Below are 72,089 nucleotides of genomic sequence, written 5' to 3' on the forward strand. Positions count from 1 at the left end.
TAATTATTCTGTTTAAGCTAGGAAACTTTGGCTTCTGCCTCATCAACAGAATTACTTACACATATTATACATTTTCATTGAATACTGGGTTTTAAAAGATATTACTAATGTGCCTTTCTACTTTTTTATTTACAGTACAGAAAGTCCTTGACTTATTACCATAATTGAGCCTGCAATTTCAGTCAAAATCATGATTGTTAAGTGGGCCACCATGTGGCCATTCTCAATTTTATGACCTTTTTGCAGCAATCAGTAAGTGAATGTGTGTGGCTGTAAAGAGAATTCAGCACCCATAAAATGAATGCAGCAACCATTAAGCAAACAACATGGTTGTCAAACGAATTGGTGGATTTTTTTTCCAGAAACCAAAAGTAAATGTGGGTTTCTGGCAAAAATGTCATAAATTGTGGTCTGCAGGGTGACTGCAAATGGCTGTAAATGTGGGTTGGTTATCAAGTGCCCAAAATGTGGTCAGATGACTGGGTGGACATGCCTATTAGAACTTTGAATTAGGGTCTTAGGTAGATTTTGGGGGTCTGTTTCCATTTTGAATAGTTGCTAAGCCATTGGTCGTAAGTTGAGTACTATCTATACAGCTAAGCAGGGAAAAACAGGACAGCATAGGCTATGGTGGGATTTTCACATAGAAGCTGTGGGAAATTTCTGATACAGCCTATTAATTTCGGGATTTTATAGACCAGAGTAGCAACTCACAATTTGGTGCCCTTTATATATGATGGGATTGTAACTTCCTAGCCACTGCCAATGAGCAAAAAGGGAAGTATTTTTCCCTTCCCTTCCCTTCCCTTCCCTTCCCTTCCCTTCCCTTCCCTTCCCTTCCCTTCCCTCCTTTCCCTTCCCTTCCCTTCCCTTGTCTGCCCGACTCCTTCCCATACACGTATATTTATTTATTTATTTATTTGTTTAAATTTCTATACCGCCCTTCTCCAATATAGGACTCAGGGCAGTGAACAGCCAAAGTAAAAACAAGACATACAAAATCTAAAAACTTTTTAAAATAATTAAATATTCTGGCCGTAATTAAAAATTCCAGTTTAAAATCAGTTTAAAATTTAACTCAAGCCAGCCCAGCTAGCTGAAATAAATGGGTTTTCAGGGCCTGACGAAAAATCCGGAGGTCTGTTATTGTACGTATCTCTGGGGGGAGGTTGTTCCAGAGGGTGGGCGCCGCCACAGAGAAGGCTCTCCCCCTGGGGGTCGCCAGCCGACATTGTCTGGCGGACGGCACCCTGAGGAGGCCCACTCTGTGTGAGCGTACTGGCCGGTGGGAGGCTATTGGTGGCAGAAGGCGGTCTCGTAAATACCCCGGCCCTGAGCCATGGAGCGCTTTAAAGGTGGTCACCAACACCTTGAAGCGCACCCGGAAGACCACCGGGAGCCAGTGCAGCTCGCGCAGGAGAGGTGTCACATGGGAGCGCCTCGTCGCCCCCATAATCCCCCGCGCGGCCGCGTTCTGGACCAGCTGGAGCCTCCGGGTGCACCCCAGGGGGAGCCCCATGTAGAGAGCGTTGCAGTAGTCCAGGCGGGAAGTGACGAGTAAGAGTATAGTAAGAGTTCTACCAGTGTCTATTCAAACCCCAGAAAAAGGTCCTCGGAAAGCACCATGTTACAAAGCTCCGTATTCCAAGTTCAGTATAACAAGAATCACTAGGTAACCAAGTCCAATGGGCACATATAAAGTCCACAAAAGCAGTCCAGGGGTCAAAAAGGCCAGGATACACAGCATAAGCACACAAGGAACAGAACTGGGCATGTTGCTCCAGCAATACTTACCAGTAAGTCCTCAGGGCAGTGTTAAATAGGCAATGCCAGTGCAGCCCTTCATGAGAGGCAAGGTGTCTTCTCATGAGTATTCTAGCTGACTGGCATTGTGCATGTCTTCTCTCTGCTCTGTGTATCCTGGATCAAGAGGAGGTGTGGATTCCACCTCCTCCTCATTGATAAGGGGTGGCAGCAAAACAAAACAGACTCTGGAAATGGTGTAATGTGGATAGGTTTTCTGCAGCATCAAAGTATATTCAAAGATAACCTTTAAGGTTCCTTTCAGCTCTTTATTTTTATTGCTCTGAATTTTCTTTATTGCTCAGAAAGAAGCAATTTCTCTCTCTGAAGGTTTGTCATAGATGCCAATTGGATACAAAATAAAACTGCCCTCAGCAAGATGTGCTAATAAGATCAGCATAAAATTCCCCATGTTTTGTAAACATTGCTGTTTTTAAAAAATGATGTACTGGAACTGGAATAAAATACAGGCTTTTAAATACTGCATTATGAAAAAGCAGGAGAGTTTTCATCCTGAAAATTTATAATAGGTTGATTATTTCAAAGTAGGCACAATTTGGATTTAATCTTCATCCAACATTTCTTTGTATCAATATAAATATTTACTAGGATTACCTAAAAATGCAATTGTTAGTAAGTAATGGTTTTGTGTTATCCATCACTGCAGCACAGAATGTTCTAAACAGTTTCCTGCTTTATTGCTTTATTAGTACAAAAGCAAGATTTTTCTGTGCTTTGTATGTTCTCTGATGCAGTTATTAGTATTCCTTTCCGTTATATTTTTCCCTTCTGCTACTATTTGAGCATTGCCTTATAATTTCATTTGTTTGCAAAGAAGCAGAACCTCAGTTTTAATTTATGCTATATATTATCCATGTTAATATTGCTCAGCTGGAATATTGGTTCTGCCAAATTTTAAAATATGGTGGCTGGTTGTCCACTAGATTAAAGTTTTTAAAATACATTTGAAAAAGTGAGGTAATTATTTTGTACGCATAAGCTCTATTCTGACATTTATAATTATATGTTGGGGTCTCTGATATCTAGGTTCATATTTTAAGCCCTTCTCAGCAATTACGAGAGTTGGATATTGCTTTTTAAAGACATTTTGTGAACCAAAAAGTCATGTCTCCATACCTCCCAATCCATTTTTAGTAAAAATTTAATATTGTCATAGCTTGTTACACCATGCATAACTCTTAGATTAGAAACATGACACTATTTGACATAACATAATATGACACATGACATAACAACCTATAGTGTTGCTCATGTGCTTATCTGGATTGCTAATTTATATTGCATAGAATTTAAGTTTAAGGTTGCTGTATCTCTCCAGGATTAATACAAAGGATAAATGTCCATTTACAAGCCTGCTATCTCCCTTATTTAAACTTCTAGGGTTATATATATATACCCATACATACTTTGAAACCTCCTCCCAGAGGGGAGCAACAGAAACAGATCGTGAAGTGGGTATGTGGGTTCTCTAATAATGCTTAAAGCTCTAAGCACATTGCACCTATAAGCAGTATCCTGAATAACGGGAAATAAACTTCCTATAATCTTGTCAGCTATCCTTACCACTCTGTATGGACTTTCTATCTGAGGCACTGCTGCCACCAAACCAGTGAAGTGGATAGACTCAGTTACATTAGAGATAAATGCACCTGAATGTTAGGGTTAGATAATCACAAATAAAATCTACCTATATGTTCACTAACAGTAACAATGACTTGGTGGCAGATGATCAAGCAAGCAAGCAAGCAAACAAACAAACAAGCAAACATTTATTTTATTTTTTTAAATAATTTTTATTAATATATTCTATACACCAATACACAAATAAAATATACAATCCTGCCACCATGGTATAATGTGATTACATTGTCCATAAATATAAAGTCATTCCGTTATACATACATATTTGCCATCATATACTGTATATACATCATCATATATCTATTCTACCCCATCTTTTCTGGACCCAATCGTACCATACTTTCCAACTGTTATAAAATTCTGAACCTTTTTTATCATTGATCAATCTAGTTAATCTATCTGATTCTGCACACTCATTAATTTTATATATTATTTTCAAATCTATCGGTAAGTATTGATTTTTCCACTCCTGCGCATATGCTAATCTTGCTGCAGTAATAATGTGAATCAACAAGAACCATATATCTGATTTAACATTCAAAGGTTTTGCCCCCAATAGGAAAATCTCGGGCCTTAATTCCAAATTAATCTGTGTAATTTCCAAAATCCATTGCCGTATTTTTTTCCAATATTTAACCGCCTGCGGGCAGGTCCACCATTGGTGAAAATAAGTTCCATTACTGTAACCACACTTCCAACAGCAAGCAGATGTCCCGGGAAACATTTTAGCTAATCTCGCCGGGTGGAGATGCCACCAGTAGACCATTTTATATATGTTTTCTTTGTATGAAGAAGCCATAGTTAATTTCATATTTTTCAACCAAATCTGTTCCCATTGCTGGAAGTCAAGGGGATATCCAAAATTTCGCCCCCATGCTATCATACAATCCTTCACTACATCCTGTCCTATCTGCAGAGACAATAAATATGCATAACATTTAGATAGTATCCCTTTTCCTCCTTCTAATAAGATCTTATCCAATTCTTGTCTTTTACAAGCAAACATTTAGAAGACAAGACTAGGGTATGGCTTTTTATGGCATCACCCTTCTGCTGAAGCAAAGTAGGAGCATCTTGCAAAACAGAGAAGATGGTATAAAGTTCAGAAAACCTGATTTATCTAATGAAGAAAGCAAGTCATCAGGGATATAATGTGATTGTGAGGGATCTCATGAAGAACGATGGTTCGTTGAGGGCGCTTCCAAGAAAAGGTCAGCACGCAAGGATGCAATCAAATGAAGTCTTTATTTAGAAGTAAAAGTAGAGTAAAGTAAGTTCCCAAGCATGGAGGCATCCATGCCTGGATTGAGCCCATGGGTCAGTCCCATAGGAGACTAGAACAAGAGCAGGGGAAAAGGGAAAAGCAAAAGGCAAAAGGGAGGGAGCAGCCCCTGTGCAGGGGTTCTTATAGGGGCCCCTGGCCTGTCCCTTACAAGGTGTGTGAGGGGCCCGGAGGGCCATTAACTTTCCCCAATGGGGCTGCAGGGACTGGAGCTCCTTGACCCACCAGTGGGATCAAAGGTGCCTCTTTGCTCCCATCTGGTGGCCTTTGAAGAGACTGCCATGGCTGGCACAAAACACCTAACAATTCCCCTTCTTGCCAGCCTTTGTGGTGGGGGTGAGGTAACTAGTATATACAAAATTGCCCTTAGCAGCACCTTTGCCCCCGCCAGGCCCTCTTCTCTGCCCCCTGCCCCTTCCTTGATTGGAACCACACTTAGGTCCTTGCTGGTAATGGGGGCAGTCCTTCTTCAGATGCTCCTCAGAGCCACAGATGAAACACTTGGGTAGAGTGTTAACCTGCTCTGAACTCTGGTGCCTTCTGTTGATGCAATGAGTTGTGGCCCTGGTGTACTCTCCCGCATCTCTACACCTCCTGTCTTCCTCATTGAGCCTCCCTGTGAGGTAGGACAGAGTCATGGCTTCCTTTCTGGTTCCCTCTAGTGAGACAATAAAATTGCCCCAACTTTTGTCCAGGGATGCCAGAATGACAGCGATCATGTTGGCCTCAGTAATGGGATAGTCCCTGAGCACCAGCTCTGCCCTGAGTGCCTTCAACTTTCCCAGGTGTTCAGCCATGCTAGCCCCAAATTTTAGCTTGGTGTTATAGAACTCCGTTGTGAGTCTTGTGGTGGAGCCCAAGCTATCACTATTAAATAAGCTATATAACAACCCCTAAATTTCACCAGCTGTGAGCCCATCTGGAATGCTAGGGTACAATTTAGCATCCAGTGAGCTCAGTAGGGTGGTATAGGCTTTCCTGTGGTACCACTCTTCTTGAGGTCCCCAAGGGAAAGGTGGGGGGTCTAGAACCATTTCTAGGGTCCCCTCTTTTAAGAGACATACCTGTATCTCTTTATTCCATATGTTAAAATTTTCCTCTCCCAGATGTAGCTTCTGAAAGTTATTTGGGAGAACAGACACAGCTGGGGCAGAAAATGCTGATGTATTTTGCTGTCCTTGGTATCTCTTCTTAGGTTCCATTGAAGTAAATGGGAGAGGGATCCCTCTGCTGGCCGGTGTAGGTATTTTTCTCTGGTTATTTTTCTCCTTTTCAAATGGAGCCAACTGAGCATGCTCAGAACTCATTCCAGCCCAGGAGCCGACGGGGGCGTACCTCTCCCTCTGTGCTTCAGAGCCAGGACTGGGCCCAGGCCTGTGGAGCTCTGAAGAGTCTTCTGGAAGCCCCCCTGGTATTGGAACACTTACCAGGGAGCAAAGGCTGCAGGATGGGGCTGGAAAAGCCCGAAAATGCTGAGGATCGCCTGGAGGGGCCCACCGCTGGCCCTGAAGACTCCGGAGGAGGCAGCCATCTTGGGAGGTGGGAGGCTCAGCTGGAGGCCCCCTGAAGTCATCCAGGTGAGTCCTCCGTTGCCTCGGTAGGGGTGTTGGGAAGGCTGGAGCTCCCAGGGTTCTTCTGGGGCTCTCTGGAGGTCTGGGTCCTGGCTGGGGAGTTCTGGACTGGACACCCCCCTTGCTGGTCTCTTGGGGGTGTTGAGGGAGGCTGGCTGCCCCCGAGGTTGAGGCCACGGTCATCGTGGCCTCCAGGGCTGCGACCAGGACTTGGATTGCAGCCCTGATGCCTGCTGCAGCAGGAGCGGCTGGGCAGACTTCGAGGCTTGCCTGTGTGTGGGGGGCGGGGTGAGCAGTTTGCATGCTGCTTTGGCTGGCTGCCATTGGTTGCTGGGCCTCGTGGCCTAGCTGAGGCCTACCAAGCCTCGCTGGAGTAGGTGGCCTGGGGCCGCCATGTTGCTTCTGGTTGGCCCTGGAAGCTGCAGGTTGTGATTTGGCGGGAATTTTCCCGCCAAAAGCTCTGGGTCCCTGGGGTCCCCCAGGGTGGCTGGTGCCATGTTGGGAAGCCTCTTGGGCACTGGGGAAGGACTGACCCGGTGTCCAGAGGCCCCCTGCACTGGTGTCCCACGTGGCTTGGCTCCTGGCGTCCCTCGGGCTGCTAGGAGCGTTCTTAGCAGCTCTCTGCATTCCTCACTAGTGAGCTGGTCCACGCTGGGGGTGGCCTGGTCCCTGGTCGCATCCCCAGTGTCCTGGCAGTCCTGGGTGGACTGCTGGCCTTCCATGCCTTCCTCTGTGGAGCTCCATGCAGCTGCAAGGAAACATGCGAAGAGGTCCCTTGCGTTCTGCTCGGTCCTCTGGGGGCATAGAGATCATCTGTACCCTCCTCTGGATCGAAGCTCGCATCAGGGACTGGATGCAGGGCTGCCAATCTTGCTTGGAGACTTCTGGTCATGACCGGGGAAGTCCTGCAATCCATCTCTTGGGGGTTCTTGCTGGAACCTCCTGGCATCTTGCTTCTGCTGGTTTGGAAGCGTTGCCTCAAACCATCTTCTGCTACCACTTTCTGAGGGATCTCACAAAGAACAATGGTTCATTGAGGGCGCTTCCAAGAAAAGGTCAGCACGCAAGGATGCAATCAAATGAAGTCTTTATTTAGAAGTAAAAGTAGAGTAAGGTAAGTTCCCAAGCATGGAGGCATCCATGCCTGGATTGAGCCCATGGGTCAGTCCCATAGGAGACTAGAACAAGAGCAGGGAAAAAGGGAAAAGCAAAAGGCAAAAGGCAAAAGGGAGGAGCAGCCCCTGTGCAGGGGTTCTTATAGGGGCCCCTGGCCCCTCCCTTACAAGGTGTGTGAGGGGGCCGGAGGGCCATTAACTTTCCCCAATGGGGCTGCAGGGACTGGAGCCCCTTGACCCACCAGTGGGATCAAAGGTGCCTCTTTGCTCCCATCTGGTGGCCTTTGAAGAGACTGCCATGGCTGGCACAAAACACCTAACAGTGATGATTTAGTCTCCAGACCAACTGCTGGATCACAGCAGGTGTTTATGGTAAGAGAGGAACCAGCAGGAAAGGAAAAAGTAACACAACAATTTGACAGAGAATGAAAATGGACTACCAGGGGCACAGCTGAAATAAGTGCAGCAACTAAAATAGAAAGTGAGTCATTCTGTGTGTGGGCAACTCAGGAAAGTAATTTGCCTTACCCCTCTCATAGACATCACTTCCTGCAAAATAATCTTAAACTTTCTTTTAAATATCTCACTCCTAAAATAAAATTGAAAAATTGTCCTTGGAATATATCTATGACGAGCATGTAATTTTCAGTGCTATTTAGATTTCTGTTTTTTAAGCAATTAAAGAATTAACAGTACATCAACAAAACGTTTATAATAAAAAAGAACAACATAAAGGAACAAAAGACAATATTTGACAGTTATTTAGTTTTGTCAGGATGATCACAAGCAATGAAGAACAAAGACTTTAACTTATAATTATGCAGCAGGTGAATTTCAGTTTATTCACTTATTCCAAGTAAGAAATTGAGTATTGTATTCCAAACCAACTTCTGTTCTCTGAAGCACTGATGATGGTAATGACAATAATAATAATGATTACAAATATATAGATTTGTAATATTACAAATTTAGATACAATAAATCTTGGCTATCACACAGCAAAACGTGCTGTTTGCTTTACGGATAGTCCTTGACTTATGACCACAATTGGGACCCAGTTATAAATAATTCCGAACGAAGTTGAATATCTGTGTCTCAGAATAATGTTGCAGGATCCAATCTGGGTTGGTTACTGGGACCAGAGGTTTGTCTTCCAAGCTTTCGGACGTGTGCTGGAGCACATCCTCAGGAAAATTCTCTCTAGAGAGAGGGGGGGCTCCAAATGGGCTCCAGCATGAGTTCGAAAGATTGGTCTCAGCCTCCTTTAGACTGGATCACTGACTCACAAGAAATACACTCGACCAAGGATCGGAGTATCTTGGTTTAATTAATGACAACAGCCCTCGGTAGAGACCAGAATGCAACGCAAACAAAGATGCGGCTGCTGGGAGCCGGCTGTAGAGTCCTTTTATAGGGCGGTCTCTGAGTGCTGACAGCTGGGACGATTCAAAGTTCCCGCAGCCAACAGTCCGGGCGCGCAGCGGTGATGTCATCCACACTGGTCCTCGATGAAGCTGTGTGCTCGCAGGTTCTTCTCTATGCCCACGCGACCCTAGTAAACACCCGTGCGCATAGACTCCTAGTCATTATACCTAACCCCTTCACCATCACCCAGTGGGCCCCATCCGCCCCCCCCATCAGGCATGCTATCCATGACGCAGCAGTCGGGGTCATGGTGTCGAGTGCTTCTTGCCGCTCGACAGGTGGCTCTCCCTACCAGGTGTCCGCCTGTAGGGGAAGGAAAAACAAACAGTCATTAGTGATCATGTTTCGAGTGTACCTTGTGGGAATTGTTCCTGTGGAACCATCTCAGGAGTCGTGGGGCATTTATATCACCCACTGGGACCCATGAGGAGTCTGTGTCTGGGTATCCCGTCCACCTAACTAGGTATTGCAATTGGCCCCTACGGTACCTGGAGTCAACAATGTCTCTAATTTTGTAGTGGGACCCAGTCACAGGACCTGGGACTTTGTGCGATGGATCAGAAGGTACGGTAGCTGGTTTCAATAGACTAGAATGGAATATTGGATGGATTTTTCCCAGTAAAGGAGGTAGTTTCAACATAAATGTTACTGGGTTTACAATCTTTACGATGGGAAAAGGGCCTATATACTTGGGACCTAATTTTTTCCTCTTCCGTGAGAAGAAAGATGGGAGGTTACGCTTATGCGTGGACTACCGAGGGCTGAAAGCTGTTTGTGTCGAACCGTTATATCCACTACCCTTGATGACTGACCTGCTAACGACCCTGGCTACCAGGACATAAAACTGCCATGACATAAAAACCATGGGATGAGACCGGAATGCAACGCAAACAAAGACGCAGCTGCTGGGAGTCGACTATAGGGTCCTTTTATAGGGCGGTCTCTGAGTGCTGACAGCTGGGATGATTCCCGTGCAAGCGATAGATATGTTGAATGAACAGTCGGACCAGCCGTTGTGCCGATGGTAGTCCTTTACAAGGAACGAAGTGGGCTTGCTTTGAAAAAAGATCAAGTACCGTCCATATTACTGTATATCCCCTGCTACTAGTAAGATCTACAATGAAGTCCATGGAGACCTCATCCCATGGTCTGCTCGGCTCAGCTACGGTGTGCAGTAAGCCCAAAGGCTTTTCCCAGTAAAGGAGGTAGTTTCAACATAAATGTTACTGGCTCGACAATTGGAAGACAAAACCTCTGGTTCCAGTGACTGACCCAGATTGGAGTTTTGCAGACATAAATCAATGCAACCATAGGACCAGCCCTGATTTATTTTCACATTTTTCATGGTGATTGTTAAGCAAATCACTACAGTTATTAAGCAAAATCATTATATAAATGGTATGGTTCTTCAGTAAACCCATTCTTCTAAATAGGAACTGGCAAAACAACAGCAGCCTCACATCATAGCTATGTGACTGTGGGATGTTGCAACAGGTCATCTGCAAAAGGTGAGCTGCTTGTCAAATGCCCAAAATGCAGTCATGTGACTGTGGTGATGGGGTGCAACATTTTACAATGGCCAGAAATGCTGTAAAGCACCCATTCCGAGATCACTATGCCTCTGAACAGTTGTAAAAGAACTATGTAAATCAAAGACTACCTGAATGACCTGAAACTTTATGGAAAATTAGAAATTGAAAGCCAGTCATTGGCAAACACAGATTTTTTTAGCAAACTTATAGCAATGGAATTTGACCCAGACAAATGTGCTTCAGTAGCAATAAATGGAGGTAAATCATGAACACTAACAGAAATGAAATTTCAAATAGCCAAACCATCCAGACTCATCAGGATGATAGTTATCAGTTTATTTTAATTGAATATAATGATGCTGCACTTCAATGATTAAATGGCTTAGACATTGGTATTGGAACATAGATTTTTTTAACATTTATATTTTATTGTATTTTACTAATCCAGGTGAAATGTTAATATATATTGTCAATTCATGTATGATATGCCATACATTAAATAAATAAGACCCCTATAACTATCTCATTAGCCTATAAATATCAAATACATTTCTACAAATAATCAAAGGAAAAATGGATAAAGATAAAATCTGGCAATGGCTTACAACTGCAACATTAAAAAAAAGAAATGACACAAGTCCAGAATTGAGGGGGGGGGAAAATCACCAAATAATTCCAAGTGCAGATTCGCAAAGTAGGAAAAACAGTAGATCATATATTCAGTTGTGCAAGAAGTTTGCAATAACTAATGATAAATAAATGACACGGTCCAATCACCAAAATAATTCACTGAAATATCTATAAAAATTATCATGTCCTAGTAATGAAAAATTGGTGAGTACATATGATTGTAAAAGTAGTAAAAAAATCAGATAAAAATATTAACATGATCTCTGAATAAAAACCTGGCAGATAACACACCAAATTTAAGTAGTTATAAATCAGAGACCATGGATAATTGATGTGGCAAAATCAGAGGATAGTAGTATAGAAGACAAAGAATTGGAGAAGATCACAAAATATCAAGGTCTGAAAATTGAAGTTGAAAGATCATAGCATAAACCAGTTGTGGTGTCCTTGTAATTATTGGCACATTAGGTGCTATGCCAAAAAATTCTTGTAATGCATTTAGAAAATCTGTCCATTGATAACATTTTCATCTGCTAATTACAAAAGACCACATTGCTTTGATCTACAAATAACATTATAGGTTCTTAGGAAGAATTCAATGTATATGATGGCAAATACCAGCTAAAGAATTAGTAATTGTAATTTCACATAGTTATGAATATAATAACAATAGCAATAATAATCTGAATCTCTTTGGGGTGGGCACCGTCTCCATCATGGCTGGGTTCTCAGGTCATTGTGCCTCCATCCCCCCAAGTCCAGACCTATATGCAGGGCCGGATTTTCCTATAGGCTAACTAGGCTTCAGCCTAGGGCCTCAAGATCAAGAGGGGCCTACACAGTGGTGGGATTCTGGGGGCGGGGGGGGCGGGGGAGCCAGCAATTTAAGAAAGGGTTCGGTGTTTTTTTTTGTAATTTTATTGGCCCACAGAGCTTCAGCATAGGCTAATTGGCCTCCCGGCTCTCAGCTGATTTGTCTGGGCTGTTTTGCTCAGGGCTCTTCTGCTTCCTTGCAAAGAAATGAAACTGAAACTGCTTTGCTGTTGCTGCAAGGTTGGAAAATTAGGCAGGCAGAATTCTTTTCTTTTTCCTCACCAAAAAAGGTACGTGCAAACAATGGGAAATTTAGGGAAAAAGAGGAGAGTTCAGGATTTTAAAACACAAAAGAAAAAAAGCTCTATTTAACTAGGGAATTGTAATAATTGAGATACTATTAATTGTATATTGTGTTGAAAGCAGAAATGATTAAGTTGTGGTTTGGAGGAATATATGGGGGAAATTATTTGGTTTATTATTATTGGTAAATATAATTAATTGATTTGTAAGAAATTGGATTGCATGGAAATAATTGGAATATTCATGTTCATATTGATTAATATACAAAAAAGGTAGTTATATAACTAATTGATTTATATTAAAATGTTGAATTTATATTAAACAACTAATATTACATAATTAACCAATGTGAGGATGGATATAAAAATAGATGACAATGGGAAGGGGTATAATATAGAATAGAAGGGAAAAATTGAATTTGATTAAGATTAGAGATGAGGATGAAGGTTAATATTGGTTTTTTACAAAAATAGATGAGGAATAAATATGGCAAAAAGGAAATATAGAAATTGTAAATTTAATTGAAACGACTAAACACTGTTTAAATTTGTGAACCGGCCAAATACTCTGTTCAAAGAAAATACATTGTATGTTTGTATGTGTGTTTCTAATTATTGTTATTTATTCATATTTGTTCTCTTTTATTCTTTAAAGTTTAACAATTCATTCTTTATCTTAATATCTTTATATTTGTTTGGGGTTGGCTTTCTTCCCTTTCATCTTTTTTATTGTACAGCAATCTTTCTCCTCAAACCTACCACCTCTCTCTTTTCTTTCCTTCTTACTTTCTCTTCCTCCCCCTCTTCTTCTCCTCCCTACTTCCTCTTCCTTTCTCCTTCTCCTCCTCTCTTCCTCCCTCTCTTACCCTCACTCCTACTCTAATTTCCCTTCCCTTCCTTCATCCTTCTCTATTGCTGTATCCTTTTATGCATATGGACTACTCAGAGGGCTGAAAAAGTTATTTCTGACTGGTCCTCGCACTTTTGACCAGTCCTCAAACTTACGACTGTCCTCACATTTTACATTTTTGCCCTATCTTGTCACCATGGTGAAGAGAAGCAGTTGTGAAATGAGTGACATGGTTGTTAAGAATGCTACAATGGGCATAAATGATGACCAGTCATAAGTGCGAAGACCGGTCAAAAGTGCGAGGACCTGTCAGAAATCACTTTTTTCAGCCCTCTGGGTAGTCCTTTTGTGCATATGGACTACTCAGAGGGCTAAAAAAGTTATTTTTGACTGGTCCTCACACTTTTGACCAGTCCTCGAACTTACGACTGTCCTCACATTTTACGTTTTTGCCCTATCTTGTCACCATGGTGAAGAGAAGCAGTTGTGAAATGAGTGACATGGTTGTTAAGAAAGCTGCACGGGCATAAATGTGAGGATGGTCATAAGTGTGAGGACCGGTCAAAAGTGCGAGGCCCAGTCAGAAATGACTTTTTTCAGCCCTCTGAGTAGTCCCTATGCACATAGCCACGCCCACCTGGTCACACGATGAGCTACCCACGCCTACACAGTCATGTGACCAGCTAGCCACGCCCACCCAGTCACATGATTGCCAAACCACACCCCCAACTAAGCCACGCCCACAGAACCTGTTGTTAAAAAAATTGAATCCCACCACTGGTGAAAGGGCCTCATAAGTGGAATAGCCTAGGGCCTCTTTTCATCTAAATCCGGCCCTGCCTATATGCTATCCATCCTCTCTCCTTGCCTAAAATACCCTCAGTGAGACACTACCTTGACATGTTTGTGGGACTTGTGTGCTCTGAGGAAGATGAGAGCTATGCCAGAGATTCAACCATGCTGAACAGGTTTCATCAGAGACTCAGACAAGAGTGTCTTTCCCATAAAAAGTATGCAACTACAGAAATATATACTAGCTCAGTTGTCGCCCGAGTTAACAAGGACCTTGCTAGATGTTGGAGTTCCTGGATATCTGGGGGAAAATGGCCTACAGGACTCAGGACTATTGTCTGAGCAACCAGGGCCAACAGCTGCAGAACTAGTGGAAGAAAAGGTGTTTTACCTGTCACAAATATGCAGGGATTGAAATGTGATGAACCCTAACAATAATATATTATTAAATTTATATTATTAATTTAATTCATTATTTAATTTATATTATTAAATTTATATATCACCTGATTCCCAGAATCTCTGGGTGATCATTTGTTCCAACATTTTAAAATAAAGAATATAAAAAAATTCTAAAACAGCACCAGGCAAAAGAACTAATGTTTGATAGTTAGTTAATAGAAATTAACTAGGATGCAATGACATGATCTAATTTGCTCTGGACCTTTCAGGTACATTGATATTGACATAAAATAGAATTATGATATCTCTTGAATTAATTTTCATATTTAGCCTAAACTCACTTTTTAAAAATGTCATTTTGATAATCTAAATTATAAATAATTTTGCGGAGATAAAAATGATTCTACTCTTTTCCTATTATTATAAATCCTTAATTTTGAGGTGCAGGCTATTATGCATTTTATTCTGAATTTTTTTCTCCCACCAGAGATTTCATAATAGAAATGATGATGTAAAAAGAAAGAAAATAAAGGTTGTTCTAATGCATGGTTTTAAAATACTCTTTTAAAAAATCAAATAAGATTTAAGATGTTTACTTAAGGTGACTGACTAAATATCAGTCAATTCTAGAAGCTGGGTTCAAGATAGTCTGTGGGAGTCTCAGATAAAATGGATGGCTGGGACATAATTTTTTTTAAAAAATCTCATCAGCTGTCCAAGTAGAGTTGAAGCTTTATAAAAATTCATCCTGGGTGTTACAGTTGCAAACCTGTGAGGGAATTTTGCACCAAAAAGTTAAATAGCTCCTGCAAAGTCTAAATTAAAATTTAATTATTAATATATTAATTTCTTGCCAAATCCTTGCCCAATAAAATCTGATGAGGAGGAAAGAGGATTGTGGTGCAAATTCATTTACCATTTTAGGGAGTTGTGGTATTATAAAATTGGAAATCTCTAGTATCTGTTATAATATTTAGTTCAAGCCAAAATATTAAATTTATAAAGTATGCAAATAATATCAATTGTTTGAATCAATTGAGAGATTTGCAATACACATTTATGTAACTTCTTCACAAGAAACCTATAGATTCTCAACTGGAGTTCTGCTTTACTGTTTTGTAAAAGTTTTAAAATATGGATTGTGCAGATTAGAAGTAAATTGTATTTTGAAGTTTTCATGTTTTTGCTATTTTTATGCAAATAAAATTATTTCCAGTGTTCCTCTGGGATAAAAAGATACAGAAAGGCTATTGTAGACTATTGCCTATCAGATGCCGGTGCACATTCTATGTGATTATACGTATCAAAAGCGTCTATGGACTTTCAGTGGCATCACACTGGAGAGGATGTAAGCACCGTGGGCCATTGTCCCAAAAATGAATCCGATTTTTCTAATAGCACATCCCCCTTTTCAGCATACCACTAAGTAAACTGCAGGAGTGATTTGGAAGGTTATGTAATAAATATAAGTCTACTCTTTTGTTTTGTTTTTATAAGTATTAAGAAATTCATAAAAATCCTTGAGAGCTCACAGAATTATTCTAAATTGGTTTCTCCAGTCCTCCAGATGTGTTAGGACTATAATCTTCAGTGTTCCGAGTCAGTGTGGATATTGCTCAGAATATCAGACAAATGGTTATCCAACATCTTCTTAAAAATTTCCAGTGTTGGGGCATTCACAATTTCTGCAGGCAAGTTGTTTCACTTATTCATTGTTCTGACTGTCAGGAAATTTCTCCTTAGTTCTAAATTGCTTGTTTCCTTAATTAGTTTCCATCCATTGCTTCTTGTTCTAACCTCAGGTGCTTTGAAGAATAGCTTGACTCCCTCTTCTTTGTGGCAACCCCTGAGATATTGGAACACTGCTATCATGTCTCTCCTAGTCCTTCTCTTCATCAAACTAGACATACCCAGTTCCTGCAACCGTTCTTCATATGTTTTTGCCTCCAGTCCCCTAATCATCTTTGTTGCTCTTCTCTGCACTCTTTCTAGAGTCTCAACATCTTTTTTATAGTGTGGCGACCAAAACTGGATGCAGTTTTCCAAGTGTGGCCTTACCAAGGCATTATAAAGTGGTATTAACACTTCACGTGATCTTGATTCTATCCCTCTGTTTATGCAGCCCAGAACTGTGTTGGCTTTTTTGACAGCTGCTGCACACTGCTGGCTCATATCTAAATGGTTGTCCACTAGGACACCAAGATCCCTCTCACAGTTACTACTATTGAGCAAGGTACCACATATACAGTACCTGTGCATTTTGTTTTTCTTTCCTAAATGTAGAACTTTGCTTTTTTTACTGTTGAATTTCATTTTGTTAGATAGCGCCCAATGTTCAAGTCTGTCAAGATCCTTCTGTATTTTAAGCCTATCTTCTGGAGTGTTGGCTATTCCTGCCAGCTTGGTGTCATCTGCAAATTTGATGAGTTCCCCATCTATCCCCTCGTCCAAGTCATTGATGAAGATGTTGAAGAGCACCGGGCCTAAAACAGAGCTCTGGGGTACTCCACTGCACTTCCCTCCATGTAGATGCAGTTCCATTGAGGACTACACGTTGAGTGCAGTTGGTCAGCCAGTTACAAATCCATCTGGTGGATCAGGCCTGTTTAGTTTTTCTTGATGCATTTATGGACAGACAATGTACACTGCAATAGCAATAGCACTTAGACTTATATACCACTTTACAGCCCTCTCTAAGTAGTTTACAGAGTCAGCATATTGCCCCCAACAATTTGGGTCCTCATTTTACCAACCTCAGAAGGATAGAAGGCTGAGTCAACCTTGAGCCTGGTGAGATTTGAACTGCCAAATTGCAGGCAGCCAGCAGTCAACAGAAGTAGCCTACAGTACTGCACTCTAACCATTGTGCCACCATGGCTCATACAGAAAAAGAGAGATTATATCAGTACTTGGCAAAAGAGTAGGCAGAATGAGACCAAAGGTAATACAAACAGACCTTTTTATGAAAGAAATCTACTTTTTTTTTCTTTCATGAACTCATTGCAGAAATCCATAATATATAATTATCATGTAGTAATGTCCATAAGGGTTGGCTACTAATACACTTCATGAAAGCCACTTGGGATTAGAGCAGACAGTCTTGTAGAGGGAACTTTGTTTCTTATATGTGGTTGAAAGGATTAAAGATCTTGAAGAACATGAATTTGTTGTGGATGTGTCTGAGAATAGAAAAATGACAGGCATTCGTCTAATATCATAAATTGACATTTCCAGAAGAATTTCCCTATTCTAAATTTGCATGACAAGCCAAAGATTACAAAGCAAGAATCTCACTTATTCTTCTTTCCTGCATTAGACTTATAAGAAAAATATTGTCTTGAGAAGTTTGTGTTTGTTGACCAACCATGTAATTCTGCCCTGAAGCTTATGATATTTGAAACACAGCTTAAAGATATTGCTTTTTCCAAATAAAATTCAAGCAGAAATGTAAAATAATGTATGATAAGATGATACATTTTTGAAGACAATTGAAAGATATAATATTGACTTCCGGTGGCACCGTAGGCGTTGCCGGTCGCTCCCTTCAGAGCGCTAGCCCCGCGATCACGTTAAAGCTGCTAGAACAGCGAAAATCAGCTGTCTAGCAGCTTGGAAACTTTTCCCTTGGGAAAAGGGGGGGAAAGAGAGCAGCCAGGCTTGGGTAGAGCTCCCCAGGAGCCCCAGGAGTAATTCTGGGGCTTGAAGGGTGAGAGCTCCCTGGAAGCCCGACAGAATTCCAGATCCGGGACGCTTCTGCTTTAAGCAGAACAAGATGCCACGACCACCCCTGCAACAATCTTTCAAAATACTGGATACAAAAGCAGGCAGAACAAAGGCAGGAGTGATCATAATTGCAAGTACCAAACTTTAACTCTGAATGTGTATTATATACTTCCTTCTGGATTATCAAGGGAAGAAAGAGAAAGGAAATGGCACTGGAGCTTTAACGGGGCGTGAAAGTGAAAGTTAAGAGCAAAATATCATCTAGTGCTGACAGCCCCTGTTTAAAACTATTGGACTTTACTTTAAAAGAATGAAGATTTAAAATTGACTTTAGATGAATCAAAAAATTTACCGAGGACTGGAAATTAACTTGATTTAGTGGATTTATTGTTTTGGCTGTTGCAAAAGTTTAAAATTAAAATTGAAAATTAGAAAATGGCTTCAAGGCAAATAAAAACTGTTGCGGCTAAAAGTGCTGGGGGATCACCAGCCCAACTATCTAAATTGCAATCTTTGTCAGCTCCAATGGAACCACAAATATTAACACTGGAAGCTTTGCAGGAAGCTTTAAAGACACAAGCCTCTGTTTTAGAGGAAAAAATTACTTCTGTCTTTGAAGAAAAAATGCGGGATGTGGCTGAAGAAATGGCAGAAATTAAAGAGTTAATTCAAATTCGAAATAAGGAAATCAGAGAAGATATTGTCTTGGCATTTCAGGGTCTGGCAAGCCATATTGAAGTGCTGGATGAAAGAGTGGAAGAAATTAATCCAATGTGGATTTGGAAAATAAAATGGGCGAGGTCCAGACAAAGATGGAGAGGGCAGACTTAGAAGTGATAATGATACAATATAGGGCAATGGAGTTTGCCCTGAGAGTAAGAGGCCTGAGAGAAAATAACCAAGAGAATTTGCGAGAGATCTTTGCAGAAGCCTTTGCACAGATAATTGGAGAACAAAAGGCAGATCTTGAATGGCAAATTGACAAAATTTATCATGTTAACTCATGGGTTGCCAGACAGAAACATTTACCAAGAGATATTGTAATCTACTTTACAACAAGGAGGATACGAAATGAAATTTTACAAGCTTCCTACAAAAATAAACTTCAAGTGGTAGGGCAGGAGGTTTTAATATTGAAAAAAATTCCCCCCAAAATGCTGAGAACCAGAAAGGACTATGCTTTTTTGGTGGAAGAACTTAGAAATCGCCAGATACAGTATAGATGGGAGGTTCCAGTTGGATTAGTGGTGAATTACTCAGGAGAAAGATATCATCTCAATACAGTTTGGAAGGCAAGAGACTTTTACACAAATGTATTAAAGGTTGGATGCCCACCGTCCCCAGAAGCTAGAAGAAGAAAGGAAGCAGAGGAGGCAAGAAAGGGGGAGAAAGAAGAAATGCAGGCACAGGCCCGAGGAGGGGATTTGATTACTCAAGAAGACTTAATACAACTCTTGGGCACTGTTCAAGCTCTGGTGTTATTGGAAAAAATAGAGGAACCAAAGGATCAGAGACAGACCCGAGTGGCAACTAAGCGCAGAGAAGAATTAAAGGTGCAGCAAAATCAGATGAAAACTCAAGAAATTGCAAAAACAAGCAGTGGGAGGAGCAAGGCCGAAGAGGAAAATGCAGGAAGATTTTCAGATGATGCTCCAAAAGCTTCAAGGTGCCAAGAATGGCAACTAGAGTTTTAACTTGGAATGTCAATGGTTTAAATTCACCGCAAAAGAGGAGGAAAATATTTCAGTATCTGAAACAGTACAAAAATGAAGTAATTTGTTTGCAAGAGACACATATTAGAATGAAAGATCAAAAGTATTTGATAAACGTAAGATTGGGAACACATTTTGTAGCATCTGCACCAGAAAAGAAAAATGGCATAGTTATATACTTTAAAAAAGACTTAATAGCTAGACTAATTGAAGCAGATGATCAAGGAAGATATATAGCAATTGAAGTTTTAATAGAGGGGGAAAAATACTTTTAATTGGAGTATATGCACCTAACCAACAACAAGAAAATTTTTACAAGCTTTTACATACCAAACTAATACAATGGGATTACAAATCGTGTATATTATTGGATGACTGGAATGGAGTTTTGGATACTAAAAAAGACAAAAAGGACCTTTGCAAAATATTCAAATGCACACTAGATTGCCTAAATCTTTCTTTGATGTGATGGAAGATATGGAGTTGAGAGATATCTGGCGAGAATGGAATGTTGAAGAAAAAGACTTTACTTTTTTTCTGATAGACACCTATCCCTTTCTAGGATTGACTTTATATTAATTACTAATGATTTTCTTTCTAGGGTGAAGAAGACGAAGATATGTCCAAGAACATTAACAGATCATAGCCCGGTTTGGATGGAACTGGAACATGAAAAGGGACCCAGGAGGTCCTGAAGGTTAAATGAAAATTTGTTTAGATATGAGGAAAATGTGAAAGAATGTAAAAAATTGTTGAAAGAATTTTTTGTTATGAATATACATAGAGGTACATCTATGGAAGTGGTATGGGATGCAAGCAAAGCATATATGAGAGGTATTTTAATATATTTGAATAATAAACACAGACGTAGACAGGAAAAAAATGGATTGATTTAGAAGAAGAAAGAAAAAAGAGAGAGCAAGTATTAACATTGAACCCAGCAGATAAGAAAACAAAAGAAGCAATTAATTTATTGCGAGGGCAATTTAAAATGTTGATGGCAGATCAGGCTGCAACTACTCTGCAATATGCTAAACATAATACTTTCTGTAATGCTAACAAACCAGGTAGATGGTTAGCATATTTGTTAAGGAAAAAACAAAAGCTATGTACTATAGAGAAAATAGAATATAAAGGTAAAGAGGTGTATCAGCAAAACATGATTAAAATTTTTTAGAATTTTACACGAGGTTGTATGCTAGTGATAAAATTCAAGGTATAGATATAGATATAGATAGATATCTACAGAAGGAGAATATTTCTATAGTTCTATAGTTATAGTCTATAGTCTAGAGCAAAGGGACGGTTTGAATCAACCGATAACCTCGGAAGAAATTGTCTTAGCAATTAAACAGTTGAAAGTGGGTAAAGCTCCTGGGACAGATGGATTGATAACTGTTTATTATAAAAATTTGCAGTTAGAAATGGTGGAACCACTTAAGGAATTATGTATTAAAATACATCTGGAGGAGATGTACCCTCATCTTGGAGAACAGCATTTATTTCTCTGATTCCAAAAGAGGATCAAGACCATAGTCAGCCAAAGAACTATAGGCCTATATTGCTTTTAAATACAGATTACAAGATTTTTGCTAAAATATTAGCAAATAGGTTAATGCTAGTTATGCAACAAACAATTCATAATGATCAAACTGGTTTTATAAATGGGAGACAAATGAAAAGTAACGTAAGGCAAATAGTTAACATATTGGAATATTTGGGGAAGAACAAATAAGTCCCTGCGGCACTTATATTTTTGGATGCAGAGAAGGCATTTGATCGATTGAATTGGAATTTTGTATGGAAAATAATAGAAAAGATGCAGTTTGGAGAGTATTTTACACAATCTATTAAGGCAATATACCAGAAACAAACAGCACAAATAATAATTAATGGTAGTTTAACAGAAACTTTTAATATTGGAAAAGGAACAAGACAAGGATGTCCTTTATTTCCATTACTGTTTATTTTGACTTTGCAATTTTTGCTGAATAAAATACATGGTTCAGATAAAATAAAGGGAATTAAAATTAGGCATTATGATTATAGATTACGAGCATTTGCAGATGACTTGGTTGTTACTTTAATCCAACCAGTGCAATCGGTTATAGGTCTAATGGATATAATTAATCAATATGGACAAGTATCTGGATTTAAAATAAATGCAGGGAAAACAAAGATAATGACTAAAAATATGACTATAAATCAAAAAGAAGAAATATAAAGAGTAACAAGATTTGAAATAGTAAAGAAGGTTAAATATTTAGGGATTTATATTGTGACTTCAAATGTAAAATTATACAAGTATAATTATGAACCGTTGTGGCAAAAAATACAGCGAGAGATGGAAAACTGGAAAAAACTACAAGTGTCTTTGTTGGGAAGAATAGCAGCAGTAAAAATGAATGTTTTACCCAAGTTTTTATTTCTTTTTCAAATGATACCAATACTTAAAAAAGATGCAAATTTGAAGGAATGGCAGAAGGGTATCAGTAACTTTGTTTGGGCAGGAAAGAGACCGAGAATAAAGCAAAAAATAATGCAAGATATACGTGAGAGAGGAGGTCTCAAAATGCCCAATTTAAGATTGTCTTATGAGGCAGCTGCCCTTTCAGCAATTAGTGATTGGATTAACTCAACAGAAGAGAGAATATTGAATATAGAGGGATATGATTTGGTATATGGCTGCATGCATATTTATTATATAATAAAAAGCTGGATAAGAATTTTAAAAGTCATATGTTAAGGAATGTGTTATTACATGTCTGGAAAAAGTATCAATATAAACTAAGCAATAAAATACCTATATGGGCAATACCCAGACATGCGATAAAGAATATAAGTGTAGAACAAAAACAAGATGTGATTACTTACAAAGAACTTCTTATTATGGAAAGAGGCACATTGCAGTTAAAATCTTTGAATGTATTAAAAGAAGAAAGGATAATTCAAACTTGGTTTCAGTATGGACAGCTGCAATCTAGATGGAAAGAGGATCAGAAAATTGGTATCTTGCAAAATGAGGAAAACTTGGTAAAACAAATTAGAGACCAAGGTCAAATGCACATAAAAAGGTTGTATAATGTACTGATAGAGATAGATTCAGAAACGGAGTTAGTCAAAGACTGTATGATAAAATGGGCACAAAATATTGAGGAACCAATAATGATGGAAATGTGGGAAAAAATATGGGTTAGAAATGTAAAATTTACGCAAGCCCAAAACTTGAGAGAAAATTTTTATAAAATGTTTTATAGATGGTATTTAGATCCTAAAAAGTTAGCTTGTATGTATCCAGGTTTACAATCCAAGTGTTGGAGATGTAAGTGTGATGATGCCACGTATTATCATATATGGTGGACGTGTAAAAAAATCAAGGCATTTTGGATAAAAATATGGTGGATTATGCAAAACATTCTTAAAAAGAAGATAAAGTTACCCCACAGTTGTTTTTATTGGGTATAATTACAGATTGTACGTTATAGAGACTAATTTGATTTTGAACTTAATAACCGCAGCTAGACTTTTGGTGGCGCAGTACTGGAAGAAGGAAGATCTACCTACTATTGAAGAATGGACACTAAAAGTAGTGAATTTAGAGGAGATGGCTAAAATTTCAGCATATTTGAAGGATCACTCAAATGAAAGATATATATTGGAATGAACATATATATTGGCTATATTCAAAATAAATATGGGACTAAAAAGTTTCAAATAGCTTATGAATGAAAAAAAAGATATTTAAGGGAATTCTTATATTTAGTTATGTAAAGGGGAGTTAAAGTGCAAGAGAGAGATAGGAGTTTATAGATAGTTTGCATATGTTAGCTTATGTTTGTTAAATGCTATACCCTGTATTTTGCTCTGGGAAGTCCGGGGGGTGGGGAGAAAAGGGTTGGGTTGGGAGGGGGAGGAGGGGTGGGAAAATTGTTTGTAAATTTTTTTTTAAAAAAACTTTTCAATAAAAAAAAAGAAAGATATAATATTGTATACATGTACACATTTAATAGCTTATTAGAACTTAATTTTGGAATAAATATGAGAAGCATTAGATAGTGTTAATAGCTGGAAATATTTTCATGCTTAAAGTATAAAATAAAAAAATTATTCCTTTTTAAATGGCTTATAGCAAAGCAATTTGAAAATACAAAAATGATATGATAATACAAAAATTCTGATGCCTGAAGCACCTGCTTCCTAGTAATCCCAACTTTAGGAATTGGTGGTGATGCAGTGGTTAGAATGCAGTGCTAATTCTGCTGACTATCAGGTGTTTGATTCTCATCAGCTCAAGGTGGACTCAGCCTTCCATCCTTCCAAGGTCAGTAAAAATGAGGACCCAGATTTTGGGGGACAATATGCAGACTCTCTAAGCCACTGAGAAAATGCTGTAAAGCATTATGAAGTGGTATAAAAGTCTAAGTGCTATTGCTATTGCTTAAATATACAAAAAACAAAACAAAAACAAAAAACCCTCACTGTAATTGAGTCCATCCACTGTGCTACTGGTTGTCCTCTTTTTCACTTTTCTTCTATTTTCCCCAGCATTATAAACTTTTCAAGAAAACTAAGTCTTTGAACAATGACTCCAAAATATAATAAATTGAGTTTGATAAATAATAAGACTCTAGATTGATTTGTTCTTTCCATTTGCTTCTTTTCTGGATTAGACATGGCATTTTCAGGAAATGTTTCCAACCCCAATGTTCACACATCAATAATGGGTTCTATCTTGCTTCTTTGAAGTTCAAGGAGATTTACACTATATTTATAAAATTTCAGTGAGAACCTACTCATCCATCCAGCTAATGAACCTGAGTAACAAATGGTCTTGTAAGTTCCTGTCTGTTAATAAGTCTCAAATGCAGCTTTTACCTATGCTTGTCCTACTAGATTTGGCAGAATTGGCATATTCTGGTTCCCTTTTATTAAGCAATGCCATCTGAGCATCTTTTATTTGTTTGTACACTATCCAGGGCTGTTGTGAGTTGGAAAGCAGTACAAGTGAATTAATTAATTAAAGCAAGCAATTTAGTTAGCAAATAAACTTATTTTCCATCCAGTTACTTGAGTTCTTCAGCTGAAATTGCTGAGGCTTGAAATAGAAGCACAAATCTGTGCATTTTCCTGGCCACTTGGATGAATTACAAAACACATTATTAGTATAAAGGAAGAGAAATGGCTTTACAGTTTTCTATAACTAGAAAATGTCAGGTTAAATGTCTAACTTTCTCACACCACAACCCCACAGCCCTGCAAGAGTTAACAAATCACATATCCCATCATTCCCATAACCACACCTTACCTCCTGACTCCTCCCCCTGGGTATAAGAGCTTCCACCACGAGGTCATCCAGCAGTTCCAGATGTTTACCTGCAAGGGAAAGGACAAAGGTCAGTGATAATTAACTGAATAGGCCTAGGATTAATTCAGGCCTGCAATAAAAGGAATTAAGAAAATATATACTTGTCTTGCGAGTTATTGGGTCAGATCCATCCCTATAACAAAGTGGTAGCAGAGGATGGTTACCCATAACTCTGAATAATGACAGAACCAGTAGTTTATTCTGAAACGAAGAACAGAGTAAACACAAGAGCCTACATCAGACTAATGGCTGAACTACAGATACCCGAAGGTGCCACAGCAAGAATCACAATGACTGAGAGTGAGCAGGATGACGATCCGTACCCACTTCTCAGAAACGAGAGACTACAAGAGGAAGCAGATGACCATGACAGAGAAGAGCCGCAAGAGAAAAATGAACTCAGAATGGCCTTACTGAAAATGATGGAAGCACCCATCAGCAATGGAGAGCTCATCGCGAAACTCCAAGGCCTCCTAGAAAACCATGGAGCAGCGATGTGTGCCCAGGAACAAACCCAAGAAACCACCAGTCCGGTAAGGGAAAGGCATTCCCTCGCAGAGGTACCAGACATAGACGGATTCACTTTTGCGCCACTTTCCCGGTGGCCATCTTGGAATGGCCAGCAACCAATAGAAAGCCGGGATTTGAATTTAATGGCGCGAACCAGCCAGAACCCTGAAACAAATGAGGGACACCCCGAAAACGACTACGAGGAACAAATCCAATGCAACAGGAGTTCGCCTACTGAGCTTGAAATAGAAAGAGCCATCGAGACTCTAGCGGCAGCGTTTGGCTCCACGTTCAAGCCTCCCGCGCCAGCCAAAAGCCGCAAAGAAAACCCTGAAAGCCAGAGGGACATCAGAACAACCACCGACAATGAAGCACCTAACCTACCACCACCCAGAGAGGCGATACATTTCCGCAATGAACAAAGAACGCCGACTACCTACAGACTAACTATGTGGCAGGATTCGAACTCACCACCCCACCTACTACCGGAGCGAAACCCAAGAAGAGAAAACCAAGCCGGCTACTTACCCATCCTACGACTACCACCGGGCTTCTCCACACATCCAGGGGCCATCATCCATGGACCAGGATCCGCCGCCACCACCGCCACCGCTGCAGGACCACTGGGCTCCGAAAGTCCTCGATCTACGACCGCGATGCCGCCGCGACTCCTGCCGATCTTCGCCGGGGACCCAGCCACCCAGCCACGACTCCCGACATCCATTGCTGATTCCAGATGCACCAGGGGTGAGCCCAGCGTTCCCCTGGCAGGCCTGGACCTAGGCCCAGGAGCCCGGCCACAAGCTCCTCACCCGACGACTTCCAGTGCCAAATGAGCTTCGTGCATGCTCAGTCTTCACCTACAGAGAGAGAAGAAAGAAACATAAGACAAGTCAGTACAGAGTAACGACAAGCATACCCATGCCATATTGCGAGTTCCCTCATTTACAAAACCATGGACAGCTGCCCTCAGTAAGTAATTATTCAAACAATTCTGGGACAGTACCTGTTAACTTTCCAAAATTATAAATAGATGGAGGAAATCTTTTAGAATGGAGCCAGCAGTTACAAATTATTTTTATGAAAGAAAATGTACTCTTTTTAATTTCCAAACCTCCAAAAAAGCTTTGGTCATTTGAGATTGACTGTGTCCATCACAAGGCATTTTATCTATTGTTAATCAGTATTCCACCCACTATGTATCCTAGCATAGGTAACAATTTAACTGTGTATGAGGTCGTGCAAAAATTATACGGTTTATTCTATAGCCAGAGCAGAGCAACCACAGCAAGGATATCCAGGGAGTTCCACTCTGCCAGACTCAGACCAGGGGTCCCCATGAGTGAATATATATTGAAACTTAATGCAACCAGGGCTGAACTAATGCAAAGGGGGGAAGTAATCACCGAAGAGAGTATGATGAGTATAGTTATAAACTCATTAGACAGTAGCTGGGACAATTTCGTGACTCAAATAGACAGTCTCAGTATAGAGCATCTATCATTAGGCACACTCACAAATTGCCTAATTGCTGAAGACAACCTAAGGAGGGACCACCATCTATCCAGGAGAGATCCTAGACCCATTAAGAAAGTTGAGTTCCAGGATAGGGCAAAGAATACCCCTGAATGTTTTTCTTGTGATTCCAGGAATCACCTAAAAAGGGATTGCCCCAGGAACAACAGGGACAGGGGATACAATGATTGCAGAGAGAGACAATCACCAGACCGCAGGCCTTTTAGGGAACGAGGACGTGGGTGGTCTCCCAATCCCAGGCAACACAATGAGTGTAGGGACAGTTCCAGGGACAGCAATCCAAGTTCCATGTACAGTTTCAGTATGGGAAACCAGACCCTAAACAAAAAATAAGCGAGGACATGTGGCTCTTAGACTCAGGAGCCACAAACCATACCACATGCAACCCAAAGTTATTCAGTTCACTCACAGAAACAGATATCGAGATAAAGGTGGCTAATCAGAGTAGTGCCAAAGTAATAGGGAAGGGGAGCGTGCATATCCCAGAAATTGGAAAAATAGAGGGGGTATTATATGTGCCAGAAATACCCTATAACGTATTAGCCACCACCAAACTCACACAGGACATGGGCAGTGAGGTAGCGTTCAAGGAAGGAAAAACTTACATATTCAACCAAGGAAATAAGGTTGGGGAAGTAACAATACATGACGGTCTACCCTACTTCACACCCAACGAGGGCAACGGAGAAAGCATAAACACAAACACCGCTAGCGAGGAAAAGGGAAACACGGGAACAGAGGGGGTACACCAGGGGGCAACCGAGTGTAAGTCACCAGGTAAAAACATGATGTCTATGGGAAGGCCCATCCATGATAACTGTGCCCATCTCCTTCACAGGAGACTAGGACATAACAGTTTTCCTGTTGTAAAAAAAATGTTGGAATGTATCGAGGGTCTAAAAGTAAAAGACTGTGAAAACTACTTAGAATGTTCTGTTTGTAAGCGCTCAAAAATTAAGGTTAAGGCAAGGCCAAAGAAGTCAGAATGGACTACTGACTCTATCTTCCAACTGGTACACATGGACTTGGTAGGGCCATTGAAACCATCAATTAGGTATAGAAAAAGGTTCTTCTTAACTATTGTGGAGATTATAACAGGTATGGCTATGTTTATTCACTCAGGCATAAAAATGAAGTATTTCAAAAATTCAAAGAATTCCACAAAAGGGTAGAATTACAACACGATACAAAAATCAAACAAATAATGACTGACCGAGGGTCAGAGTTCATGGCCAGAGACTTTACAAGATGGTTAAGAGAACAGGGCATAGTACACTACACTTCTTCGCCTTTTTCACCATTTCAAAATGGGGTCTCAGAATGAAAAAAACGGTGTACTCCAAACAATGATGAGGTGTGTCTTAGAGGACGCAGGAATGGGCCAGTCATTTTGGTCAGAGGCACTGCACTATTCCAACTATACATTAAACAGGTTATGGTCAAGTTCGATTAATAAAACACCATATGAGATAATGTATAAGAGAAAGCCCAACTTGGCCCACCTACACATATTTGGTGCCCCGGCAGACGTCCACATTCCCAGACAGTTAAGAAAGAAGAGAGAAAAGATATCCAAGAGGTTAAAGTTCATGGGGTATGAACTAAGAATGAAAGGTTTCAGGTTCGTAGACTGCAACAACAAGCTTGTCGTATCCAGATCTGTGGACTTTCATGAACATTCAAACTGGTCGAGGCTTCACTCTAACGACATTCTCATTGGTAGGGACACGCACGCACGTAACCAAAAAGATTAGGAAATGATCACAGAAAAGGCAAAGGAAGCCAAAACACACAAACCCAAACATCACGAAATAAAAGCCAAGGAATGGAAGGAAGGACATCCCACCTTGAACTTGGACAGCCTTACAAACAAAGAAGCCGAATACATGCATGAAACAGATTCACCCCCAGACAGGCCAGTCAGGGCAAGTAGGAATAGATTGCCAAAGAGACTCGAAGATTACGTTATGTCTATACATTACAGCAAACTAGACATGTCCTAATGGTTTTTTTCCCCAATCTTTTTGCGCTATCTACATAGATTATGTATGAGCATGTAAAATATATTCCTTCATGGAAGAATAATGACATCATAGAATAAGTTCCCTTCCTTCTCTTTGCCCCAAATTTTCCATCTATGATATTATAGATCATAACATATCTTTGTACCTGTTTGAATTGATTATTGCCAGGTGAAGATGCCTTTAAACATCATGCCTTTGAACAGTGTTTAAACTGTCCAGACCTCAGAGAATTAGCAACTATAATAAAAATCCAATAAATGAATTTAGCAAAAAGAGATTTTCTGGAATATTTAAATATATTAGACCTGAAATGTGAACGTAAGTTTCAAGACTTGTGAAATTGCATTTTATGTTACATTATATTTATTTTTTTATTTACACTTTCTGCAGAATGTTGGAAGAGTTTGAGATTTATTTTCCACAGTCGTACAAAAGAATACCATAGCTAAAACGACATATGTTATTCTGTGTGTTCACCTAAGATTATTGGTTCACAAATATAATAATAGTTGTTTTCAGACAAATAATATAACAGATGGAAATAAACATTCAATACATTTTGTACATCTAAAATAACACTGCCTTTGTATTAATATCTTTGTGGAAAATTTTGCTGGGGGGAATGTAGAAACTACATTTGTAAATAAATGGAGATAGAAAAACAGTAATGTGGATGACCCATATGTTTTTAAATGTTCCACTTAAAATTAAGCTCTGTTGTTAGATATTAAAAAAATAGAATCGGGGGGGAGGGGGGGAGCTGATGTCGCGATGAAACGGTCGGAGGATTCCTGGGCTCCAGGATCGCTGCCAAAACCCTCGTTGCTGGATGGTCCTTTTTGGACCTCACAGTCTTGTTTTGACTGTGATAGTGGAGGGCACATCCTGATGATTCCAGGGACACTGCAAAATCCCTGGTTGATCTGGGAGAAGCCCTTTTTCCAGGAGCGGGGTGGCAGCTATGGTAGCTGCTGAAGTTGGGACAGCTCCGGAAGAAGAATAGAAGGATAGTGAGTCGATGCGGTGAAAGACTTTCAATTTAAATTAATATAAATAACACCCTGAGATTGAAGTGGTAATTAAATTGGAGATAAAAGAAAATTAAGCGGCAAAATTAAGTTGGAGTTAACAAATGGTTTATTCTCAAACCATTTACACTGGTGGAGTTTTAAACTTTAGTTTTGTTTTTGACTGGGACTGGATTGAAAAGGACTGACAGAACTGAGAGTCATTTTTAAGCCTTTGTGCCATATTTATTCAAAACATTTTCCTTTTGGGATTTAATTTTTTCTTTTCCTTTTCTGAAGATAGTTCTAATTTTTCATTTGTTATTTTACTGACAAAGAACTTTTGGATTATATTAATGGGGAAGATAGGAGAGTGTGTAATACTGCCATCTACTGGACAGGAAATTTTGTTATTCTTTTCTATTTAAGTAGCAAGTTGAAACAATTGTTTTACATTGTTGCTACAACTCAAGGACTCTGAACTTTCTTGCTGATAAGATTGTTGGAAGCACATCTGAGGAAGTTGGAACTATCTGTATTGTTTACTCAGGTGCTCTTCGGGGAACTATCGGAAGTAGGAGTCTGAGGCAGAATGAGAGAGATCTATTAATGTTTGGGCAGAATACTGCAGAAGAAACTGAAACTTTTTTCTATTCTCTATTACTTTTTTTTTTGTTCCTGTTAAGTGACAACTCTCTGTACGCTTCCCCTGCTTAAAAAATATCTCTGATGGACTGTTCTTTCTTTGTCCATATATAACCGAGTTGGATTAAGGTGTACAAGTGCCTGAAAATTGATTTTTGATTTTGATTTTTCTCTTGGTTGGACCTTTGGCTTTTCTTTTCTTTCTTTCTTTTTCCTTTTTTAATTTGACCTTCCTTTAGCTTATTTTTATTGACATTGAGATTAATTCAAATTTTTTCTTCAAAGTGGATTAGGGTTTTGAAGAGCCTGAAAAAATATTTATTTCACTTTCTTCCCTCTTTTTTTCTCTTTCTTTCTTTCTTTCTTTCTTTCTTTCTTTCTTTCTCCATATCCTTTATTTTTTTGGCTTTTTCTTTTTATTCTGGCCTTTGGTGACTACTGGACAGAATGAGTAGAAAAGTAACGGCAGTTGGATCTTCCTCAACCATGCCCTCCTCGTCTCCATCTGGAGGACAGCGATCAATTCAGACGATGCTTCAGCAGGAGAAGGATGGAGAAAAAGACAAAGAGAAAGATACGATATTACAGATGATTTTTCAACAGTCCAGAGGATGGAACAACAACAACTTAAGACAGACGAAAACGTGGCAACTCCAAAGATACAGAATAGATACAATAGACAAAGCGAAAGCATTTTATGCAGAATTTTTCAAAGAGAAGGAAACCAAAATGGAATTCCAAACAACAGTAGTGCCAGTAGAATTTCAAGAAAAGGAAATAGCAATGATTGAAAAAGCAGAAGGTGCAGTTGGAGGGATTGTGGAACACAAAGAACAGTGTGAATTAAGATCAACTAGAGCAGAAAACCTGCATATAAAGTATGAATATGGAAGAGAGAAAATTGATTTCAATAAACATAAATGGACTTAATTCAGTTGTTAAAAGAAGAAAAGTATTTCACAAATTAGAGAAATTAAAATTTGATATAATTTGCCTACAAGAAGTACATATTAAAAAGCAACATGAACAGTTATTAGTACATTCAAAATTAGGGAAAATCTTCACATCATTGCCACAATGTAAAAAAAGAGGAGTGGTTTTATATATTAGAAATGCAATACCAGCTGAGCAAATAAATGCAGATGATGAAGGAAGAATTCTGATGGTGGAGATAATAGACAATAATATGAAAGTTCTTTTAGTAGCAATATATGCTCCAAATAATAATCAAAGTGACTTCTATAGAAAATTGCACATGAAAATAATTGAATTGGAATATGAAAATATCTGTATGATGGGAGATTTTAATGATATAGTGGATGGAGACTTGGACTATAAAACACATAAAACAATAAGACATAATAGAAAGATATTACCGAAATCTTTTTTCAAGATGACTGAGGAAATAAATTTAAAAGATGCATGGAGAGATAAAAATGGAAAAAAACAGACAATATACTTTTTATTCTGATCGACATTCATCTTGGTCTAGATTAGATATGATATGGACAACAATGGAATTGATCTTGAATATACAACAAATTGAACCTACATATGGCAGGGAAAGAAGGCTAGAATTAAGATTAAAGCGCTACAAGACACACGAGACAGAGGAGGCCTCGCAGTACCAGACTGGGAGCTATATTATAAAGCAGCCGGATTGACCTGGATCAAAGAATGGATGAGATTAGATGACAAAAGAATGTTATATCTAGAAGGCTTTGATCTCATATGAGGATGGCACGCGTTCCTATGGGATGGACCAGACAAACAACACATGTACTTCCAAAGACACATAATTCGGGCCTCACTCTTCAAGATTTGGCAGGGAATTAAGAAAACCTATTATACTAAAATACCAAAATGGTGGTCCCCGATGGAGGCATTGATATTTCCAAATACCCTTGAAATCGGAAAGATTATGAGATACCAAGATTTACTGAATCATGAAGGAGAACTTACTCCAAGACATCAACTCCAAAATGGCGATATAAATATTGATTGGTGGCACTATACTCAAATATACTCAAGATACAAGGCGGATAAAATCAAATATGGAATTGCAAAAGATCTGAACGAACTGGACAGAATTTTATTAGGAGCAGACCAGAAAATGATTACTAAAACATATAACTATCTTTTGAGAGACAAATTAATAGAAGAAACAGTTAAACATAATATGACAATGTGGGCCAGGGACATAGGACATAATATTCAATTGGCTGACTGGGAGAAATTATGGAAGCAGAACATTAAAATGATAAGAGCCACATCTTACAAGGAGAACCTCATTAAAATGTTTTATAGATGGCACTTACCACCAGCCCGACTTGCCAAAATACACCCAAACACTTCGGCGTTGTGTTGGAAATGTAAATCAAAAAAGGGGACATATTATCACACTTGGTGGAAATGTAGGAAAGCCCAACACTATTGGCAAGATATAAAAAATATTATTGAAGAAATAACGAACATTCAAATAGAAAACAGTCCAGAATTTTTTCTATTTGGCATGATAATGGCACAACATCTTAAGGAAACGAAGTATCTCATCACACATATCTTGACAGCAGCAAGACTACTGTTCGCGCAAAACTGGAAATCAGACCAACTCCCATCCAAAGACAAAATCGTTGCAAAGATAACAGAGTGTGCTGAAATGGACAGATTGACGTTGGAACTCCAGGAAAAGGAAGAAAGCGAATACTATCTTGTATGGCACCAATGGTATCAATGGCTGGAAAGGAAAATCAGCAAAAATGTAGAGGACAGAAATTAGGGTAAAGACTTTCACAAGGAGATGAACCCATAAGAAATGTAAATTTGTAGTGAAAAGTTATAACATTGGAATTAGACATTTAATAATTACTCTTTATTAAACTATATAAGCTCAATAACATATATTCTGTTGATGACAAAAGCGTAAATGTAAAATGTTAGGTGGGTTTGTAGGTGGTGGGTTTTTTGTTTGTCCTTGTATTGTATTGTATTGTATTGTCTTTATATCTGTGTTTATATTTAATAATAAAATTTTTTTTTTAAAAAAAGAATATACAACAAATTGAGATAGAAGCAAATACCTGGGCAGATCATAATCCAGTGATAGTGAAATGGAAAGGACAAAGGAGAAGATTTAGATGGACTTTAAATAATACTATACTAAAAGAAAAGGACTTTGTACAGAAAATGGAGAGAGAAATGGCTTTTTTCTTCAAGGAGAACAGGAAAGAAGATACATCGATGCAAAATCTTTGGGACACGATGAAGGCCTATGCTAGAGGTTTGATAATGGACTATACAAGGAAGAGAAATGTTAAGAAGAGACAAACACATAAAATATTGGAAGATGATTACAAGAGATTTGAAAAAGAGCTTCAGAAATGTCCACAAAAAAAAAAGATGTTAAAGTGAAAATGGATACAATAAAATACAAAATGGACTTACTGGAGAAAGACGAATTAGGTCAAAAAATTAGAAGCACTAAACAGAACTATTTTGAAAATGCCAATAAACCAGGAAGATGGTTAGCATACAAATTGAAAAAAGAAAGAGAATCAAGAAAAATAATACAATTAATCGATGACCAAGGGCAAAGTAAATTTGGAAATAAAGAGAAGAAAAAAATTATACAGGATTACTATAGACAACTGAATGAGAAAGAAAAGATAAAGGAGGAAAATATGACAAGATATCTTCAAAATGCAAATTTACCTCTGATTCCTAAAAATATTGAGGAGATGCTAGAGGGAAACATAACGATGATGGAATTAACTGAAGCAATTAAAAAACAAAAGAATGGGAAGGCACCAGGGCCAGATAGTTTGCCAGCGGAATACTATAGGACATTGCAGGAATCTTTAAGTCTCCCATTTTTAGAAGTTATGAATGAAGTGATGACAAAGAAGGAAATACCCAAGTCATGGTCTGAGGCATATATTACAATGATTCCCAAAGAGGATACAGACCCACAACAAATCAAAAATTATAGGCCTATATCCCTGCTAAATTCAGATTATAAAATCTTTGCTTCAATATTGGCAGAAAGACTTAAAAGATACTTAAATAATTTTATACACTCAGATCAAAATGGATTTCTGCCAAAAAGACAATTAGAGATAATATGAGAATAATTCTGGACACTTTGGAATATTATGAAGCCCATCCTGAAAAACAAATGGCTTTGATATTTTTAGATGCACAGAAAGCTTTTGACAACGTAAACTGGTGATTTATGTTATTTCAAATGGAACAGATGGGCTTTGGCAGAAAATTTATTCAAGCAATAAAAGCTATATATCATAAACAAATGGCAAAAGTAATGATAAGTGGAGAATTGACAGATTCTATTGAGATAAAAAAAGGAACCAGACAAGGATGTCGATTGTCCCCTCTGCTGTTGATAGTGACATTAGAAGTGCTAAACAGAAATATTAGAAAAGAAAAAGCCATAAAGGGAATGAAAATTCAAAAAGAAGAATACAAATTGCAAGCATTCGCAGATGACCTGGTCTTTATTCTTGAAGAACCATTAACATCAATAACTACATTGATAGATAAAATTAGAGAGTTTGGGAAAGTAGCTGGTTTGAAAATTAATAAAGACAAAATGAAAATTTTGACTAAAAATATGTTGGTAAAGCAAAAAGAATTGGCGGATATATCAAAGATGCAGGTCATAAATAAAGTCAAATATTTGGGGATACACTTGACAGCAAGATGTAGCATGCTTAAAGAAAATAATTATAATAAACATAAACTACAGATAGGGAGAGATTTGGCAAAATGGGAAAATTTACAGCTTTCTTTGATTGGAAGGATATCAACTATTAAGATGAATATTTTGCCTAGAATTTTATATTTGTTCCAGACAATTCCAATTAGGTTGGGGAAAGACTTTTTTGAAGAATTGAATAAAACAGTGTTAAAATACATTTGGTAGGGAAAGAAAGGATAAAATTAAAGCTGATGGGTTCTGATGACTATGTAATCAAAAAATTTTTTTTTTATTTTAAAAGTTTTAACAATCATTACAACAATTTCCAACAATTTCAATTTGCATTTGACTTTGATCTCTAATCTGTTTTACTGTTTTCTGCTTATATTGGGAAATATATAAAAAGGGGTGTGGAAACGGAGCATAAAGAATTAATGGAAAGGAGCATATCGCAAAGGGAAATTGCAGAAGTAGTTGAAAGTTTAAAGGTGGGTAAATCACCTGGGATAGACGGATTAGGAACAGAATTCTATAAAACATTTAAAACATTATTAGTACCGAAATTATTAAAGCTGTATAATGCAATATTAGAAGGGGAAAAGATTCCAGAATCATGGGAGCAGTCGTTAATAATATTAATACTTAAACCAGATAAGGATCCGATGCTCCCTGACTCGTACAGACCAATATCATTAATAAATCAAGATGCAAAAATTTTTTCAACTATTTTAGCAAAAAGAATGAATAATTTTATAGGTAATTATATAAGGGAAGATCAATGTGGATTTGTAATGGGCCGTCAAATGCATAATTTGGTTGGAAGAGTGCTAAATGTAATTCACAAGATCAAAAATCTAAAGCTTAAAGCGGGGATATTAGCATTAGGTATCTTTAAGGCCTTCGATTGTGTGAGCTGGCAAGCATTAAAGATGGTAATAGACAAAATGGGGTTTGGAAAGAAATTTAAAGGTGTAATAGATCAATTATATTCTCGGAACTCTGCCTTAGTGGTAGTGAATGATGGAGTTACAGACAAGATACAAGGAACAAGGCAAGGGTGCCCACTCTCTCCTGTCCTATTTGTATTGGTTATGGAACTTTTGGCCAATGCATTAAGAGATGACGGGGAGATAGAAGGGATAGGTAAAATAAAACTAAATATGTTTGCTGATGATACATTGTTAACAGTTAAGAATATAGTGGATAAGATGGAAAGAATTGGATGGCATCTAAAAGAATTTGAAGAAATAACTGGATTAAGAATAAATTGGTCAAAATCTGAGTTGCTGCTGTTTAATTACACTAATAGGGAAGAGAAGGCTTGGGAAGGGAAGCAAAGCGAAATGAGAATTAAAGATCATATTAAATACCTGGGAGTTAGAATTACAAAAAATTTGGAGAAGTTAGAAAAGGAAAATCTAGGCAGTTTAAAGAAGGAGATTTTGGAAAGTTTGAATAAATATAAAAGGTTGAATTTATCATGGTTTGGAAGAATTGCCTTAGTAAAAATGAAGATTTTAGCAAAGATCAATTTTGCTTTTAGGATGCTACCAATAAAAATATCAGAATTAGAGTTAAAGAGTTGGCAGAATATACTGAACAACTATTGTAACGGGAATAAGAAAGCGAGGATAAATAAAAATAAGTGGTATCTAAGCCAAAAAAAAAGGAGGCTTAGGACTCCCAAATATTAAATTATATTATGTCGCTAACAGGCTTAGACATGTTATAGAGGCAATTTTAGGAATAGGGGAATTGGAATGGTTGGAAGATAAATCTAAAATTAAAACCAAATTAGAATGGAAGTTGGAAAATATATTTTTTATCGAAGGTGGAAAGAAATGGGCTGAGAGCATAAGCAATCCTCTTCTGAAGTTTCATTGGGAAATTTGGAGTAAATATAAAGGGAGGTTGCTTCCGAAGAACTCTCAATTATCACCAGTAGTAATTTTGGAAAAGTTCCCAGGGAATTTGAAGAATAAAGTGAATGAAATTTTAAAAGAGAAAAATAAAATGAAATAAAGGGAATGGTTAGGAGGAATGAGGACACGTGGGGAATTGGAAGAGGTTCTAGGAGGAAAATGGTTGTCTTGGTTAAATTATAGCCAAGTGGAACAATGGACTAAAAATTGGATAAGAGAAAATGGAGAGTGTAGAGAGTTAACGAGGTTTGAGGAATTAATTGAAAAAAATCAAACTGTAAAGGAAGAAAATAAAGGGATAAAAGGCTTAATGAGCGGAATCTATAAAATATTGTTGGAGGAAGAGGAGAGGGGAAATTTAGGAAAGATGATATGGGAAACTGATTTGAAGATACAAATAGGGCAACAGAGTTGGGACAGAATTTGGCAACAAAGAGTGTTGAGAAATATGTCAGTAAGAATAAAAGAGAATTACTACAAAATGGTATGGAGGTGGTACTTAACTCTGGTTAGATTAAGCAATATGAATCAGCACTATTCAGATAACTGTTGGAGAGGTTGTGGGGAAAAAGGAACGTATTTACATATGTGGTGGGATTGTAAATTTGTGCAAAAATTGTGGAAGATGGTGTTTAAGGAGATAGAAGAAATTGTTGGAATAAAGGTAGAAGAGGCACCAAAGGTAGCATTACTCTCACTATTGGAACATATAAAAAAAGAGACTAAAGAATTGATAATAAATTTGTTGACCGCAGCAAGGCTAATGATTTCTAGGAACTGGAAGATACAAGGTATTTATAATTTGGAAGAATGGTATAAGGAGGTATGGGATATTGCTATAAATGATAAATTGACTTGCAATATTAAAGTAAGGAGGGGCATAATGAAGATAAACGATTTCAACGGAATCTGGAAACAGTTCCTAATATATGTGTTTTCTGGAGGAAGAGGGATAGAAGAAGCTTTAAGATTCTGGATGTCGCGATCCCCGCGACACTTCACCTGATTGCCGGGATCAAAGACCCACTGAGACTACCGTGGGAGCTGCTACGGCCGGGGGGGGGCTTGCGACGGGGCACCGGACGCTGTTGTTTCTTGATGTCACTGGTGATGGGGGGGGGGTGTTAGCCTAAACGTAGGTGGCCGGTCACGGGGGCGGTCAGTGAAAGGGACTGCTTTCCTTTTTTGCTGTCAACGTTCCTAAGGGGCGGTGGCTCGGCAGCGCATGCGCAATGAATTCCGGAAGGGCGGTAGTATCCGTCCTTCTCTGGCGCGCTGTTTAAAAGGCGTTGGGAGGCAGCCGCTCCCAACGCCGACTTTGTGTATCTCCATACCGTCGGTTTGCCGTGCAGCGTAAAGGAGGTGTTGTGAATAAACTATTACAGCAAGAGGTGGTCGTGTGTGCTTCTTCATGCCTTCCCACACCAACGCGCAACACGGTCCTGACAGAAAGTCGGCGTTTCCCTCCTCACATTCGGCGGTACTCAGCAGCATGGCGGAGGGGTCAGCAGCTGGTTCCCCGGCGACCGAGGAGGTGTTGGAGGCGGACGTGGAGGGCTTGTCGGAGAGCCTGGCGGCCGAGGACTCAGAGCAGCCAGTTGTACGGCCGAAGGAGACCACGCTGCACGCGGTCATTGCTACGCCTGGTACGGAGGAATGCCGTCCCCGGCGCGAGGGAGCCCCGCCAGGTCAGTGGTTGCCATCCCCCCCTGACCTGGGTGGGTCGTCGTCGTTCCAGGGATGGAGAGAACGAAGGTGGACAGATGATGATGAATATGATACAAGCCATTCAACTGGGCTAGGGCCGTCCACACTGGACATCTTGCGAGAAAAGTTCGGGGAAGCAAGTTTCAGAGATGCCCCCTTGTGGCAGCCATGGATGTCAGAGCCACAAACATGGCAAAGGGCACCGCAGAGTATATCGGAATCATGTTTTCGTTTAACTAGCCCCAAGCTGCGCCTTGAGAAGGGCCCACCTAGGCTCGAGTATAGGGAACAGGCAGCAATGGGCCCCGCTCCGGCTGTAACCCATACGAGCCTGCGGGGCCAGGATCAGGAGAACATGCAAGCAAGAGGCTCACACCCTGGCCAGCAGGGGCCGCGAGGACACAGAGACCAGCAGGGAGATGTCCAGCGGGGTGGTGGTGATAGGGCTACCCAGCCTGTAGGGCCGGCAGCCCCGGGCCCCGGTTGGGGCCCTGGACCTTGGCATGCTCCGCAACAGCTATGGGGGCCTCCTCCCCTACAGGTCACATTCGACGGCAGTCCAGACAGGGTTTCCTTATTTCTAAGTCAGATACTGAGCTACATGGACCTGTACGGTCACCTCTTCCCGTCGCAATGGTCCATGGTGGTGGCCATCACCACTGTTCTAATGGGAGAGGCGGCAGACTGGGTCACTGATCTGCATAACGACCATGCTAAGGAGCTGGCTGATGTGGGACTGTTTTTGGAGGTGCTACGTTCCCGTTTTGAGGACCAATCACGTACTCAGTTATTGGAAGGTGAACTGGTGGCCTTAAAGCAAGGGGGCCATCCTGCCAGGCAATATGTTAAGGAGTTTCGGGCTGTGGTGGGCCGATTGCGTGCGTGGCCTGAACGACTCCTCATCCATCAGTTCCGGCTGGGATTGGACCGAGAGCTAAGACAGGCATGCGTGTATAGAGGCTTGCCACCGAAACTCACGGAGTGGTTTAAGGCTGCCGTGGATTTAGATGTCGGATTACGGGAGTTCCATCCCCGTGGGGTGGCTGGTTTCCCTACGGCCACACGACACAGTACTGATAGGCCTATGGGTGCACAGGGGTTGGGTTCTTCCCCTCCCCGCTCTATCCTCCCAGTTGGGAGGGGTGCTATCCGTTGTTTCAGATGCAACCAGCTTGGACATCGCGCTGTTGACTGTCCTATGCCTCCTGTATCGGCTGTTCCCTCCAAAACACCATCCTCTATGGGGAGAAGTCGAGACCGGGTTCGCTCCTCATCGGAATGGTCCAAAAGCGCCACCCCTACGACGAAGCCGATGTCTGCTCATGGGTCAGCGGCCGAGTCGAGATCCCCTCCGCTCCAGGGGAGCACTCCAATGGCCTCGGATAGCAGTGACGACGATGCAGCCGGAGACCCCATGGTGAGTGGACCGATTCGACCTTTTATAATCCCAGTGGTCCTGCGGCACTTACGTAGGGGGGGGGGTTTACGAAGTGATGCCCTCATTGATTCTGGTTGTACCCGCTGTCTCCTCCGGAGGTCTGTAGCCGTAGAACTGGGTCTACAGATGGTGCCTTTACCTGTGCCTATACCATTCGAACAAATGGATGGGTCTTTATTAGACGGCAAACCGGCAACCCAGGTAACCGAGCCGGTCCGGTTGGAAGTGGGGGACCATTGGGAAAAAATCCACTTTGTGGTTGTTGAGACTATGGTTGAACCCCTTATCCTTGGCCTAGCCTGGTTAGACAAGTGGAAGCCCACCATATGGTGGGAGGGTGGCTATCGGAGGTTGCGTCTGGGTCTTGGTCCTGATCCAGAGCCAGAGGAACCGGCTGGTAAAGCAGTCGGGGAAGGAAATGGCGGAGGCCAACAGTCACCGAAAGAATACCCTATGGAATATAGTGATCTATCGGCTGTCTTCAACGAAGAAGAATGTGAAGTACTACCACCCCATAGGCCAACCGACTGTGCCATCAAATTAAAGCCAGGGGTCCGCTTGCCAAAACCTCATATGTACGCCATGACTAAACCGGAGATTGAGGAGTTGAGGCGATACATCGACAAAAACTTGGCCAGGGGTTTTATTCAGCCCAGCAGATCCCATATGGCGGCGCCTGTTTTGTTCCGGGAAAAGAAAGATGGCGGTTTACGTTTATGTGTGGACTTCCGGGGCTTAAATGCTGTATGTGTTGAACATCTGTATCCCCTACCTCTCATGAAGGACTTATTGGCCACCCTTTCAACTGGAAAGGTGTTTACAAAGTTAGACTTACGAGAGGCGTATTATCGAGTACGAATTAGGCCTGGTGATGAGTGGAAAACCACTTTCAACTGTCCCCTGGGTAGTTACAAGTTCAGGGTGATGCCATTCGGTCTACAGGGAGCACCAGCCGTTTTCATGCAGGTAATAAACGAGGTCTTGCATGACCACCTATATCGGGGTGTCCTCGTTTACTTGGACGACATTTTAATCTATACAAAGATGATGGAAGAACATATAGTCCTGGTGCGACAGGTACTTGAAAAATTGTTGCAAGCGAAATTGTTTATAAAACTGTCGAAATGCGAGTTTCACCGCACAAAGTTGGATTACTTGGGGTATAGAATCTCAGGTGATGGGGTGGAAATGGACCCAAAAAAGGTATGTGCGGTGTTAGAATGGCAAGCACCGAAAACACAAAAACAATTACAGAGTTTTCTTGGTTTCGCAAACTTTTATCGCCAGTTTATACCAGCGTTCGCACAGATAGCCCTTCCCTTAACAAATTTACTTCGTACAAAGGGCACATGCCAAAAAGCACGGCCAGGGCAGGTAATACCCTGGTCCCCTGAGTGTCAGCAAGCATTTGACGGGTTAAAGACTTTATTTTCACAGGCTCCAATCCTGAAACATCCAGACCCCACCTTGCCTTTTGTGGTACAGGCCGATGCCAGTGATGTGGCTGTGGGGGCAGTCCTAATGCAGAGAACCACAACAACCGAATTAGTCCCATGTGCATACACGTCTCGTAAGTTATCCCCTACGGAGAGGCTTGGGCTATCTGGGAAAAAGAAGCATTTGCTGTCAGGTGGGCTTTACTTACCTGGCGGCATCTATTAGAAGGCAGCGGGATGAGGTTCGAAGTGTGGACGGACCATAAAAACCTTGAAGCGTTGCAGACCCCAAGACGCCTGTCGCCAAAGCAAGTGAGGTGGGCACAGTATTTTCAACGCTTCGACTTTGATCTTAAGTAGGTACCAGGGAGTAGGAATTTTTTGGCAGATGCTTTATCACGTCTTCCTCAATATAACAGTAAGAGAGAACAAGTCGTACAAGCCCTAATACCAGATGCCCAACAAGTGGGCTGGACGTCTCAATGTACACCGTTCTCGTGGGAAAAGGAGCTTAAAAAAGCATTATCGTCAGATAAGTGGATGTTAGAACATAAATCAGTCCTAACACATAGGAATGGTTTCGCCTGGATGGGGGGCAAGCTATACGTACCTCTAGCCTTACGTTCACGTGTGTTGCATAAATGCCATGATGTGAAAACAGCTGGCCATTTTGGATTTTTGAAAACATTGCACCTAATACGGCGTCAATTTTGGTGGCCTCGTATGAGGAAAGACATCGAGGATTATGTGAAAGCTGTAAAGTGTGTGCAAGTGCTAAACCCCGGCCTGGGAAACCTCTCAGCCTTTTGCAATCTGTGGCAGAACCAAACCGTCCATGGGAGGAAATCGCTATGGATTTTATTGTTGAACTCCCGGAAAGTAATGGGTACAACGTGATATGGACTGTGATAGATCTCTTTTCGAAACAGGCCCATTTCATACCATGTCGAGGCTTGCCGTCAGCCCGTAAATTGTCTAAGCTATTCTTGGTACATATTTACCGTTTACATGGGGCACCACGCCGTATTATATCGGACAGAGGCGTCCAATTCACCGCAAAGTTTTGGCGTACCTTTGTGACCATGATCGGTTCATCACAGGGGTTAAGTTCCGGGTTTCACCCAAGTACAAATGGCGCTGTAGAACGGGCGAATGCTATGATAGAACGCTATTTACGGTGTTATGTCTCATATCAACAGACAGACTGGGCAGAACTACTCCCTTTCGCTGAGATAGCCTATAATAACGCAGTCCATGGAAGTACAGGGGTCACCCCCTTTCAGGCAGTCTCTGGGAAAGAATTTTCTGCCATACCAGAACTTGACATGCAATCCCAGGATTGGGTAGGCCCCGGTATGTGGGCCGCCCATATTGAGAGAGGATGGCCCCAGATAAAGGAGGCTTTAGAAAGGTCGACACGTATGCAAAAACACCAAGCGGACAAACGGAGAGCAGACCATAAACCATTCGCGGTTGGAGATAGGGTATACCTCTCCACCAAATACTTAAAAGTACGGACACCGAGTCGTAAATTGAGCCCTAAATACCTTGGCCCGTTTCCTATCATAAAGGTCATTAATCCAGTTACCGTAGAACTCAAATTACCGCCATTACTCGGCAAAGTCCACCCTGTTTTCCATAGTAGCCTACTGAAGCCGGTAGATACACTCCGAGAGCCATTAACTAAACCTGGGTCACTGGGGGATGATAGATATGAAGTAGAACAGGTTTTAGATTCAAAACTCAGCAGGGGAAAGCTAAAATACTTACTTAAATGGAAGGGGTATCCGTTCGAGGAGGCGTCCTGGGTAGCTGCCACTGACATAAGTGCTAGCCGCTTGCTCAACCAGTTTCATAGAAAATACCCCCATAAGCCAGGGCCCCAAAGTACAACATTGACACCGTGATGTGTGACTAACCTGTTTATTTGTGTGTTACAGGAAGGCCCCTGGTAGGGGGAGCCGCCTGTCGCAATCCCTGTGACACTTCACCTGATTGCCGGGATCAAAGACCCACTGAGACCACCGTGGGAGCTGCTACGGCTGGGGGGGGGGCTTGCGATGGGGCGCCGGACACTGTTGTTTCTTGATGTCACTGGTGATGGGGGGGTGTTAGCCTAAACGTAGGCGGCCGGTCACAGGGGTGGTCGGTGAAAGGGACTGCTTTCCTTTTTTGCTGTCAACGTTCCTAAGGGGCGGTGGCTCGGCAGCGCATGCGCAATGAATTCCAGAAGGGCGGTGGTATCCGTCCTTCTCTGGCGCGCTGTTTAAAAGGCGTTGGGAGGCAGCCGCTCCCAACGCCGACTTTGTGTATCTCCATACCGTCGGTTTGCCGTGCAGCGTAAAGGAGGTGTTGTGAATAAACTATTACAGCAAGAGGTGGTCGTGTGTGCTTCTTCGTGCCTTCCCACACCAACGCGCAACATGGTCCTGACACTGGAAGCAGGAATGATCCCGAGGGGTGGGGAAGCACTTGTTGATTGTTTGTATTCTGTATATTGTTATATATTATATACTATGATTCATGTATGTTATGTATGCTAATTTCTTTTTTTTTATATGTTAATAATAAAAAAATATGGAAAAAAAGAACTGTGGAGTAAATTTTATCTTCTTCTTGAGAATATTTTGAGTAATCCACCATATTTTTATCCAAAATGCCTTAATTTTTTTACATGTCCACCATATATGATAATAGGTTGGCATCATCACATTCACATCTCCAACACTTAGGTTGCACACTTGGATACATACAGGCTAGCTTTTTAGGATCCAGATGCCATCTATAAAACATTTTATAAAAATTCTCTCTCAAGTTTTGGGCTTGCGTGAACTTCACATTTCTAACCCATATTTTTTCCCACATTTCCATCATTATTGGTTCTTCAATATTTTGTGCCCACTTTATTATACAGTTCTTAACTAACTCCATTTCTGAATCTATTTCTACCAACGCATTATACAACCTTTTTATATGCATTTGACTTTGATCTCTAATCTGTTTTACCAAGTTCTCCTCATTTTGCAGAAAACCAATTTTCTGATCTTCTCTCCATCTAGCTTGCAACTGTACATATTGAAACCATGTTCGAATTGTCCTTTCTTCTCTTAGTTGATTCAAAGATTTTAATTGTAGTATACCTCTTTCCTTGTTAAGAAGCTCTTTATATGTAATCACATCCTGCCTTTGCTCTACACTTATATTCTCTATCGCATGTCTGGGTATTGCCCACAATGGTAACTTCTCGTTTAGTTTATACTTGTACTTTTTCCAGACACGCAATAGAGCATTCCCTAATATATGACTTTTAAAAGTCTTGTCCATTTTCTTATCATATAATAAATAAGCATGCCACCCGTAAACCAAATCATATCCCTCAATATTCAATATTCTTTCTTCTGTTAAATTCATCCAATCACTCATTGCTGATAGAACAGCTGCCTCATAATATAGTCTTAAGTTAGGCATTTTGAGACCTCTTTCACGTATATCCTGCATTATTTTTTGTTTTATTCTCGGTCTCTTCCCTGCCGAAACAAAATTATTAATACCCTTCTGCCATATCTTCAAATTCTCATCTTTTTAAAGTATCGGTATCATTTGAAAAAGAAACAAAACCTTAGGCAAAACATTCCTTTTTACTCCTGCTATTCTTCCTAACAAGGATAATTGTAATTTTTTCCAGTTTTCCATCTCTCTCTGTATTTTTTGCCACAATGGATCATAATTATACTTAAATAATTTCGCATTTGATGTCGTAATATAGACCCCTAAATACTTAACTTTTTTTACTATTTCAAATCCTGTTAGTCTTTCTAATTCTTCTTTTTGATTTATAGTCATATTTTTAGTTATTATCTTTGTTTTCCCTGCATTTATTTTAAATCCAGATACTTGTCCATATTGATTAATTATATCCATTAGACCTACAACCAACTGTAATGGTTGGGTTAAAGTAACAACCAAGTTGTCTGTGAATGCTCGTAATCTATAGTCATACTGCCTAATCTTAATTCCACTTATTTTGTCCGACCCATGTATCTTACTCAACAAAAATTCCAAAGTCAAAATAAACAATAATGGAGACAAAGGGCATCCTTGTCTTGTTCCTTTTTCTATATTAAAAGTATCTGTTAAACTACAATTAATTATTGTTTGCACTGTTTGTTTCTGATATATTGCCTTAATAGATTTTGTGAAATGTTCCCCAAACTGCATCTTTTCTATTATTTTCAATAAAAATTGCCAATTCAATCGATCAAATGCTTTCTCTGCATCAAGAAATATCAGCACTGCAGGGATTTGGTTGTTCTTCCCCAAATACTCCAATAGGTTAACAACTTGCCTTACATTACTCTTCATTTGTCTACCATTTATAAAACCAGTTTGATCATTATGAATCATTTGTTGCATGACTGTCATTAACTATTTGCTAATATTTTAGCAAAAATCTTGTAATCTGTATTTAAGAGTGATATGGGCCTATAATTTTTTGGCTGGGTGTGGTTTTTCTCCTCCTTTGGAATCAAAGAAATATAAGCTGTCCTCCAAGATGGGGGTACATCTCCTCCAGATTGTATATTAGTAAATAATTCTTTAAGTGGTCCCACCATTTCTAACTGCAAATGTTTATAATAAGCAGCTATCAAACCATCCGTCCCAGGAGCTTTACCCACTTTCAACTGCTTAATTGCAAACATAATCTCCTCATTGGTTGATTTAAACCCTCCCTTTGCTCTTTTGTAATTGTAGGAATATTCTCTTTCTGTAGATATCTACCTATATCTGTACCTTGAATTTTATCACCAGCATACAACCTCGTATAAAATTCTAAAAATGCTTTTTTAATCATATTTTGCTGATAAACCTCTTTACCTTTATATTCTATTTTCTCTATAGTCCGTGACTTTTGTTTTTTCCTTAACAAATATGCTAACTGCCTCCCTGGTTTATTAGCATTACAAAAAGTATTATGTTTAGCATATTGCAAATTAGTTGTGACTTGATCTGCCATTAACATATTAAATTGCCCTCGCAATAAATTAATTGCCTCTTTCATTTTCTTATCTGCTGGATTCAGTATCAAAGCTTGTTCTTTTTTTCTGATTTCCTCTTCTAAATCCTTCCTTTTTTCCCCCTGTTTGCGTCTATATTTATTATTCAAGTATATCAAAATGCCTCTCATATATGCTTTACTTGCATCCCATTTCCATATCCCATTTCCATAGATGTACCCTTATGCATATTTATAATAAAAAATTCTTTCATAAATTTTTTACATTCTTTTACATTTTCCTCATATCTAAACAGATTTTCATTTAACCTCCAAGACCTCTTAGATCCCCTTCCATATTCTAATTCCATCCAAACTGGACTATGGTCTGTTAAAACTCTTGGACAAATTTTCGTCTTCTTCACTCTGGAAAAGAAATCATTTGTAATTAATATAAAATCAATCTTTGAGAAAGATTGATGTCTATCAGAAAAAAAGGTAATGTCTTTTTCTTCGGGGTTTCTCTCTCGCCAGATATCTCTCAGTTCCATATCCTCCATCATTTCAAAAAATGATTTTGGCAATCTGGCACGCGTTGAAATGTTCTGCAAGAGCCCCTTCTTATATTTTTTAGTGTCCAAAACTCCATTCCAATCACCCAATAAAATACATGATTTATAGTCCCATTGTAATAACTTAGAATGTAAAAGCTTATAAAAAATTTTCTGTTGTTGGTTCGGTGCGTAGACTCCAATTAAAAGTATTTTTTCTCCTTTTATTAAAAGTTCAATTGTTATAAATCTTCCTTGATCATCTGCTTCAATTAATTTGGCAATTATATCTTTTTTTAGGTATATAACTATACCATTCTTCTTCTCAGGAGCAGATGCAACAAAATGTATACCTAACCTTGCATTTATTAAGTATTTTTGATCTTTACTTCTAATATGAGTCTCTTGTAAACAAATTACATCATTTTTAAATTGTTTCAAATAATGAAATATTTTTCTCCTCTTTTGTGGTGAATTTAGGCCATTGACATTCCAGGTCAAAAATCTAGTTGCCATTCTTGGCCCCCTGAAGCACTTGGAGCATCTGCTGGAAATCTCCATGCATTTTACTTTTTGACTTTGCTCCTCCCACTGCTTCTATTTTTGTAGTATCTTGAATAATTTGAAGTTGCTACACTCTTAATTCTTCTTGACGCTTGGCTGTCACTTGAGTCTGTCTTTGATCCTTAGGTTCTTCTATTTCCAAAGCTTGAACAGTAGTTGAAAATTGTATTAATTCTTCTTGAATAGTCAAATCACCCTTTTGGGCCTGTGCCAACAATTCTTTTTTCTCCCCCTTTCTTGCCCCCTCTATTTCCGTCTTCCTTCTAGCTTCCTGGGGCTGAGGGCATCCAGCCTTTAATACATTGGTATAGAAATCTCTTGCCTTCCACACTGAATTGAGACAGTATCTTTCTCCTGAATAATTCACCACTAGACCAGCTGAAACTTCCCATCTATACTGTATCTGACAGTATCTCAGTTCTTCCACCAGAAAGGGATAATCCTTTCTGGCTCTCAACATTTTGGGGGGAATTTCTTTCAGTGTTAAAACCTCCTGCCCCTGCACTTGAAGTTTATTTTTAAAAATGACTTGTAGGATTTCATTGCGTAGTCTCCTTGTTGTAAAATAAACTACAATGTCTCTTGGTAGATGTTTCTGTCTGGCCACCCATTAATTGACACGATAAATTTTGTCAATTTGCCATTCAAAATTTACTTTTTGATCTTCCATTATCTGTGCAAATGCTTCTGAAAAGATCTCTCTCAAATTCTCTTGTTTATATTCCTTGAGGCCTCTTATTCTCAGAGCAAATTCCATATCTCTATATTGTACCATTATCACATCCGCCTCTGCTTTTTCCATCTTGTCCTGGACCTCCCGCATTTTATTTTCCGAGTTCTCATTAGACTGCTTAAATTCTTCCACTTTTTCATCTATTGCTTCAATGTGTCCTGCCAATCCTTGTACTGCCATAATAATATCTTCTCTAATTTCTTGGTTTCATTTTTGTATAGTCTCTTTGACCTGAACTATCTCTTCAGCAACTTCTCGAGTTTGTTCCTGAAACACTGAAGCAATTTTTTTTTCTGTAACAGAGGCTTGTGTTTTGAGGGCTTCCTGCAACATTTCAAATGTTAATATTGTTGGTTCCATTGGATCAGAGAGAGATTGCAATCTGGATGTTTGAGCTGGCGAAGTCCCAGCACTTTGGGGGACAATAGCCTTAATTTGTTTTGAAGCCATTTTTAGTTTCCAATTTAAATTTAATCAGCTGCCAGAACAATAGATCCACCAAATCCAGAAATCAGTCTTTAAATAATATCAATCCTTTTTTTTAAAATCACTGCTGTAATCTTCTCCTTTTTTTAAAATACAAATCTCTGATTTTGATCAGGGGCTGCCAACTCTAAAAAAAACTTTCCTTTTTAACTTTCGCTTTCACGCCCCATTAAAGCTCAATCGCCATCTTGGTTTCACTTTCTCCCCTTAATAAGTCAGAAGGAAGTAATACTCATTTGGAGTTAAAGCTCAGGACTTGCAGATCTAATCTCTCCTGAGTTTGCTCAGCCTGCTTCTGAATGATGTTTATTCAAGCTGTTTGCAGGGGTGGTCGTGGCGCCTTCTTCTGCTTGAAGCAGAAACGTCCTGGATCCGGAGCTCTGTTGGGCTTCCAGGGAGCTCTCACCCTTCGAGCCCCAGAATTGCTCCTGCGGCTCCTTGGGGAGCTCTACTTACACCCGTCTGCTCTCTTCCTCCCCTTTTCCCGGGGAGAAAGTTTTCATGCCGCTAGACAACTGATTTGTGCTGTTCTAGCGGCTTTACGAGATCGCGGGGCTGGCGCTCAAGAAAAGAGCGTCCTCGGTGCCTGTGGTGCCACCGGAAGTCCCGTAATCAAAAAATTATATGGTTACTTATTAGAGGTAAAATTGGAAGAAGAACAAGTTAAAGAAACAATGATAGCATGGGGGGAAATTTTGGCTATGGGATTGATTTAGAGAAATGGCATAAATTGTGGTTGTAAAATTATAAAATGACAATGTCTACAGCATATAAGGAGAATTTGTATAAGATGTTTTACAGGTGGCATTTACCCCCGATGAGAATAGCCAGAATGTTCAAGAACAAATCGCAGAAATGTTGGAAATGTCATCAGACTCCTGGATCATATTACCATATGTGGTGGACATGTGCAGAAGCTAAAAGATATTGGACTAAAATCCACACATGGTTGGAAAAAAAAAGAAACACATACTTTAAACCAGAGATATTTTTATTAGGCATTTTACCACAAATGTATAGTAGAGAACTGAGATACTTGATTGTGAATGTTTTGACAGCGGCTAGAATTGTATTTACTAAAAATTGGAGAGGAGAGAAGATACCTACTGATGATGAAGTTATTAAGAAAATTATGGAATGTGCTGAAATGAGTAAATTGACATTTGAAATTAGAGAACAGGAAGATAAACAATATTATTTGATATGGGATTTGTTTTACCAATGGCTAGATAATAAAATATGGAGATGAAGTATGAAATATGAAATTAAGGTAATGACAAAATATATGAAATGTTTTCTTATGGGAATTAAGCCTTTGTTAAATAATTGTTAGATGAGAATAATAATATAAAGGGTTATATAAAGTTGTTAAATAAGAGAAATTAAATAATTTGTAATTTTGGATATGGGATTATGCACAAAAGAATTTTAACCAATCGACACTTTCTCTGTGATTGTACTGTATGATGGTGTTTTTATATTTAAATTTTTTAAAAAAATTTCAAAAAAAATAAATAGAATCATTTCCATGAGAGTAATGAAATATAGTTAGGAGAAATCTACATAGAAATATTTAACCATAGTAGACTTATAAAAGACATTTAGATGCTTATTAATGTAGGAAATATAAATTCATGATTAAGCCTAGGAGCTTAACCTCAAATTATTAACGAGATAGCAGGCTAAAAAATTGAACCTGGTAGACAGTAGAACACATTTTTACATAGTCCTTGATGTATAATTAAGAAGACACAGTCATTGATTTTCCTTTGAAGATTTTCAAATGGGTTCTTCTGCTGTATTTCTGGGCTATTTGCACATCACAATTAGACAGTTTATTTGGAGATGTATATTGGAAATGTCAAGTGTTTATTTTAAAGCAGAATCGAATGAACTGTTAAGGAAGATGAATGCTGCTTAGTCCAGGCCATTGCAATGTGCCCGATCAAAGATAAATGGTGCCCCCAAAAGCATATTATTTTTCCTTTGATTCAATATAGTAGCTCTAGGGTTAAGAGGTTAATTATATTGCCAGGCTTTTCCAGTATCTATTGCTCTAGGTCTTAAGATAAGATGGTTTCTTTTTCTAGAGGTCAAGCTGATGAGTTAACTTTGCCTTCTCATAGATTCAATGTTATTATAAGTTGATGGGAGTTTTTCAAATGTGTGTACAGTAAACTACTTTCCCCACAACTTTCATTTATATCTATAATTCAGTGGGGCTTTTCTGAAAATACTTTCGAAATTGCTAGAGGATCTGTTAACATATGTAGTGTAAATTTAGCAGGCAATCAATTGATCTGTCCCTTAGGTTATTTACACATTTTATTTACACATTTTGTTAGAATTTATATGAGCAAATCATAAAGAAAATATTTACCTGTGCTTAATTACTAATAAGTGCAATGCTCTTTTGATGATCCAAATATACTACACTGAAATGACTTAACCCTACATAATAAGGTTTAAACTTTAAAAGCTGTTAACATCTACTTTTATTAATATGTAATATATTTTATTAATATGTTATCAATAAATGTATTAACACATAAACAAATTATTGGATAGAATATAAAAAGAGCTAAACCTTAAAGCTATGTAATGTAATTGTAAACATATTTTCTCAGAAATAAGTAGCTCTGAATTGACTTTATGAATACTTCTAGATTAGTGTTTCTCAACATTGACAATTGAAGATGTGTGGACCTCAACTGCCAGGCTTCCACAAAACATTAGATGGGATCAAAAATTAGGTAGCATCTTATCAGTTTAAAGGTGCATCTTAATACAGTAATTTCTTCTCAGGTACCTAATTATCCAACCATGGTAATAAAAATGAAATACAAAATTAATCTTAGCACAGCTTAGTTATAATGCTGAACATTGTACCAACCCTTTATTTCTGTGAGCTGTTTTGGCTACTAAGGCAAATAGTGAGCATTAAATAAGAAGAGATCTCACATGTTCATGGGTCTGTTTGTCATCTGGTCTATGGTTAGTAAAACAAAGATGCTTTTTCAAAAGGAAACTGGAAAAGCCCCTTTGGGACAACCATGACTGGATGACTGAGAATCTCCATTGTCAATTAGTAAAATAAGTTAATATCTCTTAGATTTAATAGGCAAAAGCAACTTCCTTTCTTTCATTTGCTTCTCACTCTCTTTAAGAAGTAATTTAGGTAGAACTGAAGCTGTCTTAGCTTACATATTTCTTTGTAAAGCTGTATGTTACTTATAATATAATTAATGCTTGCCAGCATTCATTTACAATTGGACTAAGCTGATAATTTGCATTCATATTATAAGCATTTTACTTAAATATTTTTAAAATGTAAATTAGTGCAGTAGTTAATACATCAGCAGATACTGTAACTCCTGCTTAGGCGCAGAACTGGCTGGGTGACCTTGGGCAGTCATTTTCTCTCAGCCCAAGGAAGAAAGCAATGGCAAACCACAAGAAAAATTTGCCTCGTATTTAGCTCAAACTGTTGACTGCTTCAAAATTATCAATTTCTAGCTGCTATATGAGAACAAAGCAGCAAACATTGTCCTATACAACAGTACTCTTCCTGTTAACTTGAACTCTTTTCATCTTCTTTTCTTTGTTGTTTTAAGGGACTATAGGTGACTATAGGTATGTTTTATGTTTCTATGTAAACAGGCAGTATAAGACTACAAAATAAAGCTTATGCTAAGAATAGGTACAGGCATCCCAGGTTTGGCAGAAAAAGTGCAGAAATACAAAATAGGTAAGATCTGTGGTTTTTTTGGTTGAGCTTTTTTTTTTCCTTTTTGTCCCTTGGCAAATATTTACAACATGCTCTAGACCAGGGGTGTCAAATATGCAGCCTACTGGCTGGATCTGGCCCATGCAGGCCACGCCCTCCCCAGTCCCCCAAGGGCAAAAACAATTCTGATACATCACGATACAGCCCGTAAAATGCGATCAGTTTTTACACCTCTGCTCTAGACCATTTAAACCTTCAAAGACTAAGACTTAGGAAGAATGGATTTATCACATAGAGATTTTCATGGAAATATTTGTATAAAGGAAGTTCTGGAAAGACAAAGACTCTCCATAGGTGATGACAATTAATTCAATTTCTATCCCACTTTGAAGCTCAGGAAGGTAAGAATCCAAAAGCAAATGCTTATTGATACCAAGAAATTGAGAAGGGAGGTTGATATCTATCTATCTATCATCTATCTATCTATCTATCTATCTATCTATCTATCTATCTATCTATCTATCTATCATCTCTCTCTCTCTCCAGTATATATACATATGTCAAGTGCATACACACACACACATTAAACTATACTTACATACATATGTACATATTACTCAGTTTAAGTAATGGCATTTTGTCAATGCATCTGTGTCTTGACTTCAGTCTTCACTCCTGGTGATTGTCTGGATTACTCCCTGCGATTTTCTCAGTAAGTTTTTTTTTCTAAGTAGTTTACCAATGCCTTATTCCTGGGGTTGAGAGAGAATTATTAGTGCAAGTTGACTTCATGCTTATGTTTCTAGCTTGTTACTTCTAACCACTACACCAAACTGGCTTTCTTATATAGGATAGAACTGAAAAATAAAGTTATGGTGATTTTTCTTCTAATGCCTCTACACTGTCATATTAATATGCTCAAGCAAACAATGATTGTTTTGGAAAGCCTGAATTTGGATCAGATAATATCCAAGATACATGAATAGATTACCCTGATAGGAGCAGAAAAATACCATCCAGAAAATTAAAGGCCCCAAAGCCAGAGAAAAATCTTTATCTGAAAAAGTAGAACAGAAAGACAAAGGTTCTGCCCATCATTTTAGAGATACAAATGAAGTGGAAGCTAGACAAGAATGGAAATTTTTGTTTTCACGGGAGAAGAAATGGCCAAAGTGTGAAAAGGCTAAAGAAGGCAGAACTAAACCTCAAGGGAAGAAAATGATACATTCTAGGAAAGGGAAGCAGATGTTTTTACAGCTAGATCCATCAAAGGTGGTGTGGATCTGAACTCAATTTATCTGGATGGTAGAGCAATTGTATCAATGTTTAGGACTAAATATTTATTGCCCTTGCTGTGAGCTGTGAAGGACAGATCACACTACTGAATGGAAAGCAAATATATTTGCAAGGGATGAGAGAAACTTAATGAAATGCAGTATCAATGATGAAGAGATAATTACTTTGTATGTTAAGGATGTTAAGTATTCTAGAGATTGGGACTTCAATTTACTAAGTGTTAATTATATGATAAAAAAGACATAGCATTGAATTTGTTGATCTTTCTTTTTTTGTAACAAGAAAGATGGAAGTCTGTTGTTCGAACAAACTTTGTTTGAATGTGGACTTTTTAGAGTGGAATCTCCAGAGAGCTGTGAATTCTCTGATAAGAGAAAACCACCTGCGCTTGTAACCCCAGCAAATACAGAAGAAAAAAATTGCACTAAATCTTGGGAAATGGCATAGAAAACAAGAAAATCAAAGCACAGAGCAAATCAAGTTAAAAAGGGAAGAACTGCCCATAATTGCAAATGTGCTATCAATTCTGTCTTGTCTATTTACATGGTGAATGTGCTCAGGAATCACACAGAAAAATTATTGAAAGGATAGAAAATATAGAAATGCAGCACAAGAGAAATATTTAGTGGGTGGGGAAAAAATCCAAATTGGCTTCTGTTCCCTTCCCCTTGAGTCAAATGAATGAAATAACATTTTTCAATGTTCTTGGATGTAGTGTCTCAATTTTGCTGCTTATGTCTGATATGGTATTAGGATGAACTGTTCAACAAATTCAGACAGTTTGTGGTTATGTGGAAAATAAATTTGAAAGAAAGCCACAGGTTTTATATTCTGATAATGAAGCAGTATTTGTGAATGGACAGATGTTCATTTAAAGGAAATTTGGATTATTGAGCGATCTGTTCACTTTACAAAGAACAAAATGGATCTGTAGAAAAAAAGAACTGTTCCAGAGAATTGTATTCACTCTGGATAAAGGTTGGTGGGAGAAACTAATACAACAGCTCACTACTTTCAAAACAGGCAGCTAAAATCATAGAAAGAACTCTTTATGAATAGCAGTTTAACAGAAAACCTAATTTAAATCACATTTGAATCAAGCTTTTATATTCCCATGGTGAAAGAAACAGGTATGTAGAATTGACCATGATTGGATATTCATTTGGCATAAAGGTATACAGAAATGGACTGCAAAAAATTAAAATAATTTTTAAGCTTTATTTCAAGAGACACCAAGGGGAGCTGATAAAAAAGAATCAAGATCTGAACCCAGCAAATCACTAACAGACAATGCTACCACAGTTGTTCCCTATCTCTGTTTCAAAATGGCATTATAGGCACTATCCAAGGTAATGCAGGCCAAGCAGAAAGTCAAATCATGTTCTTTCTTAGGTATTAATACTACATTAGCCTTTATACCACTCTAACATGTTTCCCTTCTTTAAAAGAGTCATGGTGGTGCAGTGGTTAGAATGCAGTATTGTAGAATGGCTCTGCTCACTGTCAGGAGTTTGATCTTGATCAGCTCAATATGGTCTCAGCCTTTCTGAGATCCTTCTGAGGTTGGTAAAATAGCAATAGCAACAGTAACAGCAACAGCAACAGCAACAGCAATAACAATAGCACTTAGATTTATATACTGCTTTATATTGCTTTACAGCAGGGACCCCCAATCCCTAGGCCACAGATCATCACCAGTCTATGGCTTACCAGGAACCAGGTCATACAAAAGCTAGCGAAGCCCCATCCATGGATGTGCGGGATGCTGGCAGTGCATAAAACCATGTCCCCTCAGTTCATGAAAAAACCACCCTCCACAGAACAAGTCCCTAATGCCCAAAAGATTGGTAGCTGCTGCTTTACAGCCCTCTCTAAGCAGTTACAGAATCAGCATATTGCCCCCAACAATCTGGGTCCTCTATTTTACCAACCTTGGAAGGATTGACCCAGATTGTTGAGGGCAGTGTGCTGGCTGTGTAAATCACTTAGAGAGAGTTGTAAAGCAAGAGGAACCGGAAGCGTCACAACGATACTGGCTGGAAAATAGTGAAACAGGCAAGTTCCTCGAAGGGTTGGAGGCAGCTCTTTGATCCAGTAGCGGGGGTGGCGGCCATTAAAATGACTGCTCTAAGTTGGGGCAACCCGACTAAGATTTGTGCAGGAGCGATGTTTGAATGGAATATTGTTACTGGAGGAATGATTTGGCCAATTTAAAGGTAAAAAGGAATTCTTTAGAAAAAGCTTGAAAGAGGTCCCAGCATGAAATGAGCAGCTAATTGGCACTTTGGAATGTTAATTGGAGGGAAAAGAACAAAGAGGAAGTTAAAAGACTAAAGCCCCAAAAAGAAAACTTTCTACCTGGACATAAAATTGAATTTGGAGAAATTAGAAATAACACAAGAAAAAGAAAACTGAGAGAAAGCATTTTTTAACAATAAAAGGACAATAAATTGAAGAGAAAGTATTTTCGATGTGGATTTAAAAATGCCTGGGGATTTGTGAACTGGAGAGAGAAAGAAGCACCACAATGAACCCTTTAAACATTGAAGAAGTACTTATTTAAACAGCTGGATCCCAACCTTGAAAGAGAAAAAGAACAAAGCCTTAAACTGAAATGATTTAGATAAATATTTGAATTGGATACTATTTGGAAATTTTAAAAAAGAGAGACACTATATGGACTTGAATTTTAACTACATATAAATTAAAATAAAAATTTCTTTGAATTGACAATATGGAACATTGGGAATATGAGGAATTAATGGAAATGTTTAAAAAAGTGTGTGAAGCATTTAAGGGTGATAAAGAAGCGGAAATCTGGTTAGAATACAAAAAAAAAGGAAAAAGAGAATATAAATGTGAAGCAAGAACATAATGTTGAAAGGAAAATAATTGAAGATTACACTGAGATTGACCGTGAAAAACAAAATGTAGATAGCGGGGAATATCACCCAAAAAAGAAAGGAAGAGAAGGAAATGGGAAAAGACTGAGGGGGAGAATTAAAAGGGTAACAATTTTAAAAATGAGAGAAAGTATTCAGAAGAAAAGATACAATAAATATAAAAAGAAAAAGAGGAAAATAAGAGAAAGGGAGAAAGGGAGAAAAATATTAAGAAGTGGAATTTTGGAGAGACCAAAAGAAAATGGGTAAAAGGGGAAGAAGAATAATGAAGAGAAGGAAGGGAAATAAAACATTTATTAGTTGATTTAAGGGAAATGTATTAATAGTAGAAATTATATGTAAGAAGTAAACAAAAAGTATATTGTTTATTGTAAAATGGATCAGCAGGTGTAATATGAAATGTAGATTGGTTTAAATGTGAAAATAACTGAAATTAAGATATAAAATTGAAAGGCTAGTAAATGAGGAAAATAATTAATGGATGTTGGAATAAGAAATTAGGAACTAAGGAAAATAAGAGGTGGAAGGTTAATTAAGTTAAAAGGTTTCAGTGTAAAAATGGAATGAGTTGAAATACATTGTTAATAATTAAAAAATGTAATGGGGACTTTGAAAAATATAGTTAATAAGTGTGTGTGTGTGTGTGGGGGGAATCGGGGTTGCCCAGATACCATTGTGGGAAATATTGAATTGAAAATGAATACAACAATGGAAAGAGAATGGAAGGAGGAGTAGAGGGAAGAAGGAGAAGAGAGGAAGGAGAGAGAGGAATAGTGAAAGGGAAAAGGAGAGGAAAAAAGGGAGGGGAAATAAGAGTAGGAGAGAAGGTTAGAAAGGGAGGAAGGAATAGAGGAGGGGGGAAGGAAGGGGAAGTAGAGAAGCAGTAGGAGAGGAGGAAAGAGGAAAGTAGAAAGGGATAGAAGAAAGGAGGGAAGAGAAAGGGAGGAGAGGAGAAGAATTGTTGTAAAACAAGGGAGATGATGGTAGAAAGGCAACCCCGAGAAAGCAAATTTATTAGGATGAAGAATGAATTAATATGAAAGTTAAAAGGGAATATCTATGATTAGCAATGGATAAGATAAGATAACTAATTGAAATAATGTTAAGAAACTAGGATTTGAGGGCAGAGGGTGATGCTGTTTATATAATAAGTATAGAAGTGTTAAGATAAGATAAAAAAGTATTAAAAATATTTTGGCAAAAATGGTAACTATGTAAAATGAAATTAGATATGATAAATTATATAAGATATGATATGGTCAATACTCTGTTCATAAAATGTGTGTGTGTGAAAGAAAAAAATCAATAAAACTTGATTTAAAAAAGCACAATTAAGTGGTTTATAATTCTAAGTGATATTGTTATATTAAAATAGAATTCATCATATTTTGTAACTGTTCTCAATTTTAATTATTTTATATTATCTTTTTTATTATTTGTAAGCCTCCCATAGTTACCTTACTGATGGAATGGGTGGCTTATCAATTAAACAAACAAATAAATATATTTACAATTCAGTTACTCCTAAAATTCATAGTAAAGAGTTTCCAAAGCTAACAAAGGGATTCCTCATCTCAGTTCCTAAAATATGGGGAGAAATGGATTGGTATGGTGTGTTTACTTTTCTTCATAGTAATGTAGATGAAGCGGGATCTGATAGATGACCACTGGATAACTTTCTATTCTAAAAGCAGGAAATGGATCCGGTTGGAAAAAGTACAAAGTCAGCCAAAATCCTTTCGATACCTTTAGGAGGCCTCTAAGTTGTCAGAAGATAGGAACATTGTAATGACATACAGCTTTAAGGTTGGTAAGGTCAAGGGTATACATATGAGCTAGAAGTCGTTTATCAACAGAAGATAATTTGAATCTATGCTCCAGTAATTTACAGAAGAATTATGATTGTTTGGCAAGAATGATGTAAAACTTTAGTAATTAGGAAATGTCAATTAAATATAACAAATGTATATGACCATATAAACTGCTGAGTTAACAGAATCCTTTGTTTGAAAATGTATAAAACTGTGGTCTCAGAATCATAAAGTTGTTCAGATTTTTTAGGTACACATACTTCTCTGAACCTATTGCGCAATAAACTGGCTCTGGCTGACCCAAAGGGATGTCTCTTATATTCTTTCTTCCATAACAATTTTGGCACCGCAGATGGGACTGTGAGAGGCAGAGATTATTGTCTACCTAGGCGTGCTGCCCTGGCGAGAGGCAACATCTTCCCAATGAAAGTTCACCAGCCGGCAATCCAGACTCCATTGAGGTCTAAAGAATTTTTTCGGTGAGAAGATTGCCGTATGCTCGCTGGAGATGCAGTTCAGCCAAGGACCCACAAGAGGGCAGACCAGACTCAGAAATCTCCGCAGATGGCCATGAAGAACGCCTGAAGGCAAATATAAATGTAAACAGGGGAAACCTGCCTATTTTGAGGCAGAAGAGGGGATCTGATCAATCTCCTAGGAGAAAAAAGTGGCGTCTTTTAATTCTCCTAGTTAGGCTGTGTGGGGTGGTTAAACCAGTGCAGTTCCTGATGGTGACTGTCGAGTGTCCAGCGCCCCAGGTCCAGTGGTGGGATTCTGCCAGTTCTAGGGGGTTTGGCCGAACCCTTTGTTAAATTGCTGGCTCACCCCGCCCCTTGCCCTGTCCCTCCACACCACTATTTATTGCCAATAAATAATGGTGGGGCGGGCAAGCGAGCCAGCAATTTAACAAAAGGTTCGGTGTTTTTTTGTAATTTATTGGCCTCACAGCACACCAAACCATTTGTTAAATTGCTGGCTCGCCCGCCCGCCCCTCACCCCGCCCCACCACTATTTATTGGCCTCGCTCGCTGTGTTGTGAGCGAGGCCAATTTAGTTGCGAACTAAAGCTTGCCTTAGTGACACACCAAACCACTGGCCACACCCCCGAACCGGTTCCCGCTCACTCACCCTACCTGCCTGATGTTCGCCCACCCCGCCCAGCCACTACTTGCAGAATCTACCCCCGTACTTCTTCTCACTGCTGCTGGCAAAGGTAAGGCCGAAGGGCCCAGGTGGCCGGGGGAGGGAGAGCTGGTGGAGGGGTGATACCAGCAGCAGGTTGTGGACCGATGCGTGCAGGGAGGGAGGGGAGCATGCGGGAGATCATGGCACCGGAGCCGTTCCCATGCATTTCCCCCAGCCGGCCTGGCACGCAGGAGATCCTAGCTGCAGTTTACTCGTGAGCAACATTGACTGGGAGAGGCAGGGAGAAAGGCCAATAGTGCTCACGAGTAAACTGAGGCTCCTAACGGGGTCGAGCCTCCCTGCCCACAACATCTTCACCTGAGGGCATCGCTGGCAGCCGCTTTCTGCACCTCCCGTCCCCTGCTCTTCCCACTGTTGCTCAGCCTTCTCGATGCATGAGGAACTGCCTGCGAGCTTCTGGCACCCTCTAATCTGCAGTTTACTCATGAGCATAGTGCTCATGAGTAAACTGCAGATTACAGGAAGCTGGCAGATCACTGGCTTACTCGCTCTGCTGCTCGCCTGGCAGTGTGCAGACTGTCAGCTCCAGGTCATCTCTCAGCTGTTGTGTGCAGGGAAATACCTTGCAAAGTAAAGGAAAACTTCTCCTGAGTGTGAGAAGTTAATTGCCTCGCACTCCCTGCACTCAATGGCTGAGAGATGACCCAGAGCTGCCACTCTCCGGTAAAATGCGCGTCTCGCAATGGGGTGCAATTTGGGGTGGCAGGTGGGGCAGGGGATGGGGGGGAGCTCAGCAAGCTTTGCTTTGCTCCCCTCTCCCTGCCGCTCAGTGGCGTTGCGTGCAGCCGCTGCACTGGGAATGATAGGGGCAGCAGCAGCAGCCCTCTCCTGTCTTTCTCCAGCTGGGCAGGGAAAAAAGGAGGGGGACTTCACAAACAAAAGAGAACCATGCTCACGAGTAAACTGCAGATTAGAGGCAGCCAGCAGCTTGCAGGCAGCGAAAGAAACCACTTTGGCTCCGGTGCCAAAAGAAATTGGTGGGGAGAAAAAGAGGGAGGGTAGGAACAGGGGAAGGGCAGTTTTTTCATTGTTTTAACTCCGTAGCAATATCCTTTCCAGCTACTGCTTTCCTTGCTCAGCAGCAGAGCTTTCTTTCTTTTATTAAGGTTAGACCCCGTCTTCCCGGGAGAGAGAAGAGCGGGGGCAGGGAGAAAAAAAAGGCAGCGTGGGATGGTGGGTGGTGGGAGTGGCGGTCTTCTTAATCCCGGCTGGATGCTGCTTCCTTGGGTCCCCTCAACTTTTCAGTCCCAGAAAGCAGCTGAAAAATGCCTCCTGTTTCCATTTTCTGTCCTTGCCTCCTTCCTGTTTTTATTTGGTTTTTCCCTCCCACCCTGAAAGTTTCAAGCAAAAGAGGGGGGGGAGTCTTAATGCCTGGTTAAAATGGGTAGTACTTCCATTTAAAGAAGAAAAGCATAGCTCAGATTATTGCTATGATTTTTTGCTCCTATATTCTGTTGTTTAGGTATAAATTTTGTTAATGTAGAAATTTTACTTACAGCCTATTAAACAATGGAGCTAGCTGTCTGCCTGCAATCATGTGTATCTATTAGGAGTAATTCTCATTGAAAGAGAGTAGCCTTACTGCCAAGTAAACATGTATAGGCTTTACATTCAGAGATAGGGTATCGATTAGTATGAGGTGTATTAGAGAAAGAAATGAGAACTTCTGTAACAACAGATACTTTGTGCCAAGACCAGGTGTGTGTGTGTGTGTGTGAGTGTGAGTAAGTGAGTAAGAGAGACAGAAAGAGATAGACAGACAGAAAGAAAGAAAGGGAAGGAGAGAGAGATAGAAGAGAAAGAAAGAGGAAGGAAGGGAGAGAGAGAGAAAAAAACTCAAAAAAACTGCTATTACTTTTAATTGTTCCATTATTTATCATGTATTAATATTTTACTCTGTCCCTACACCTAGAGTGATTTTACTGCCTTTCTTTTGCCCAGAGCTACCACATATTTTTCAGGGATTTACATGTATTCAATGACTATAGTCCAGAGCATAAGTATGTGAGTGTTTATTTGTACATCAGGTTGCATAAGTCCATCTTAATATGCTATTCCTGGTATGTGATGTTTTGTATACATACAGAGAAAGAAGCACTCTTATGATCTTTGCCTTTTAGGCTAGCTGTCAAACATCAGCCATAATACTAATGACTGTTCTGAACAATATGCAGGTTACATATTGTAACACACAATATCGCTATTTTATATGTGAAATTATGACTGAAATATTTCTGCACCTATATTGGTTCACACTGTCAGGAAGTTTCTTTACAACCAACAAGGAATGCTTATTTTCTGAAATCATGTACATTCCAGTTTTTTCCCCTTCTGGGCTCAATGTGGGCTTAAAATGAGCACAGGACCACAGCCAAGTAAACATATATAATAACAGTACTAACAATCATTAGGTGGAGTAGCCATTTTAGATTATTTATGTTGGGTATTAGGGAAGTACCCAACAGGCTACCTGGACAATGCACAGCTGATTCTGTAGCTCTTAAATCAATCTCCTGAATTTAAAATATTATATAGGCACTAGTCTAAAGAAAGATTCCACTATCAGTCCAGTGTGATATTGCAATCTCACATGTGTCAGTTCTACAACAGAACTATTCACAACAGATATTTATTTGAAGCAAGTCCCATTGACTACATGGGAAGGTGCATATTCCCAGGTAATTAAGAAATGACTGGGTGCTTAGGTTGAATGTTTAAGGTTGCAAACCCCTGACCTACCCCATCCCATTGCTTCACCTTGCAGCCAGCCCTGTAGGCCTGCGCCCGCCTCCCACCTGGGCCCCTACCAGGGTGGCCTACCTACCCCAGTTGTATCACTTTGCCCTGCAGCTGGCCCGAACACCCGCCTCGGACTGCCTCCGCCTGCTTCAGCAGGTCATTTTTATTTAATTAATTTAATTAAGAATGCTACAATGGGCATAAATGATGACAGGTCAAAAGTGCGAGGACCGGTCAGAAACCACTTTTTTCAGCCCTCTGGGTAGTCCCTATGTGCATAGGGACTACTCCGAGGGCTGAAAAAGTTATTTTTGACCAGTCCTCGCACTTTTGACCGGTCCTCGCACTTATGACTGTCCTCACATTTTACATTTTGCGCCCTATCTTTTCACCGTGGTGAAGAGAGATAGTTGTGAAATGAGTGACACAGTTGTTAAGAATGCTGCAACGGGCATAAATGTGAGGACGGACATAAGTGCGAGGACCAGTCAAAAGTGCGAGGACCTGTCAGAAATCACTTTTTTCAGCCCTCTGGGTAGTCCCTTTGTGCATATGGACTACTCAGAGGGCTGAAAAAGTTATTTTTTTTTTATTGCAAAAGTTTTACAATTACATTTTCACCCCTTTTTCCCCCCCACCTCCCCCCCAGACTTCCCAACCTCCCTAACCCTCCCTAACCCTCCCCTCCCCCCAGACTTCCCTATAATATACTCATACTCATAAAAAACCCTTAATATAACACTTATATATAAACTTGAACCCCTCCCTCCCCTGTATAATTTTTCTCTTTACCTCCTTACATTAAAATATTTCCAATACATTATTTTCAAATAAAAGCTATTTGATACTTTCTAGTTTGATATTTGTTCTTAACATATTCTATCCACCTTTTCCATTCCCATTCATAAGTCTCTTGTGAACAATCTTTTAAATATGCTGAAATCTTCGCCATCTCTGCAAAACTGGCCATCTTCAAAGTCCATTCCTCGATAGTGGGCAAAGCTTCATTCTTCCAGTATTTACCTATCAACAATCTTGCTGCTGTTATCATATACAATATCAATTTTGTTTCACCCAATGTAAAACCCTTAACTATACCCAATAAAAACAGTTGTGGAGAAAATTGAATTTTTTTCTTCAAAACATTCTGCATGACCCACCAAATTTTTATCCAAAAAGCCTTAACTTTCCTACAGGTCCACCAAACATGATAATACGTAGCATCCAAACATTCACATCTCCAACATTTTGGCTGAACATTAGGGTACATACATGACAACTTTTTGGGATCTAAATGCCATCTATAAAACATTTTATAGAAATTTTCCCTCAGGTTCTGCGACTGTGTAAATTTAACATTCTGAACCCAAATTTTTTCCCATGTTTCCAACATCACTGGTTCTTCAAAATTTTGTGCCCACTTAATCATACAGTCTTTAACTAATTCGGTTTCTGAGTCCCTTTCTAGCAAAACATTATAAAGCCTTTTGATATGCATTGGACCTTTCTCTCTTATATGTCTAACCAATTCTTCCTCATGCAACATAATGCCAGTTTTTTGGTCCTCTTTCCATCTCAATTGTAATTGATTATATTGTAACCAAGTTAAATTAATCCCTTCGTCCAACAGTGTCTGCAATGTCTTCAGCTGCCATCTGCCCGCATCTGTAAAAAGAACCTCTTTGTATAACCCCCCCCCCCGAGTGACATTATATTTGTATTCCACAAAGTATGACCAAGATCCAACCATAGCGGTATTTTATAATCCCATTTGAGTCGATGCTTCTTCCAAACTCTCATCAAAGAGTCCCTAAGTATATGACTTTTAAATACTTTATCAACTTTGTCATCATAAAATAAGTAAGCATGCCATCCAAATTCAAGATCAAAACTTTCTGCATTCAATATTCCAGCCTTTTTACTTCCAAACCAATCACTTGTTAAAGTTAAAGCTGCTGCATCATAATATAGCTGTAGGTTTGGAAGTTTAAGACCTCCTCTTTCTGGAACATCTTGCATAATTTTCAATTTCACTCTCGGCTTCTTCTCGTTCCAGACGAACTTATTCACTCCAGATTGCCAAACTTTCAATTGTTTATCACTTTTAAGCACCGGAATCATTTGAAACAAAAAAAGAAATCTTGGCAAAATATTCATCTTAACTGCTGCTATTCTTCCAAGTAGAGACAGCTGCAGTTTTTTCCAAGTCTCCATATCTTTCTGCACCTCTCGCCACAACACCTCATAGTTATTTTGAAACAATTTCATGTTTGATTCTGCAACCTGAACTCCTAGATATTTTACCTTAGGTACAGTCTCAAAACCTGCCCTCCTTTCAAGCTCATGTTTACGATCTTGTGTCATGTTTTTAGCTATCATTTTAGTCTTTTTTGGATTCAATCTAAAACCTGAAACTTTACCATAGTCTTGTATAATGTCCTTCATCAAGATTATTGATTCCATTGGTTGTGATAGGGTAACAACCAGATCATCTGCAAATGCCTTTATTCTGTAATCCTCTTGCCTAATCTTTATACCTTTCAAGATATTAGAGTCCCGTATTGTATTTAGCAAGACTTCTAGTGTTAAAATAAATAAAAGTGGGGACAACGGACATCCCTGTCTTGTTCCTTTTTCAATTTTAAACTCTGTTGTCAGACTTCCATTAATAATGATCTGTGCCTTTTGCTCTTGATAAATTGCTGAAATCGCCTGTATAAATTGATCCCCAAAGTCCATCTTTTTTAAAGTCTTTAGTAGAAAATTCCAATCCACTCTATCAAAGGCCTTCTCTGCGTCCAAAAAGACCAGCACTGCAGGAATCTGTTTATTCTTCTCAAGATATTCCAATAAATCTATTACTTGCCTTACATTGTCCTTCATGTATCTGCCCTCGATAAATCCCGCTTGATCATCATGAATCACCTTTTGAATTACTGGCATCAACCTGTTGGCTAGTACTTTCGCAAAGATTTTATAATCTGTATTCAAAAGAGATATTGGTCTATAGTTCTCTGGTTTTTTAGGACCGATTTGTTCTTTTGGTATCAAAGATATGTAAGCTGTTGTCCATGATGGGGGTATTTTACCCCCTTGCTGAATATTGCAAAATAAATCTCTATGTTGTTCCACCATTTCAGCTTGCAAAGTTTTGTAATACACTGCGGTCAAACCATCCGTGCCAGGAGCTTTGGCTGTTTTTAACTGTTTAATTGCTACTATTATCTCCTCCTCTGTTATAGGATAATTCATTCTTTCCTTTTGTTGATCAGTAATTTTTGTAACTCTTTTATCGTTTAAGTATTTTTCTATAAGTTCATTCTGCACCTCCTCTTTAGCATATAATTTAGTATAATAGTCCACAAAAGCTTCTTTAATTAATTTTTGTTGAAAGATTTCTTTCCCTCCAATATCAATACTATCAATAGTCCGTATACTTTGTTTTTTCCTCAATGTGTAAGCCAACCATCTGCCCGGTTTATTAGCGTTACAAAATGTGTTATGCTTCACATATTGTAAGTTTGTTGCAACTTGTTCCGCCATAAGCATTTGAAATTGGTCTTTCAAAAGTTTTATAGCACTACGTATTCTTTCATCTGTTGGATTTTTAATAAGTAACTGTTCTTTATTCTTTATTTCTATTTCCAGTTCAGATCTTTTCTTTTGTCAGAACAGTCTATGTTTAGAGTTCATGTAGATAAGTACCCCTCTCATATAAGCTTTACTTGCGTCCCAAACAATTTCAATTGGGGTACCTTTATTCAAATTTATTTCAAAAACTTCTTTCAAATGCTTTTTAAGTTCTGTTGTATTTTTTTCATATCTAAACAAATTCTCATTTAATCTCCAAGAACGTCTCTCAACCTTGTCCATCTCAATTTCTATCCATACTGGGCTATGGTCAGTCAAAGTTCTTGGAAAAATCTTTGTTCTTTTTGTCTTAACAAGTAAATCATCTGTCAACAAAATAAAGTCAATCCTAGAGAAGGATCTGTGTCTGTCAGAAAAAAAAGTATAGTCCAATTCTTTTGGATTATGTATTCTCCAAACATCTTTTAGTTCCATATCTTCTTTCATGTCAAAAAAGGTCTGTGGTAATCTGATCCTAGACTTTGCCAAACTCTTTTTATCTAATTTAGAGTCGATTACTCCATTCCAGTCTCCCATAATTAAAATAGATCTGTAATCCCATTGCAATATTTTAGTATGTAACATCTTATAGAAATAGTCCTGTTGTTGATTGGGAGCATAAATTCCAATCAGAAGAATTTGGCCATTTGCTGTAGGCAATTCAATTGCTACAAACCTACCATCTTCATCTGTTTCTATAACTTTAGCTGTTAACTTTTTATTTACATAAATAACCACACCATTCTTTTTTTGCGAAGTTGAAGATATAAAATGTGTTCCTAGTTTGGAGTTTATCAAATATTTTTGATCTTGAGTTGTAATATGCATTTCTTGTAAACAAATTATATCATTATTAAATTGTTTCAAATATGTAAATAATTTCTTCCTTTTCTGTGCTGAATTCAACCCATTAACATTCCAAGATAAACACTTAAACATCATCACCCTCTTTCTGGAGCAAAGAGCAAAATAATTGAAGGTCATCCGAAAGCTTCGATCTCGCTCCCCCCATGGCTCCAGTCTCTTGTGCAGTACTCTTAACTGCCTCCTTGTCTTGTCTTTCCTGTTGTTGTTGTTGCTTTTGTTTAAGTAACTTAGATTGAGCTCGAGTTATACGTTGATCCTTAACTTCAATCATCCGAACCGGGTCCAAGATTGGAGAAGATTCCAGCAAGGGCTCATCCAGAAAACCTCCTTCTGCACCTTGCACTTCCTCTAATTCCTGCTTAGACTGTTCTTGCAATTCTCGTTGAGGTTGCTTCTCTTCACTCTCTTTAATCTCCAAAACTGTAGATGTACATGGAGATGGTGTTCTTTCCTTAAGAATAGTAGTATAGAAGTGCTGTGCCTTCTCCACGGTATTCAAACGGTATCTTTCTCCCTTGTATCTGAAAATTATGCCAACTGGTGCGTCCCACCGGAAAGGTATCTGTAAATTTTGCAATTCCTTAACAAGAAAGCCAAATTCTTTTCTAACTTTCAGCATTTTAGGAGGCAATTCTTTATAAATTCCAATTCGTGAGCCCCCCACTTGTACAGAAGTGTAAAAGGATTTTTGCAGGATATCGTTTCTTATTTCTCTATCTGTAAAATATATGACCACATCTCTAGGTAATTGTCTTTGTCTGGCCACCCAGGAGTTCACTCTGTAAATTTTGTCTATTTTGTGAAAAACCACATCAGGATTAACTTGTAGAATCTTGGCCAGGGCCTCAGAACAAACTTGTCTCAAATCCTGTCTTTCCTCCTCTCGAATTCCTCGAAGCCGTATAGCAAACTCCATTGCCCTGAATTGTATCATGACAATCTCGTTTTCAACTCTTTGCATTTTATTGTCAACATCAGCAATTTTATAATCATTGTCTTTCATCTTAACATTAACTTCTGATTTAAGTTCTTCAACTTTAAAATCAACTTTCCCAATAAATTCTGCCAGGCCAGATGCCACTTCTGATATTTTTTTGGTCACCTTGTTTTGGTTCTGTTTCACCATATCTTTAACTTCATTAATTTCCTGCATAAATTCCTGATGTGATTTTTGAAGTTTATCATCTATCTCCTGTTGAGATTTTTGAAATTTATCATCCGAAGTTTTAGAAATAAATTCTTTTAAATCTCCCACATCAAATTCTTTTTTCTGAGTCTGTAGCTGTTGAGCAGGGGGAAGCTGCGTTTCATGTTTGTGTGTGGGGGATCCCCCCCCTGTTGCCTTCCCTTCCTGCTTCTTTGAAGCCATCCTGCCACGTGATCTAGTTTTTCTAAAGAGGGAAGTTCCTTTTCCTTTCCCTCCTGCACAAAGACTTCTAAAAAAGTCCCCCAGATTTGATCAAATAAAGGTTGAAGTAAAGCAAAGTCAAGTATTGAAAAGGGAGAAATTTTCCACTTGTTTCTCTTATTACAAACAAGGCAACTTTGTAGCAACTTGGAAACTTTGTAACAAAGCAAGATAACTTCACCAATCCACACTCGCTGGCTCGTTAACTCTAAGGCTGAGCGCCATGTTTTTTCAAAGCACTTTCACTCATTCGCATTTTTCTCAGATTAAAAAGTCAACAAAGCGCTAATACTTGCGTTTCCAAGTTTCAGGATTCAGGTAATTTCGCTGTTTATTAAAGCTGGTTCTTTTCGCTTTGAGTTTCCTGCAGCCGGCTTGTTCTGCAAAAACAGAATCGTCCCACGTCGCCCGGAGTTTCAGCAGGTTGGGAGGGAGCCACGCCTGTTCTCTCCCCAGAAACTTCCCTGGGGGGTTACAGGGGCTCGACCTGTGCCCTGCGATCTCTACTTCCTCAATCCTGTGGATTTTGAAGTTTTCGAGCCGCTTCTTCGTCTCAAAGCGGCTCTACAGGCGGCGGGGCTGGCGGAGCTTCAAAAGGCGCCGCCGTCGCCGAAGACAGGGAAACCGGAAGTCTGAAAAAGTTATTTTTGACAGGTCCTCACTTTTGACCAATCCTTGCACTTATGACTGTCCTCACATTTTACGTTTTGTGCCCTATCTTCTCACTGTGGTGAAGAGAACTAATTGTGAAATGACTGACACGGTTGTTAAGAATGCTGCGATGGGCAGAAATGTGAGGATGGTCATAATTGTGAGGACCAGTCAAAAGTGCGAGGACCAGTCAGAAATGACTTTTTTCAGCCATCTGAGTAGTCCCTATGCCACTGTTGGCTAACCTTTTTGCCATCGCTGCCAAGAAGGGGGGGGCGGTCGCATGCACGCGTGCCCACCCATAATTCAATGCGTCCCAATCCCCCCGTGCATGTGCATGCGACCCCCCCAGCACTCCCCCCATAGGCCCATTTTTTGCCCTCCCCAGGCTCCAGAGGCTTTTTTGGAGCCTGGGGAGGGTGAAAACAGCCTTCCCTACCCCTCCGAAGGCTGGAAATGGCCCATTTCCTGACTTCCAGTGGGCCGGAAGACCCGAAAATCAGCTGGTTGGCACACACATGCATGCTGGAGCTGAGCTAGGGCAACACTCACGTGCCCACAGATATGGCTCCACATGCCACCTGTGGCACACGTGCCATAGGTTCGCCATCACGGCCCTATGCACATAGCCATGCCCACCCGGTCACATGACCAGCTAGCCATGCCCACCCGGTCACATGACCAGCTAGCCACACACCCCAACTAAGCCACACCCACAGAACCTGTTGTTAAAAAAAATTGAATCCCACCACTGCCCAGGTCATTGGTAGTGTCATTAGAAATATGGGAGAGAAAAACAGTGCCCAGCGGACTCCATTACAATGTATGTTAGCCCACTTTCCACATGCCTTTAGTGAATCCTATGGCGGTCCTCAGCGTGATCCCGACACCTTGAAGCAATTTTGTGTTAATGAATGCCTTGGGCGTAATGTGGCCAGAAGGGGGTACCTTAGATCCCATAATAATCTCAAAGGTGCACTGGATCATCACACAAGAGGGTCATTGGGAACAGTTCCCGTACATAGATCAGTGGCAGATCATTCAAAAGGCAAGACCCAAGTGGCTTAATAAATGTCAGATGGAATGTGTGAGAGCGTGTGTGATAAGAGAGAAAAATAAGATCAGCAAACAAATAGTTAAAACTAAAGTTTTAAGTCAGGAAGATGAGGAAGAAGTAAATCACCCTCCCCCCTATGCTCCCCCTCATCCTATACCCCCAAGGCAAAATCTTTCCCCACCGCTGCCAGTAAATGCAACGCCGAGAACTATTCAACCTCGGAGACGTCATTTGCAAGTCAAAAGAGAAGTCAAAAGCGAAGGGGAAAAGACAGACGGAGAATCTAAACCTGTTAGCTCCTGAACTCGAAGCCAGACAAGTCTTAAGAAAGCAGAAACGCTGGCCCCTTTAAGGGAAATGTTAACTCATGACATGGATGGCCAAGGGCAACCTGCCATCCATTCCTTATTTCAATACCAGCCATTCACAACTACAGGTCTCCTCAACTGGAAACAACAATATGGTCCGTTTAGCAAAAAACCCAACGAAATTGTAGATCTTTTCAATACAATAATGCAAACACATAGACCCACCTGGGGAGATATCCAATGACTGTTAAATACCTTACTCTCCATGGAAGATAGGGAAAAATTCAAGATTGCTAAAGAAAAGGTATTGACTCGAATGTTTCCTGATGGAAATCAAGCAGCTAATAAAGCTAGGGCAGCGGCTGAAACTGACCCAGATTGGGACATGAATAATGCTCAGCATTTAACTCAATTAAATGACTACCGCTTCTTATGCATAAACAGTTTACAAGAGGCTGCAAAAGGTCCTGTTAATTATGCTAAAACAGCCACAGTACTCCAAGAAAAGGATGAGAGCCCTGAAGGCTTTTTAACTAGACTAGTAGAATCCTATAAAATCAATACTGGAATCAACATAGAAGACCCAGCAAATTGATTCATGTTGAATGAGCGCTTTATAAGCCAGAGTGCTCCGGACATTAGGAGAAAATTACAGAAGTTGGAAGGAGCATTGGGTAAGAATGCCAGTGAACTCCTAGAAGTTGCTAGAAAAGTATACCTGAACAGAGAGAAAGAAGAGGAAAAATGGCAAGTTGCTAAAGAGAGAAAGAAGATGGAAATGTTAGCTCTGGCACTCGGGGGGGATCATTTTGGGACCCAACCAATGTGCGGTTTGTAAAGAAGATGGGCATTGGCAGAGAGAATGTCCCTGTAGAAGAAGGGAATCCAGAGAAGAATCCTACAGGCATGGGTCACCGATGGTGAGAGGAAATCAGAGAGGTGTTTTTCGAGGATGGAACATCAGAGGAAATATGACAGGAGATTTCAGAGGAAGGAGGGGGACTGATAGACAATTTATTCCACCCAGCCAGTCATACTGGAATAAGGAAGTGCTTGGCTGGCTGAGATGGAGTGGGATAATTGAAGATGCCACGGCTCTGAGCCCCCACCCCACCCCCCCGGAGCCTTTGATGGATTTATGGGTGGGAGGACGTAACGTCCGTATGCTGGTTGATATTGGAGCCAGTCAATCAGTAATGAATAAACAAGTGGCCCCTTTGTCAGCTAAGAAAATTAGAGTC

General features: G+C 39.4%; 1 long non-coding RNA gene across 1 annotated transcript; it reads right to left on the reverse strand.

Moving 5' to 3' along the window:
* Positions 1-8,136: 8,136 nt before the first annotated feature.
* Positions 8,137-26,338, reverse strand: LOC148114281 (uncharacterized). Its single transcript, XR_015734275.1, has 3 exons — positions 26,018-26,338; positions 24,920-24,987; positions 8,137-9,161 (listed from the first exon to the last, which is right to left on the reverse strand). It is a non-coding gene; the product is annotated as an uncharacterized LOC148114281 (long non-coding RNA).
* Positions 26,339-72,089: the final 45,751 nt, after the last annotated feature.

Source organism: Pantherophis guttatus, chromosome 4 (assembly GCF_059756535.1).
Source record: "Pantherophis guttatus breed Tessera chromosome 4, ASM5975653v1, whole genome shotgun sequence".
NCBI lineage: Eukaryota > Metazoa > Chordata > Lepidosauria > Squamata > Colubridae > Pantherophis > Pantherophis guttatus.